Below are 65,030 nucleotides of genomic sequence, written 5' to 3' on the forward strand. Positions count from 1 at the left end.
CGTTTGCTCACAATGATTATATTTCGATGTTTCAGCTGCAGCTGTAAACAAAATCTGCCTACAGTTTTGTTTAGGTCAAACACAATCCATCCAAACTGTTCTGACTCAGAGATGCTGACGACAGATGACTCAAACTTAACGATCGGCAGGAAAAGTCTCCAGTTCCTGAGAGAGATGTTTGGAGTGTGTTTAGAAGTGGATTTCATTCATAACAGGAAGAATATAAAAATCCACACTTACGATTGATTGCAACCTTTGAAAAATGGAACAAAAAACGTGATTAGTGCATGACATCTTCCCGAGGGAGACGTGGTGATTATCCTGCTCGATTACAGCCAATCACATAAATTGCATTGTAACGGTGAGGGTTTCTGCAAGCACCATCTGTGTGCATGAAAGCATCACACTTTGCATCATATTTTACTTCAGTAATTTTCCTCCACGTCACAGCTGAAAATGTCATTGAAAATTAACTGCCTGCTCTGGTATTTTTGGGCAACAGGACATACAGAGGAAAACCCTCCGAAAATACAGCGTGTGTTCATTTGTCCTCCCGAAGGTGAACGTATCAGCATTTCTGCTTGAGGGGGGGACGTGTCCGTCAGATTGGCTGACGCCTTCTGGACCCAGGTGGTCTGTGCATGTCGGGTCTGCCATGCGTCATCGAGACATGGTACGCCGTCATTTCCCAAAAGCACAGCCTCGCCTTGCGAGATGTCCAGTAAGATAATGCTGAAGGAGACAACACTTGCTCTTACGCACTCTCATGTACGGTGGTGCAAAGTATCCAAGTACATTTGATCTTGTTCTGCGTCTCATGGGGGTCAATGGGAGATACTTTCCCTCTAAACCTCTCCCATGGTTTAATGTTTCATACCCAAAAGGATGAACATTACGCACCATTCCTCACAACACGTATCGTTGGCTTTAACATCGGTTCTCGTACCAAAGAAAAAGACATGTAATCCAGTTTCCAGAGGATATGGTTGTGTTTATTTTCTGTAGGTTCTTTTATTATTCTACATACAACCCAGTTGTGGTTTATTTTTCCACAAGCTGTTACAATAAAAAGACAAAAATTTAATTTTTCAATTCAAGAATGATCTAATTTTACATGTTTGCAACACAGAATACATTTGAAAGCATTAAATGTTCCTGACACAGTAAATCCTCATCATTGGAACATAATGACACATTTGCCTTAATCATTGTGATGTGCAATTTGAGCCTGACTTTACCTCTGTGCCAACATGGGACTCACAACAAGGTATTTTTCCTCGGGGAACAAAGACTGTCTGACGAGAGAAAAAGGTTTCCGACATCATCAACAACATCAGGCTGTGGCAATACTCCGATTTATTCTGACATTTACAATAAAGGCAGGGACGACCTCAGCTGGGACAAGAAAATTAATGACAACGAGGAATATGGGAGACACATTTTTAGATGACAGGTTTCTTTTTAAAGGTTAAGGTCGCTGAATTATTTTAGTATCTTACAGACAAAACTAGGGGAGCAATGCGTCTGAGTTTGGGATAAAGGCAGCTCCAAACAATAACAATAAGGACAACTTACGAAAGGGTTGTTTGTATGTTCTAGTTATAAACATCACTCTAATATAAAGATGATCATTTGGATCAGACGTGCTTAACATCAAATCACAAAGTCATTAATCAACAGCTCCAGGCTGAAAGTTCTAATGTTGATGATCACAGCATCAGTGAAATAGTCAGGAGAATATAGTGTAAAGATTCATGTATAAGGACACAGATTTTCCTGGTTTCGTCAGTCAACGCAAATTGGAAGTATTTTTGTGCCTGCAACATGAAAACCTTCAGGAGGTGAGGTGACGTAGTTTGTAGAGTCCAGTCTTGGGAGGAAAAGTTGGATCAAACCAACACAGGACCTGCACCTAGACCTCCAAACGATTAAAGTTAAATTATTTCATCCATTATAAGTTACATCACATACACAACAGGACTCATCTTCCTTCTTTCTACAGTTGCCTTGATGTTCAGTTTTGATCCAAAAACAATTTTTTTTAAAAATCTAACCAAATTATTCCCCAATGTTTTGTTGGGTTAGAGCAATAAACTACTTCGGTTAAGATAAAGCTCTAGTTTGGGCTTAAATAATAAACCAAGTTGAATGAGGCCCTTTTTAACAGGATACAAAAAACAGTCATAAGATAAGATAATCCTTTATTGATCCCCAGGGGGGAAAATTTGGGGCGAGGAGAGTAAAATCATAACCAATACGCAGTTTGGATATTCCAACTGAAACGAAAAAGGCTTCAAGTTGCAGGCTTGTGATATACGACCAATATAAATACACAAGATCAAAATTTGTACGGACTGAAAAAAGGATACATGTCCCTGTACACAATAATATATAGCCCTTTATACACTGCAGTTCCACCTCAGCGCCATAGCGAAGCTCCGCTGTTGCCATTTAACATTGAACTAAGCAACGCCGGCGTAAAGCCGCCCCAGTGTGTGTGTTTTTACATAGCGCTCTGGCATCGGGAAGCAAAACGTGTATGAGGTGTTAACCAACTACGCATGCTTTAAATACACACACACAGCGCTGTTCTGCCCTGTCGGCTCTGCCGTTTACACAGACGCCATTTTGCCTCTGTTACACCTCTGTTACTACCTCCGATGCTGGCTCAGAGGCGGAACGACTTCGCCCCACCACTCCAGCTCCATGCGATTTACATAGAAGACAGAACGTAACAGAGGCGTAATAATCCCGCCTTGAACTGGCAGTGTATAAAGGAGCTTATGTTATATTTTAGGGACTATTTCACAAACTGCCATGACTAGGTTGGAAAATAAAAACTTAAGTCAACTGGTGGGACATTTAATGTTTTTTGCAGCGTGCGAGATTTTGAAAAGTTTTGGGGTCATTGAGAAAGATTTAAAGGAGGTTTACAGTCGATTCTCTTCAGACATCTACTTGGCTTTCTTCTGCTGCTCTTGGAAGAAGTCGTTGCAGGCGACAGTGAGGGCGGCCACCAGCACAACAAACTCATTGAAATCCACCTCGTTGTCTTTGTTCGAGTCCAGGTCGTTCATGATTTTCTCCACCAGCAGCGGATCTTTCTGAGACTGGAAACAAAGCGAGGAAGAGAACATTAATTTGACAAACAAGCTTTGAGTCTCTTAATGAATCCTGTATAATTTGCACTTGTAAGTCAATAGTATTGAGTCTTCATATCCCTGTTTGAGCAATTAAAAATAGCTTTGTCTGCCCATATAGGATGTGCGACACTCACGCTGTTGTTGGATTGATATTGACGCTTCATATTGACTGAAGGCAAAAGCTGCCACTCGTGTCCAGAAGAGAGCAGAGTGATGTTGCTGCTAAATGAGCCATGAGCTGCAGCTGATCACACACGACATTAAGTGCTGTGCTCATTTCCTCCAGGATTAAAAAACACGACACGGCTTTCCTTTTTCAAACTCTCAAACCTCCAAGGAAGCGGTGATCTTTCTGCGCGGCTCTCATTAAAGTCTACATTTTAGCAAAGGTTGACATTAAAATCCAATCAACACTACGGCCAAACTGGGATTCACTTTATTAGGAAAATATCACCACAGTCCTGCTGCTTTTTTTAGTGTAGTCTCCATTTTCGGTTGTCATAAGACTCAAAGCTACATTTGAGAAGTTAGCCAAGTTGTGTTAGAGTGAAAGCAGCCCTACGAAATTAAGAGTAACAGCTATAAATTGTTTGACTTTAACAGCTTTCTTCTCTCCAGCACAACTTTGTTTCACAGTGAAAAGGTAAAAGATACTAATGAAGGTATATCTACCGCCACTTTAATGTAACACATAGATGGACACAACAATGTTTGGTAGCGATGCACGATATTGGATTTTTTTTGCCAATATCCAATATGCGGATATTTTCCAACCCTTTGATTTCGATATATTAGGCACATATTTTTTTCCACCTAATTGCAGAGAACATCAAGTCTCCCCTGTAGTGGAATTGATATCATGCCTACTCTTATTGTAGTGGCCAAAAACTGCCATACTGCAGACATCTTGCACCCGTCTTCACGCTTGACAGAAGAGGCGTTGTACAAAAGGTCACATGCCTGATCACTCACGTTTCTGAGCGCACCTGAATGCAGCATCTCCCTGAAACAGTAAGGGAGACATGCCCGGACTTGTTTACTGCACCTACAACTGGGACATCAGTGATCACTGACAGACTCTTTTTATCGTGTGTGCGTCCATGAATATGTAAGTTAGTTTTGCACTGATGTTTAGCGTTACACTGTTAGCGTCGGCTTTGTCGCACACTCGTGCCGTTAATGTCGGAGCATTACGTCAAGGTTTTTCAGGGAATAATCGAGCATTTAGGCAGAATTAAGCGTCGTTTATTGGCCGAAAATGACACATCTGCAGATGCTGATATGTCATTTTCAAGCCTGCAGATACCGATAACCTGCCGATAATATCGTGCATCCCTAATCTTTGGAGACTGTGACACTGGGTTGGTATACGAATAGTAGAAAGTTGTTTAGTATTTACATTCTGAATATTTTATAGTATCATTATACACTTTTTACACAGTGTATATAAATGTATCTGTTTAGCAACAGTACATTGCTGTCCTGTGAAAGTCTGCAAATCATCAACTTTTATGTTTTCACTCCCTCTTAAAAGTCGAGCTCAACCAAGGACACTTGAAAAATTAAATCCTCCAAATTTTCACTTTCACATTTTCAGGCAGTTACTCATGACAAACAAAAAAAGCTTAAATAAATACAAATTTAAAATGAACTAACATTATCCTTAAAAAATATAAGTAAGTACTACGTAAGTATTTAAACTAATCTGAAATAGAAATACAAAATAAGGAGTTCAAAGCAAACAAGCCGTCCTACAGCATCTCTGTCCTTCCCCACCCATTCATAAACTGAATAACATATTATACATACAGTAATCTATCAAGCTTTGTTTTGCAAGTGTCAGAGGAAACTGAAGGTGAATGTCTTCCTCACTGGGGCTGTGTCTATTCTCAGAGGTGACTCAAGCCCAAGGGGACCTGATGACATCACGGAGTGTCTATATTTGGAGGAGATATGGGCCACTGATGATGATGCGTGAGCACCTGAGGCCTCCCATCCGCATGATGGGAGGACGAGAAGAGAAAAGAAAAAATGACATCTGAAGGCATCAGAGCTTTGACTCTGTGGCCTCTGTTGTTTTTCTTGACGTGTTGGTCTCAATCATTTGAAATCGCGGACTCGTACTCGCTGCTATCACACAGACTCAGGGGCTGAAGCTTATCTGAAATGACCTTATCCATCTCCTCCTCGTCCTTTATTTCCCACAGAGCTGCGATGCGAGGGCCACCAGCGGTTACACTTTAACAGCTGGATCGCAATCGATGAAGAAGCAATTTCCTCAAACAAGGTCACAATGCTCTTAAAATGCTCATTTGGTTATCAAATGTAACTTTTGGGGCGAGTCAGGCTGCAGCAAAGAATCAAGATAATGATCCTTCATAAGCATTTCAACATTATTACAATCATTAAAGATGAAAACAAACACTGCAACACTGTCATCAATGTGCTTATTGGCCTCTAAAATGTATTGCTAATGTATGGTAGATAAACATTACAATGAGTGATATTTGGTAACGGTTTTTCTCAGGAGGAGCCCGTCCACGGCCTGGGTTTATTTCTTCCTTCAATAGTGAGTATTGGAGGTTCAGATCCAGGGTTAAGTTCAGGTCATTCAGGTGACCTTTAAACTGTTTATGAGCCTGAGGCAGCCTTAAATCCATCTGGGTTGAAGACTAAAGGTGACTGCAATTTCTCTGCTGGGGCAGCGGTAACACGATTTTGCACGCTTAATTTCCTCTAGCAGACGGATGCAGTGTCAGCTTTTAAATGACTTCAATATACACACTTGTAAAAGCAGGCTTTTATGTGAATTACTCATTGAAGGGTGTTTGTATTTCCTGCATCTCTCCTGTATTATTCTTTACTCTGATATTTGATCATATTTGATTTGTAAATAAGTTGTATATCCAAGTGTTTATTTAGTGTTAGCATTATCTGCCTACCTCATATATTATCCATTATTGATTTTTGGCAGTTTCTATTATTTTCTTGCAGTTTTTTATATGGAAAGAACTTTGCATGCATCGCTTTTAAAAGGAGCTGCTCTCATAATAATCAAACTTAATACACCCAGATCACAGCCAAAAACAAACATTTGTGCAAAGCCATTATATTGGTAAATCTGGCCCACTTAATACATTTGTTCCTACCCAACTATGGAAAGGGTTTAGAATAAAAAAGGGCAACACTTTGTAGATTATTAATTAAGCTTTAAGCACCATAAGCTGGACCTATGCTCCTTTTGAGGATGTTTATATTCTGTCTTTTGGGAAACACTCAAAAAATCCTCCAAAAGTTCATCTGAAATTCTGCTTCATAATCAGACGTCTTCAGTTTAAATTTACAATAAATAAGAGCAACCTGGTAGCCAGAGGTAACAGCAAATTTAGCATGATTACAGCATTATTTGTTTGGTCCAGGCAGGTGACCTTTGTTGCACCTCATAACCCCATACTCTCCTCCCATTCCTAGTCTGCTTATTCACTTCAAAACTTGAAAAACTTCATAAACTAAACGAACAACAAAATAATAATGTCTACTTTACCGTGAGGAAGTCGGTGAGCTCGCTGTTCAACAGATCCTTCAACTCGCCCTTGTTGAGCTTGTATTTGTCTCCATCGTTCCCGGAGTAGTTGTGGAAAACTGTTATCAGTGCGTCCATCGCACCCTCAAGCTTGGTCGGCATTCTGCTGGAGAAATAAATTACACTTAGAGCTTCCTGAGAATAAAAATGTATTTGAGCACAAAAGAGTTATAAACAAGGACGTGACCAGGATGTGTCTATGGGAGTGGTGTTCTTACCTGGTTAGAGTCCTGTACAAATGTGATGAGAGATGTGGCGGCTCAGCTTGTTTATGAGGAAGTGAGGAGAAGCTTAGTGTGCCGTCCTCTATCTTTGTGGCGATAATTAATTCCACAGGTGAGACGCCCATGGTAACTGTCTTTCTTTCCAGGTTTTAATCAAGGCCGTTAAGTGAAAAACATGTACCTGTGTAACCCCCGACCCCCCCGGGGCCTTCACACATGTGTCTGCCCTGCTTACATCACTGAGGCACTCTGCAATACTTTATCAAAGGAGGACGGGTTAGGACCTGTCTGACAACTTAGGCTTAAATTCATCTTAAAGGAAAAATAAGGTTAATAATGTACATTTTTAGCATGTTTCTAACAATACAAAAAGGCACCGTGTGCAAAATGTACTCATTTTTTTAGTCTACATCTTTATTTTACAGATTCGAGCCTTTTCGATTCGAGATTTATAATCTGCATGAACTATAAAAACAATATGGCAATGTTGATATATGTATGATATATACTGGTGACATAATTTAATATGACTGTAGCCCTGTGTTTCTGTGGCCCTGACGTGTCCTTGTCTCTGGAAACTTCTTGTTAATGAGAAGCAGCACAGAGGGAATAAGAACTGAAATAGATGTAACATGTTTTGCTCAGGGGACACGACAGGTTTCCATTTTTGTTTCCTTTCCGCTACATGAGTTGACAGACAACAGTCACTGAACCGGACACGCAACTATTCTACATTTGAACAATTTTGAGGTCCTCCCAATTTTTCCTTGACTTTTAAATTTTCTATGTTTCAGTGGGCTATGTTGTTCTTTTTACTCTACTACATGTATTTTCGGTATAACAATCATAACAACTACAAATTTCTTGCATTTCAGAAAATGCATATAAAAGACCGACTCTGACAAAACAACCTGCACACTGTTAATTACAGAAGACTGTAATATATAAAGGTTTTCGGAGTCGGAGGGTTTGGCAAAACACATTTGTAGTGTATGCTAGTGCTAGCTTGTATTTAGAGTAATAATCTCAAAGATCTCAGTTTCGTTCTCTTTGGCGCCACCTATGGTGATAAACGTAATTGCGGGAGCACACTTCCCAGATATCCAGTCAGTGCTGCATGTGTGACGTCCACGGTTGGCTCCGGTTGTAACTCTTGATTTTCCTGGCTGACGGTCGCTTTCCTTTTCAGACTGTTTGCTTCATCTGAGCGTCGAGTTTGTTTCTTCTTCTTTGGATTTTCACTTCTTGTTGAAGTTGTATCTGTAGTCATCCATCTTTTCTTTGTTTGTTCAGCCATAGTAGATTACTGTTTACTCGCAACACTTGCAGAGACCGGAAAAGCAGCCACTTAGCTCCGCCTACCCTCTCTGGCAGACCAACCACTGCTGGCCGATGGAAAATGCGTCACTAACTGGGCGCCGCTTGTGATTCGTCGCCGCAGACAGCCAGTCTGTAATACTGCAAATGTAAAGGCTTTCATCAGCGGGCCGTAGACTCACCATCAGAATCACCATTGTGTTACCTCATTCGGCGATAGATAGTGACTTAACAGGCATTTATTTAAATTGAAATCTCCCGAGTTTCCCCTGCTTTATCGTGCATTTTACTCTAAATGAACCAAAATGTGGGGAACAAACATCATTCTCTATTGAAGAAGACTTGAAACTTTAAACCATAAATCCTTTCGGAAATTATTAATAGAGTGAAGAGCAGAGCAATTTTCTCATAGACTTTTATAAAATCTGAATTTTTGCCCCCCTGCACGGCATTAGAAAACATGTGAGACCTAAAGATTAACGATACACCCTTAAATACAGTCTACGATAAAAATACATCAAACCTTCAGTGACATGCTTTTCTCTGCCAGTGACAATTCTCGAAATGTTTTCATTGTCGGCATTATTTTTGGCAACAGCCGCTTTCACCCTCGGCCATTTTGTGTCTGACAGTCGCTTTCATACATGATTGTCCCTCCTGTCACTGTGACAGTGGAGAATAACACTCCATTCAGCCCTCAGCCCCCGAAGACAACACCTGAGTGATGTCAGTTGTCAGGTGTGCTCGCAACTTTTCTTCCACTTGCTGCCACGAGAAAATTAGTTTCCATTTGTTAGGCTGATGAAACTGTTTTCCTCGCAGCTGCTCAGAAGAAAATGTTGTGGAAACCGGGATCGTGAAATCCTTGACACAAACTGACATCACATCAAGCACGAAAATGTTAATAATAAAAAAGAATCCACAACGCGTAAAATCATTTCAAATATCACTGCAAGATTTAGGCTAATTTCAGTGTGATTATTGTTGTAGCAAAAAAAGGAATAATTAACCAAAGAGGAAATAAATAGTGTCCCTTTTAAATGGAGATAAGTTTGATTTTAGATTTGTTTATTACAGGCCATTTCTTTTAGATATACACGTCCACCAATAAACTTTAACACCAACTCTGCATCAATGTTAAACTATTATTTTGACAAAAACAGGACATCACTCCTCACAACCATTTCTTTAAATGTCAATATTCCCAGACAAAACTTAGAGAAAACATACATTTTTATGAATGTACCTTGTTTTTTAAAAAGGGATTTTAAAGCCCGTTCATGGTCTTAAGTTGAATAATAATTGTTTCCTTCCTGAGTGACAGATAGTGTTTCATTTCATGCTCGTTATCCTCTACAGCATCGTCAAGGTAACTTCAAGGACAAACAGGAAGTGTTTGCACCGAAGCTCTGAAACATGTTGCTGCTTAGAGGTATAAAATATTTGTAATTACGGCCACTGTAGCTAGAAATGATGAATATTGAATGCATACTTTTAATGCAGAGAATGAATCAACAAGTAGACGATAAATTAATTGCATTGCATCATGTTTTCAGATTGTGAATGCTCCTGTCTTTGCATTGTAGACACTAAATGTAGGCTACTTGTGTTTTTGATGCCACAAGCGTAATATCATTATTACATTATCCTCACACAAGACACTTCACCTACCCCCAATTCTAATTCTCCTCAGTGCAATGTTTGTTAAAGTACAATATTTAATATATCATCAAGTTTATTTGTGACATTGTTTACTGTATTTGTGTTTGATATATTTTCTACCCCTTTATTTCAATGCTTCAGTTTATACATTTCTTATATACTTATAATGTCTCTATAGTCTATAGTGTCTCATCTTTCATCTATGTTTTATTTTTGTTTTATTTTTACGGATGACTTTGATGTGGCAGTCTAATTCAATCATTAATATATGACGACCCTTGCTAGCGGCTCTTTTTGGTCCAGACAGAAATATCTTAAAGATTACTCGATTGGTTGCCATGAAATTTCCATCATGATGCGTCATTCGTCTACATCATGAATTCTTATTTGTGTTTGTAAGTGAAAATGTCTCCACAATTACTGTAAGGACTGCCATGCATTTGGGGACAGACCTTCATGTTCTCCTCAGGATGAATTGTTTTGACTCTGGTGATCCTCTGCTTGATAAATGGAAACATTCTAGCCCTTTTTACACTGCGGTTCCGCCGTCATGCAGCCTTTGCCATTTTACATTGGATCAAGCAATGCCGGCGTAAAGCTGCCCAGTGTGTGCCACATATCATTCCGGCGTTGCGGAAGCAAAACGTGCGCAAGGTGTAAACAAACAGCTTGTGCCGCTTGTAGAACTGTTGTACAAAAGCAGTATCATGCTGTTGTCCTGAATAACAACACAGCCTACAGCTTTGGGCTTGTAACCAAATCACAGCCATGCTTATATTCAGTATAACTGCACCCTTTCTTGTTTAATATTGCTTAAATATGGAAACTCAAAATTTCTTTTGCACACTCTCTTGGCACTCTTGCACATTCCTGTACAAATTACACAGCCCTTTCCCTACACCAAAAAATATTGTACATATTTTATACAAAACTCTTTATAATGTATATTGTAGTGCTGTTTATATTCTATTTCTATGTTTACTCTCATGCACCAAAACAAACCCTTGAATGTGTAAAGCAACTTGGCAAGAAAACCCTGATTCTGATTCAGAAGGCAGCAAAATATCAAACCAAAACTTGGAGATGTGGAGCTCCGGGGTTATAACAAGCCTGGCAGAGCAGCTAGCATGGCTGAAGACTCTTTTTTCCTTTTGTCTCACTGTCGTGTGACATCAAACCTGATGATGTCCTACTCTGACTCTCAGGTTTTCCACTCCTTTTTTCTGACTCAAGGCTCTGTCTTCAACTGTTATAGTTGCTGTATGCATGGATGAAGACTTGCACCTGTTGAGGAGTCCTGACATGAATCTCTTCCTGTTCTTTTCATACCTTCTGTAGTGTCATCACATGCTGTCGCACAGGCTTAACATAGGGTACAACTTTACTTCCTATAACAGCTGAGCACGAAAGCTGGACATGGAAAAGCTAAAGGGAAGTCTGGTTGCTGTTGTACTGAGCTGATCTACACCGTGCGTCGAGAATGTTGTAGTGTGTTACATTCATTAAGGGTTTAAGCAGTAAAATGTAAGTAAGAGCAAGAGCAAGTGTCTCTTTGCATCACAAACAGGTCCTGATATGTGGTGTTATCATAGCCGTGGATCTCACCTGCCATCATCAGCGTAAACAGCCTCTGGAGGTTTTCTCACTGTCTGTGCATCAGTGTCTGAATTTGACAAATGTAGTTACCTTTAGAAATAAAGATAACTTCTGAGTGCTCTGCCTTTTCTCCACAGCCGCACTAGTCTTAATTAACATTTTGACCCGGCTTTTACGACTGTATCTATATTTTAATTTGACATTTTTTCCATGGATTGACCACAGGAAGCAGCTACTGGATGCTACATACAAAAAATAAAGTGCTTATGGTGATATGAAATTTACAGGAGATTTGTTTGTTCTGAAGCACAAAACCGTTTTTGTAAAGTGAGTAGAGCAGTCCGACACCTTGTCATCATCTCCTCAGACACCTCATGATGCACATTTGTGATGTGGTGAAGTCCCACTTCTCATTTATTTTACCAACACTTGTCTTGGCAGGAGGTAACACAGAGCCAAAAATGGTTTATGACCATCCATAACCACTCAAACGGTTGATTGTTGTGGCACTGAAGCAACTTCATTGTACTGTATTCGACAGTGTGTTAACAGTCACCTCCATTTCTTGAAAGGGTCGATACTTTTGGATGTGACGAGATGGACAAGTCTGATTTTTTTACTTGTTGCTTTTACAGTTTTTCCCAAGGTTTGACTTGACATAAAAATCCCACAGAAAGCATCAAGCCCATGGTCAATTTGAGACACGTTATTTTGGATTAAAAATGATACAAAGAATATGACTCTGGTTTTAAGTTGCTCTCTACGGAAGCCCTAAGCGCACATGCATCCATACAGTTTATTTACTCCGTTTTCCTGTGATAACGAGTTATTTCTGGTCTTGACTTATTTTTCTTGTTATCACGGGAAAACAAAGTTGGTTTTCCCATTATAACGGATTAATTTGGCCAATTATCTTGAGATAACAAAGCTTGTTTTCTCGTGATAACAGTATAATTTTCTGTCGATGTGGAAAACAGAATGACAGACTGGTCACTGTGATAATACAGACCAGACAGAGGTCTCGAGAAAATGACCAGAAATAACGGAAAACGGATAAATGTATGGATGCATGTTCGCTAAAGGCTTCCGTAGCTCTCAATGTACAAAACAGAACAACTTACAGGAAGATAGAACTAGAAATGCAGCTGAAAAGAAGAGGGAAAAGTTGACTTAAGGTAGGTTAACATAAAGATTTAACATATTATTTACATACTAGACGGGGTGAAAATGTATAAAGCAACTATGACTCTCAACATGCAATGTCTCTATAATATTCGTTCAAATCCAGTTGGATTTCCTCTCATTCACTGTCTTATTAGAGTATCATTTGTGATGTTTCTTCGGTAAAGACTTGATTTTTACTGCCCTCTATAGGCTGATCAGGGGTATCAGAAAGTCTACTGATCATATGACAAGTGTTGGTCTTTTTTTAAACTCTGTTCAGCAGCATGCTGTGCACTTCTTGTGTTTCCTGCAGTAGACACACACTCACCGTCATCAACACTGATGCACACAATACTTTTAGTATTCTGTTTTACATACAAAGTCGACTTATTAAGTGGACTTGGAGCAAAATTAGGTACTCCAACTTGCAGACAAACAACAATAACTACATTCATCTGTACCTTAACAGGATTTAGAACCAACACACACGCAATTAACCCCAACATGTTTTTCACCTGAATCGTGCACCTCAACAGGATTTACAGAAGACCACAGGAACACCAGCAAACAGCAGAACTACTTCTAAAACATTAACATGCGTCTCAACAACACAGGATGTACACTCACACAACAAGCTAACAGCACCTTCATTAAATACACTGCTCTATGACCTCTGCTAGCCGTTAACACTGTTAGTGCGTATTTTACCTGTTGGTAGGTTCTCTTCGGCGGCCTCCTCTTGCTCCTGCTTCTCATCTGTCCAGAGTAACTTTCCTCCTCCTCCCTTCTTCTCCTTCTTTTTAGGTGCCGGTGGGCGGTTAAAGTTTATGCTAGCACTCCAGTAGCTAGCATGATATTGCGTACTAACTTAATTAACGGTCACGACGTTATCTTTATTCGATGAATGTGGGGTTTTTGTGTGTGTGAATTTTGTAGTATCAGCCTCGGTTCTTCTTCAGCTTTTTGCTACTTCGGTCCTTTTTATCCACATAATTCGTTTATTGATTCAACTCAGCTCTTTCTGTCTTGATTTTTCCCGCTTGACCTCTGACACATCAAATGGAACGGTCCATTTACACTTGTGGGGGGAGGGGACGTCGGTCAGTACCACTGCACCATACAGTCGTTGCACTGCACCTGCCTATATGTTGACAATACCCCTAATCAGATGGGCTGTTCCAACGCCAAAGTGGGATTTATTTTTCCAAAGTTGTTTCTTTTTAACAGGTTTATTAATAAAGAAAAATGATAAATACGTTTAACTTTAACTTCATACCTAATTAATTAGGCTCATCTGTGTTTCTATTATTGTTTTTTTGGTTTCTGTTCTTTTGTTGTTTACTTGTTTCTTGAACGTCAGTTGAAACTTAAAGTGCTTAAATGATTGGACGACATATGAACAAAGCTACAGTTATATAACAACTGGCTTAACTTGGTGGTGTTATTATATAATTTATGCATCTGAGTCATTTCTCTTATTGTAATGCCAGACAAGAGGCATGACTCAGTGTCTGAGTGTTTGTGGATAAATATTGGACTGTAAATAGGCTTCTAGTATCTATTTAACTTTCTTTGTGTTGTGATGCTGTAATGAAACTTCTCTGGAGAAATCTAACATTCTGCTGTTGATTTTTTTAAGATAATAATGTTGATTTAAAAGAACCTAATGAAAATGAACTGATGACACCTGATAAGTTAGTCAAGATCAAGTTCTGTCTGCCGATAAAGCAGCGGGTATCACATGATTTTTTTTATAAAAGATTTCCGCTCTGTACAAAATGATTGTGTCACACCATAGGAACACATACTGTGAAATCTTTTGCTTTCTGTAAACAAACAAGAAAGGAAGAAAGGAAAGGAAGTTCTTTTGAATTCATGTCTCATTTGACAGCTTCCCTATGATTAATTACTCTTTGGGGCTCATGTTGGTTTACTGTTTGTTTTTGTTTCTGTGTCAGGGAACTCAACTTCCTTTCCTACAGTACTGAAGTACCCATGATGTTAATCTTTACATATTGGGTAAGGACTGTTTTAAGGTTAGGTTTCGGCACGTTATATATATATCAATATAGTGTCCTCTTGCTTGGTGGAAACATGACATTGTGTGTGTGTGTGAGAGAGAGTTTTATGTGTTTAATGATCTTAAACGTAGAGTAATAAAACATTAACATGGATAATTGTTAGACAACGTGCTGTGACGATAGTAGCCCATACTTAGCTAGTTTCATTGTTTTTAGCATATGTCAATCTATGTACACTGACAGCAATGTCAAACTGTCAAATTCCTTGTATGCGTACACATAACTGGCCAATAAAGCTGACTTTGATTCTGATTCTGAAAGTAGCTGCCCCCCAGATCTGTGTGATAAAGTCAAATTCAGCAGCAATCGGAAGCTCTCTCTCCATGATCTGGGTCGGAGATGAGCGCTGTTGTGGCCCGGCTCCTGAGCCCTGGCTGCGGTCCTTGTGCCCATGAAAAAGGGCCTTTACAGAGCGCCTTCTTTTAAAACACAGGGGGGGGGGGGTACTGGGGGGAGGTGGGGCTAGAACATACATAAGAGGCTAAGACGGCCCGCCAGTCCAATTTGGCACAACATCACCAGACAATTTGCTGTTGCTTAGCCTATCTGAGGAAGCTGATTGGATCTCTCCATTCATTTAGAGCCTCTTTATCCTCTCGTTGTGTGAATAATCCTCTTGGATCGGCCCTCTTTTGGAAGAGAAACACAGCGTCAGCCATGAACAGGTTACTCAGAACTTTACCCTGGATGTCGGATGTGGATAATGGGACCGTGGGCCAGTCCCCGGTCCTGCAGCCGGTCTGGGATTACCTCCACCAGAACCACCACGACCTGCTGAGGAGCCCTCTCTTCCCTGTCGTCCTCTCCGTCTCCACCTACTTCATCCTTGTCGGTCTTTACACCGTCCTCGACCTGCTTGCACCCACCTGGCCTTGCATCAATCGCTACAGGCTCCACCCTGACCACCCTGTCACCTTGCCTAACATTTGGACCACCCTTGCTGTCACCATCTACAACCATGTTCTCTACATCTTCCCCTCTGCAGTCGCTCAGTGGTTATGGAGGCCGCCCACGCCGCTGCCCTGCGAGGCCCCAACTCTCTGGAGCTTCTTCCTTGGGATCATTGGCTGCATGGTGGTGTTTGACTTCCAGTATTACCTGTGGCACCTGCTCCACCACCGAATACCGTGGTTGTACCGCACCTTCCACGCCGTGCACCACCAGTACAACCAACCCTTCAGCCTCGTCACCCAGTACCTTTCCGGCTGGGAGTTGTTCAGCGTTGGATTCTGGACTACAATAGACCCCATTCTGCTGCAGTGCCACTGCCTCACAACGTGGAGCTTCATGGTCTTCAACATCTACGTCTCCACCGAGGACCACTGCGGCTACAACTTCCCCTGGGCCCTGCACAATCTGGTGCCCTTTGACCTCTGGGGTGGAGCGCCCAAGCACGACGTGCACCACCAGCGGCCCGGCACTAACTTTGCCCCTTTCTTCTCGCACTGGGACTGGCTGGGGGGCACCAACACGGTGCCAACTACCTCCAGCCACGCTGCAGCGGAGACAGATGAGATGAAAGAAAGGAAAGACTAAAGCACTCGAGTTAATCTCTCACCGACTCTCTTACTCAAACCACCTCTTCTGTGCCTGCTCTCATTCCAGCATGCTTGTTTTTTCTCTCTTCTCTCACACAGACCTGTCTCCTCTGCTTTCTGCTTCCTGTCTGTCCGCATTATGATACTGATCGCCCTATTATGACTAATCTCTAACAAAACATTGATACAACTCTTCTTTTAGGAGCTCTGATTGTCACTTTAATGTGTTTTGACTGTCTGGTAAGTTGTCGAGAAGAAAGATCTTTTATGTCTCTTTCTTTGTGCAATTATGTTAAAGTATTTGTGTCTTATCTCAGGTTGGTCTAACATGTTGTGAGCTACAAAATAAAAGCACCAAAAAAGTTCTGTCTTCATATATGTCACTGAACAGCTTGTATAGAGTATCATCTGATGGTAGATGGTGTGATCTGTCAGAGTGATTACACACAGCACTTACTCTCTCCCCCCTCTCCCTCCTCAGCACTGACCCTCTCACTCACACGCATGAATAGCAGCCTTTTAGCTGCATCCCAGTTTGATGCGTGGGCGCAATACTAATCCACCTCCGTCTTCTGTTAGAGACACAAATGCTCTAAATGGAAGAGTCCTAATTAAAGTCTGAAAAGGACAATATGTTTGTGACAAAAAAATCTAATTTCAAAATAAAAATGAAGTATTTGTAGGGCGTCTTTGCAGCAGCAGGGCTTTTTCTGTAATACATACTTGTACCAATAAAGACCACTGTGAGAAAGACTTTTTTTTTGCATTGATGTCAGGTTGTTGCCATCATGTCAAAACATTAAGTTTAAGAGTTCAAATCTATTTCTTTATAAAGTGTTGACCTCTTCACCTCTGTAGAATAGTGTGTTTTTGCTTCCATGTGGTTTTACTTGCAGTTCTGAAACACACCACCAGAGGTCACTTTTACCCCCAATACAAATCCGAGCACCCAGACAAAAAAAAACACATCAAACCAAGAAATCAGCTTCTACAATTTATATTTTGACAGATTTAATGCTCGTAGAACTAAAGATACGTGTCAACTGCTTTGTGCAATAGCATATCAAATGTTAACAAACAGGAAGTGCAGTGAGTCACAGAGCTGTAATAGTGATCTAGTTCCACACTGTGTGACTCCTCTTTCTTTGTTGTCATTCACGTGGTAACACTACAGGCAGTCAGAACTGGTTGGGCGTGTTTCTGGTCTATGGGGAAATCGACGGGTGCAACAGATCCTGCTTATTTTAGAAACATTCAGAGGCCTCGGGCACGTCTGTCTGTGTGCTGTAATAAGGCCGGTTCTAGTTGAATTAAGCCTGAATTAAATAAACAGACTATAAACCAAAAACGAACAGGTAAGGAGCGCTTCCTGGACTCAAAGTGAGTACTTTGGTGCGGGAAAAAATGTGGCCTAAGCAAACAAAAGAAGACTCCAAGGCACTCTCTTTAAATAATTAAAATGCCTTTGTTATATTGGCATGGTCATGTCAAAAAACAAACTCCGAAGCTTTTTCAGCAACATGCCTTCATCAGGGAGACATGCTACAATAATAAAGGCATTTTAATTATTTAGAGAGACTGCTGTGGAGTCTTCTTTTGTTTTCTTAGACTATGAGCCAAGTCTGGATCTCTAATTGGAACTTAATTGGGATTTAAGTTAAGCTATTTCCTGGCAAAGAAATACATTCTTGAGAGGTAAAATCAGCTGTGATGTGTTCCGTTATCCTCAGCAGCAAACTAACTCTTTACACAAACGGTTTCAGGTCCAAACTGTGCAAATCTTCTTTAGGTTTTCTCATATTTTTCATTTTCTCGTACCTGACCATGTATCATGCCTGTGAAAACAGGATTGTGGCAATTTCTGAGAACTTTAGGGCATACCGCACATGTTGTAATATGAAACATGCAACACAAACCACCACATGTATGTGTGGGAAACTGCAGAAGAAACCACATTTCTTTTACCAGTTATGTGCATATTTAAAACCCACTTAATTATGTAACTGACAGTGGTTAAGATTAAGAATTTAAAAAAAGTTATTAAAGCAATATGAAGGAAAAAATGTGTATTTGGTTTTTGGAAATTCAGACTATAGAAGATCTCATTTCTACATGCCAAATATCCCAGCCACAGGTTAGCATAAAGAAACTGCTAGCCTGGCTCTTTCTGCAGGTCACAAAGTCCACCAACAGACCTGCATGATTTTACTAATTAACCAGTTAAATAACATTTGTTTAATCATAAAAACAAACTCTAAACATTGCACAACCATTTCCCAGAAGCACATAAGCCCTGCTATGACTTCAACAAACAGACTTTAACACTGAACACTGACTTATGTGTTTCACTGAGCTGTGTACAGTTCAGCTTTACCTGCACACGTGAAACAATCATAAATCATATAAATGGAAGTCTTTCCAGTCCTGTCATACCAACACTGCCTCTCATGCCTGTCATAACACAGGAGTGCAGACACATATTGTATTGTGTTGTGTAATGAAGATTCTAACCTTGCTATGATGAAGAAAACTTAGCACGTTAGTACGTGTGTGTACACATGCATGAATGTAATCTGCATTTCATTCATTTCCCTCATTCCTAATCATGCATGCTCATGTGCAACAGGACAGGGCACTCCCTGCAGCATTCCTGATGCATCCAAATCTTTAAGCAACACAGGATTTCCACACTTTATTTACGTCACAGCCAAGTCTTTATCCTTTAACTGTAAATATAATATTCCCCTCTAAACCTACATATGGTTAACTACATATAAATCCCTTATTGTGGTTGCATTTTGCAGCAGTCTTCATAGTATTTACATCGGACATACTTTGTTAAATACATTTGCACAGAAACGATCATGCATGTGATTTTTGGATACGTCTGTTTGCCCTGCGCACACAGTGTTACTCGCTTACTGGCATGTCTAAAAGGAGCTGTGTAAAGGTAACACGGCCGGGGAGTGGCTCGTGCTGACAAAAGGTAAGACGACACTCCACGACAATCATTTACCTTTCTAAACATCCGAGCGCTCTGCCTCAACCCGCCATTAAACAGGAAGCTATCTGTGTGTGTGTTTACATGGGGGAGGGGACGGCTCTTTGGGTGGGGTTATCTCTTATCTAGAGATAAAGGAGCAGGAGACCCCCTCTTGGTTCACAATACCCCTTTTGTTTACCAAGTTCAGCAGATTTGAACAGAAATATAATAAATCAAGGCTGTCCGAGCTTTAAATTAAACACAAATCAAGAGAAAGGCTGAGTCATGAATGTTTCCAGTGTTTCATATGCAGGTAAACCGACACCTGAAACTATAGTGGGAGCACAACCTGTTTAGGTCATCAACATGCCTCAACACGCCCTTAAACATTCTTGAAGCCCTCCACTTTGGCCTGATTTCTTTCTGTCTGTTCCTTCAGATAACAGAATGATTAATACCAAAGTAAACCTTAAAAAATAAACGGTTCTGGACACTTCCTGACTCTAAAAGCTACCACAACACATTCTATGAATTCCAAACATTTCCACAGGTTGCATGAGTGTGAGTCACGTCTGCATCTCTCTCCAGCTGTGATGAAAACCAGGACAGTGACTCACACGACGCAGGAATTTAAGCGGTTGCGCAATATGGAAGGAGTTTCACAGATACTGCATCCTCTTGTTTCATCATTTATTTAAAAAAAATCTGTAACAATAACGCCTGTTATCGTCAAAACTTTAGGTCATGTGGTTAAAATAGGCAAGATAAAACTTGTTGGCTGCAGAAGGCAAGGCAAAACACAGCAATGAATATTAAATACATACACACGTTTTCTGTGGCTGATTTGATTAAAGCAACAGTAACACCTTCATCAAAGTCATAACTTGATATAACCTCTGGTTTCGTTCCTCCCAGCACATCAGGTTCATTTGGTTCTTTTATTACAGGTGTCCTTTGCTTTAAATGGTCCTCAGTGCAGGGAGGAAGTCAGTCAAAATATTCAGAGAAATTTTGTGGAGAAAAAAGGACTGAAGTTCAGTCTTTACAGGCTCCTCTCCATATATATATAAACAATTCAAATATGCATTCATGTTTCACATTTTAACATGAAATAACAGTTCATAACAAAGTCATATAAATATTAAAATGTACTCTTGTATTGGCACAGTCTTCACATTTAAAGGGGAATTCAGCTATTTTTAAATGTAGGTCCAATTTTTTTCTAATAGGTACAAACATCTGACAACATTACCAAAAGGATCCCTACAAAAACAAAGTTATTTTTTAAGCTACCAGACTCCATTGACAAATACAGTAATTTTACCTGACAGAACATGGTAGCTCCTGGTCTAGCTCTGCATTTGACAATTTGCTTTATTTGTGTGTTATTGTGTGTTACACAAATATTCTGCTGGATCAAAATTAATGGTTTAATCCCAAAAGTCACACAATAACCCAAAAAAGGCAACAAATCTTGGCAGCAGTAGACCAACAACCCATATGTTCTGCAAGCTAAAATCACTGTTTTTCTAAATGGAGTCTGGTGGTTTTAAGAGAGCGAAAGAACAGCTGTTTCTGCTTTCCAAATGAGGACCATACTCTTGAAAAAAATATGTAAAAATAGAGCCCAGGTAAAAAAATACCAGAATAACCCTTTAAAGTTCTTTGAGGTTACCTGGTTTTTCTGTGTCGCAGTGCCACAGGTCTGTTACACCGTGTTTTCAATACACCAGAGTACAAGCAAAGGCGCATGATAGAGTCTTTCCTCTCCTTTATGTGACTAACAGCTGCTGCTCTGCGTGTTCCCGCTCTCCGACATGTACGACTTGCTCTTCCTGGAGTATTTCATGGAGCTGAAGGAGACCCTCATCCTCTCCACAGTCCTGCTGCTCCTGCACAGCAGAGTGTTCTTCACGTGGTCTCTGAAGTCCTCCGAGACAAAGTAGTAGATGAACGGGTCAAAGCAGCTGTTCAGGCTGGCCAGGCATAGAGTGGAGATGTAGAATCCATACCCGTTATTTATGACTCCATCTTTCAGCAGGGAGTAATGCACCACCAGCATGATGTTACTGGGGATGAAACAGACGAGGAACGTCACCAGGACGGTCACGATCAACACCACGGCTTTCTGGCGGTTCTTGGACGCAGAGTTGTCACCCATGCTGCTCCCCAGAGCTCGGAGTAACAGAACATACGCCACAACGATGATCACACACGGGACGAGGAACACCACCATCCCCATGAAGATGAAGTAGTAGTACGGGAGCTGCACGGACTGGAAGGGGTTCAGAGGGTCATGTATGACGCTGACATCATGGCAGGTGGTGATGTTGGGGTCTTTGAGCTTGGCGGTGTGGTCGTACAGGTACAGCGGCGTCGTGGTGAGCCAGATGAACGCCCAGATAGCCACGCAGACGCCGATAGCCACTTTGTTGTTCCTCTTCTGCTGGGACAGCGGGTGAGCCACCACCCAGTACCTCTGCACGCTGAGGCAGGTGATGAAGAGGATAGAGCAGTACATGTTCCCGTAGAAGAAGCTCACCAGGACTTTGCACAGCGGCTCGCCGTAGATCCAGTTGTTGCCGTTGAAGTGGTAAGCGATTTTTAGCGGCGTCCAAATGACAAAAAGCAGATCAGCCAGAGCTAAATTAGCCATGTAGATCGACGACGGGTGCTTCTTCTTGGTGCGGAAGAGGAACACCCAGATAGCCATGCCGTTTGCAGGAAGTCCCACCGCGAACACAATGATGTACATGATGGGGATGAAGACTGTGGTGAGGTTGCTCTTCAGGGTGTCAGCTGTCGTCTTATCCACGACGACTTGTTCTGAGTTTTGAGGGTCCTCAAACCCGGCAAACCCACGTCCTTTACCTACGGAAATATTACAACATTAAATACATACAAGGTCAAACTGTATACATTATGTTACTCTTAAAACAATGTAAGGAACAGTCTTTCAAAATGGCACACCTGCTCAACCTTATGTGTTTTATGATGTTAAATAATGTTTTATGTAATAATATTGATTGCTTGATTTCTCCTGTGTTACACTGAACATATACAACGATGCACCAAGTTATTTTGGCCATATTATTTTGGTCATAAACAAATTTAAATAATATATGTCCCTTTATCAAATTTTAGTGGCTTACATTTGTTTAGGATGGCTATTTGGTTATTTAAAAATATCACTTTGAGGCCGTTATCCATCAGCCCCACTTCCAGACATCTATCTTCTAATTGCAATATTAAAATTGACTGGCAAAACAAACGAGTTTTAACAGTATAAGTCTGAATATCTTTATAAATGAACCTGTATATTACTATTTGCATTAAAAAAAAGGTTGAAAGAACATCATTTCCCATCAGCCCTCTGTCTGTTTGGGAGCTGACCACAAGCCAAGGTTAAAAATCCGTCAAAGCGTATCTCCAATTATGATAACAACTTTTAAAAACAGTTAATACATTAATTTTAAAACAACTTTAATATTCAGTCAATAAAGATAGGCTACTCTGAAGGGCTGAGACGTGCCTCCCTTGTTTGGTATGTAAACGACCTCGTTCTGAGAATCATTAAACACAGAGAGAAGTTACGACCTTACCTGCAGCATTTACGGCAGAAAACCAGCAGAAAATTAACAGAAGCGACAGTAAGCGAGTAAAATCCATGTCTGTGAACTTTCGACGGTGCTTCTCCCTCCAACAGCTTCTTAAATGTCGACGAACAGTTACGACCCCGAAGGACACACCCCGAGACTACCTGCGCGAACGCTGGCTACGTCATCTAACACCCGCCCACCACGACTACTCACTTTTCCCATCACAGGTTTCCATCCAGTTTCTATGAGTGCAGTAAAGAGACAGACTTTAATACGTTTTCAAAAAGGGCTTGCTGTATGTAAACAATACATTAGAAAAACATTCAGTGAGGTAACCTTACATTAAATATTCCCCTGAAGAAGTGTGACAGTGTTGCTGCTATATATAAATTACACTGTTTGTCTATGGTTCGAAAGAGGAAACATAGCCTATTTTGTTCGGAATAAAGGACACAGTCATGTGTTCCATGTCATGCTATAATTGAACATCCCTTTTTATAGTTACATTATATTACATTATACTATATTATACTATATATTTGCAATTTTTTACCGTTATATTACCTACGCAATGTATGTATTTGCCAATTTTATACTGCACCTTATATTGCACCATATCGTAAACCTTAAAGCTCATACCATCCTGTATTATCTCATCCTGCATACCATGTCACTTCACTCCATAACCTACTTTAACTCGTCACTTACTCCTACTTATATAACACTTGTATATACCTCAGATTTTTATTTATTCTTATTTTTATACTGTATTTACTTACTTACCATTTTGTCTTTGTTCTGCTGCAACACCTGAATTTCCCCCCTCTGGATCAATAAAGTATTAGTTTATAATTCAGTCACAAATTTTGTGTCAATTTCACCTCCTCTCTGCAGCTACCGATTATTTTCAATATCGATAACTTAAATTCCATTGGTTTAGTAACTTTCTGGGTTTTTATTTTTACATTAAATCTAGTATAAAAAGTCCACAAATTCAAGGCGACACCTTCAAAGAAAGAAAAGCAACACTCTTTCAGAAGCTGTAACCATCAGATTTTTAACATTTTGATATTTATTATAAAAAATAATAATAATTGAGAGTTCATAAATAACATGGCAGACATGTTTGAATACCTTAGACCTTAAAAAAAACTGTTAAACATATTGTGATTGAAAATGCATTTGGACATTTACTTTTATTGACACACTTGAAAACATTACAGTTATGCATGTAAAAAAATATGGCTTTCACAAAACACGTACAAGATAAATACATACATGTTAAGCTTTTATCATGTGAAATACAACATGCAAATTTTGGCCATTCTATGTCTCAAAGCCTCTTGACATATCAACGAAACTTTGACAAAGATTTCATCTCAATAAAAATAGACTAAAACATCAAACGTGTTAAAATAGAAATCAACCATATCCCAGAGAAGATCAAATATAACTTCTTCAGCACAATATTAAAACAATTAAAATGTATGTACAAAAATAAAACAGTAACTTAGACAGCCTGAAGCTTGTAGGAGGTCTGTGCTACTGATCCGACTCTCCTCAATTTCCTCACAGTAGAACTAAAAATAAACCTACATTATCAGATACCTGAGGGAAGTAAACGATTGATAGTTTTAAGGGGAAAGCCAGAATTTTTAAACCTGAGACCTATTTATACACATATTTGGGTCAAAATGACTAAAACAAGCAGTACAAAAAGTTTTGCTGTAATAGATTACACCCAATCAAAGTATGTCTACTAAAAATGCTCTCTGTGCCACTTACAGGCACATATTTCTATTTTAAGTACCTGACAACATTACGGAAGGATCCCTACAGAGATAAAACTATCTAGAAACAGCACTCTCATTTTAAAGCTACCAGACGCCATTGACAAAAACAGTAATGTTGCTTCACAGTGCACAATATTTGCCGGTCTATTGCTGCCTCAATTGGTTAGTTTGTTTGTGTTATTGTGTAACGTTGGGCTTGTAGATGGTTAGTTTTAAACCAACACAATATTTCTGTAACACAAAAAAACTAAGCAGTTAAGTCAGCAGTAAACCAACAATTGCCGTGTTGTGCACAGTAAAACTGCTGTTTTTGTGAATGGAGTCTGGTGAATTTGAAAAATTATATATATAATATTTGGCTATTTCTGGTTTCAAAAAAGCCTCTCACTCGTTATATAAAGGTCTATCTCTGTAGGGATCTTTTCTCCAAAGTTATCAGTCACTTGAAAGAACAAACTGAACCTGTTAGTGGTAAAAACAAACACTTTAAGTGGACATACTTTGAATAGGCTCTTTTCCCTGCAGGGATTACATTGCAGCTGTTAGAGCCCTCTACAGCTGCCGACTGAAACAATTTACTCGAGCCATTCCAAAACTTTTTCTACATCTTGGCGTTTTTGACCCCAAAATATGTAAAAAGGTTTTTAAAAAAAATGGAATCACCCTTTAAAACCCACGAACCACTAGCAGTCAGTGCTCTGTGTGTTCCTTGAATCAGAGGTGTATGTGTTGTTCTTCCTTGAGTACTTCAGAGCGCTGAAGGAGACCCTCATCCTCTCCACTGTCCTCTCGCTCCTGCACAGGAACGTGTTCTTCACGTGGTCCCTGAAGTCCTCCGAGATGAAGTAGTACACGAAAGGGTCAATGCAGCTGTTGAGGCTGGCCAGGCACAGGGTGGTGATGTAAAACCCGTACAGGTTGTTTTTAGCTTCTCTCAGGAGGAGGATGTAGTGCACCAGCAGCATGATGTTACTGGGGGTGAAGCAAACTAAAAACATCACCAGGACTGTGATGATTAAAACCACCGCCTTTCGCCTCCTCTTTGCGATGGTGGGGTCGTCCATGCTGTTCCTGAGCGCCTTGAGCATGAGGACGTAGGAGACGATGATCACAACGGTCGGGACAACAAATCCCAGAATTCCCATTGTGAAGAAGTATCCTGCTGCTGTTTTCTTCTGGCTCGGCCTGGTGACGTCATGGCAGGTTCGAATGTTGAGGTTCGTGATGCGGACATCTTGGTCGTACAGGTAGAGGGGGACCGTGACCAGCCAGACCACCACCCAGATTGTCACAGAGATGGCAATAGCTGTGGAGTTGCTTCTCTGTCGCTGGGAAAGGGGGCTGACCACGGCCCTGTACCGCTGCACGCTGATGCATGCTATGAAGGCGATGGAGCAGTACATGTTCCCATAGAAAAACGCCACCAGCACCTTGCATAGCCCCTGCCCGTAGATCCAGTTGTTATTGTTAAAGTGGTAAGCTATCTTTAGAGGAACCCAGATGACAAAGAGAAGGTCAGCCAGAGCTAAATTAGCCATGTATATCGAAGACGGGTGCTTCCTTTTGGTCCTGAAGAGGAACACCCAGATGGCCATGGCGTTTGTTGGGAACCCCACGGCAAACACGATGATGTAGATGGTCGGGAGGAAGACGGTGGTGAGGCGGCTGCTCAGGACATCTTTGGCCGGGGGGTTTACCCAGATCCCATCGTTGGTCTCTGTGCCGGTGAATCCTTTGTACTCTGTGTGAAACGAATGAAAGCAGAAGTAGAGCAGGTTTATGCAGAAACACACTAAAATGTACCTACATGAAACTCAAACATCACGTAGACACGTTTAGGTGGGAGCACTTTGACCTGGTTTCTCTTTGTAAGCATGCCTGTGAGCATGACTCATCTGTATAACAACTACCTACTATATAAATGTAATATTCCGTGTCATAAGACCAACTGTGACATTTAAATCTAATCTATTAAACCAATCACGACTAAATGACACAAACAGCGTCAATATTCGGCGCCTGTTGTTTAGAAAAGCGCCTTTTTTGGATCACCATTGTATCTGTCGCGGTTATTTTGAGACTATAAACACATAACAGGTAGAAACAAACCTTACCTTTCTGCGACACGCATGTCTGCACGCAAAATATAAGCAGGAACAGCAGAAACCGACGTATCCTCAAAGTCATGGCTGTAAATTAGAGGATGAAAACCAACAACAGGCAGAAATGTCTACAGGTGTGACTGCGTTCAGTGTCTCCGCCCTTACAACCATGCCCTCCTGTTCAAGCAGCAGGTTTTGACACCTTCATGATGTCATCCAGTCAGGTGACCGTGCGCAGCCAACGCAAGGCACACCTCAGATGGACCAAGGTCGAAAGACTTTTTCTTCCGGTTTGACTGCTTGGAAGAGATATTTCTGTTGCTTGCTCTCCTATCACCAGCAATAGAAATACATGGAAGCCACAGTTGATATAAATCATGCTAGGGGTCATTTACTGGCATGATAATAAGACAAGACAAATTAAGACCATAGTTGTACCTACTTCTGTTTCCTCTACATTACTGCCCTTAACAAAGATTACAGAACAGAAACTTCGTCACACCTGTGCATGTGAAAATATAGGCTACACACAATGGTGAGTGTGGTCTAAACACTCATGATCATGTACAGTATTTTTGTTTAAAAGCTTCATCTTACAGGATCAAGTCCAGACAGGAACCAATGCTGCTTGTATATAATGCTTTTAAAATGCTTAATTTTTTCTTTACCCACACGTTGTTTTGCCTCCACAGAGCCCACTGTAGTATGTGTAAAATATAATAATGATGCTTGCAAAATCAACAAATTTAATTCTGAACAATAGTAAACCCAAGTATTAAAGTGGTAAGTCTTCACGTTGCGACTAATTTGTAGCTGTAATCATGACAGAACAGGCTATTAAAAAAAGTAAGGAACTAGCCTATTTCATGCTTTATAAGGTTAAATGGAAGATGGATAAGTTATGCATTGTTTTATACGCCTGCTGGAGCTAGCAGAGTCTTAACGCCCCCTCCCCGAAAACAGGTTAAGAATATTTAATAAAAATATTTATGTTTACGCGCTTAAGACATCGGTCTGGCTTCAATTTGTATCAATAAAAAAAAAAAAGAAACTAATTAAAGTCGCATTTTTTATTTACGTAATGACGTTCCAGTGACGCTTGACCGTTGACCGTTGGCTGCTTGTTCTGCGATGAAATTGGTTTGTTCGTATTGCAAGTCTTGCATACATTACTCCGACAGTTTCCGGTTTAAGAGTTATTATATGTTTCATTTCGATTTTATGAAATACAAAAAACTTGTGCATTTGAGTATGGTAAATCTAACCAGCGTATTATGGACCGCTTTACTTCTATTATTGATAAGAACGGACTGAAAGTGGATGATGCTGACGATAACAAAATGCTAACTCCAGCAACTGGGACGCTAACTCACTGGAGATATGAAATTGTACGGCCAAAAATGGAGGATAATGAAGACGAGGAGGACGGTGAATAAGATGACTACCTGGCCAAGCTGTATTGAAAATGTAAGTAAGCGTCTTGAGTTAAAGGTATGGCCATGTTCTGTGTGGCTAACACTAGCTACAGCCGTTAGTTAGCCGCTAGCTAGCGGGCGCTTCCTGTTGCTGTTTCCATAGTAACGATAGATGAATTATCATGAAGTTTTCGTTACAGTGCTACAGTCATTTTGCTACCAGCTGAAGTATTTTGTGAATCCACAGATGATTTTGTGGTAACTTTGATAAGGATTATGATAACTAGTTTTTTTGGGCTATGGCTTATTTGATTTCTTCAATAGCATTGATCAGACTCAATTTCGCTTGCGTTAGTGACGTACAATATGTGCACCGGGGATAATTGAACCTCGTTTTCCTGTAGTAATATTTGTGTAATGTGTAATGCATCTTTCAACTATACCAGCTTGTCCCACACTGCCCATGCTATGATCACCCTTATAAATCCTAATAAAAACCAGCCTAGACTTCCCACCAGTTAGACCTTTTGAGACTAAGCAAAGTTAGTCCGCAACATGTCCGACAATTAATGAATACTTTTGATCATGTTACACAGGAAAAATTGACGTGCATCTTTGCATGTCCAACAAAAAAACTTGAAGAAAGGCTCTCAGAATTTCTAAAGCTAATGACCCTGTTTTATTTATTTATTATTTTATTAGATAGGGACGATGAAATTTAACATAGTTCTAGTACAGAGCATGAAAGCGATGTGTTGCACAGAGAGTTTATAGCTTTCGCGAATTTTCAACTCTTGTCCCTAGATGGGCCTTTACATATACAGTGTAATAAAAGATAAAGCTTTGTTGTTTGCTATGTTGAACAATTAATAATTTAATCTTGAAATGAGTCAGCAGGCTAATCAATAATTACAATAATCTGTTTCTTCAGACTGAAGTCTCTGCACTTAATTCAGTACATTACATGGACACATGTTTTGGATTTTGTCTTTGAAAATTCCACACATTGTTTACACTAATACAGTGAACATTTGCACACGCCCTGGTTTTCATCCTCTTTATTTTGTACGGATCAGTTTGTTAAAAAATATATATTTACATATATATTAAAACATATTTATCCCTCTTTTTTTTTTTTAATCACAATGTTTTCTATTTCTATTTTATATTTTAAATGTAGACTTTTGCAGAACTAATTCACCAAGAAAAATCCAGTTAATGTGAAACTTCTTGCCAATAAATCAGATTTAAAACATTTAAAACATTTATGTCAAGAGTAAATAAGTTGAGGGGAAAAATAACCACAGCAAAGACAGTTGTTTTGACTTAACTATTTGGTCAGTTGTTCCTTTCTAGTATCATAACTCTTTTAGAATAATACAAAAGGTAAGAGATGATGCTGATGATGAGGTCTGATGCTGTGCTTCAGATTACCTTTAACTGTGCAGTGCTACTTGATGGAAGAGAACAGAACCTGGTGATAAATAGTTTGAAATGACTTTTGAGATACACCAAGAGTAATTCACGTTTCTCACCAGCTGGGGGCAGCGTTTAGCTAACTATACCAAGATGAGTTTGGTGTTTGATCAGCCCACAGCTGTTGTTTTCTGGTTATCCTTGTAAGACTTCACAATGATGTAATAACATATTTATTCAAACAAACAAGCTGTAAAAACATGTTGAGTTTTTAAGTGATTGACAAATGTCCTAATGTGACACATAAGTGCTTGAAAATACATTTTTCAGCAAACATATTAACAGAGAAAATACAAAAAATACAAATAATAAGTGCTTTCTTTAAATGTAATGCTTATAGGTTCATTTGCAGCTTATAACAAATGCAGTGCAAAATAAAAGCATTTCATAGTACCAGTGTTCAGCAGAGTTTTTCTACAAAGCGCATTCTTATCTAATCAAAACTTCCTACCATTCATTGTTGTTTTACCGTCAGTCATCATTCAAAAGGCACTTCTGCCTTTGCACAACTGTTATGAAAGAGAGACTTTTAGCTTTTACTGTTGGCATATCTTTCTGTTGGCAGATTTTTCCTTCACATACAATAGGCAGACACAATTTGTGCGCTTTATTTTCTGGCACTTCTGCTTTATAACCTTGGAATTACTAGCAAGTTCTAGATTGCTATAGTAAATTAATGGCTGAAAGGTATTTCCACAAAAAGTGCTCGTTTTGCCACTGATGGGCTCAAATTGTTATTTGCAGTTATTATTATATTACAGAAGGGTTTGCTACAGACAAAGACCTTTTTGTCAACATAAGATGATTATTTTTTTTAAACAAGAAACAGCCATATATAAAAAAAAAAAAGTAAAAAACAAAATAACAGGTTTTAAAATACTGGAATCCCCTTTAATGCCTGCTCAATGCGAGGATCCACCTTTCTCACCTTTCTAAACAGTACTGTCTTGAGTATGAGAACACGAGTCTCAATGAGATTACCTGTCCAAATAAAGGCTAAATAAAAATGAGAAAATCAGACCAGTAGTTTCTTGTATTGGCTGCTGAGGTTTGCTTGGAAAGAGTCCTTTTTTGTAAGTGGACTGTTTATTGTGGAGCTTTCTTTACGGCTGGATTTCAGAAATGTTCTGCTGCTGGATCTGCTTGAATCAGATCCTGAAAGAGTGTGGCTGGTGCTTTGTCTGATCTTCTGACATCTCAGCACACTGGACAGCTCTCTCTGGCATTGGGATGATCCAAAGTAGTAGACCAGAGGATCCAAGAGGCAGTTCAGACTACCCAAACACAAAAACACCAAATACAATACGTAGAGGCCGTCGGAGGCCTCCCGGCTGGACGTGTCTCCCTGGGTAAACTGCATTTGGTGCATTAGGAGGAAGCAGTTCGTGGGTGCAAAGCAAAGCACAAACATCACCAGCACGGTTAAAGCCATGACGACAGCTCTTCTTCTTTTGCGTGAGCTACCTGGAAGCCCTGGTGGGACCCTGCTTAGGGTCAAGATCACCCGAATGTAGGACACCACCGTGACGAGCAGAGGCAGGAAAAACAGGAGGCAGCAGAGGGTGATGAAGTACATCTTGTTGGCCCAGAAAATATGTGAGCGCTGGCCTTCATGGCAGATGGTGATGTTCAACTGTGTTAGGTGAACAGTTTGTTCAGTTAGGAGGAGGTGCAGCGACCCTATGAAGGATAGTATCCACATGGCTACACAGGCTATGTTTGCATTCCTAGGATTTCTCCAAGCCAGGGACTCGATGGGGTAGACTACAGCGAGAAGCCGGTCCACACTGATGCAGGCTATGAGCAGAACAGAGCAGTACATGTTCCCGTAAAAAGCTGCTGAGACCACACGGCACATGACAGGGCCGAATATCCAGTTGTTGCCACTGAAGTGGTAGGAGATCTTGAAGGGCAGCACCATGGCAAAGAGCAGGTCAGCACAGGCCAGGTTCAGCATGTAGATGGCTGCGGGCTTCTTAGGCTTGATCCTCCGAGCCAGGACCAGCAGTGCACAGATGTTGATCGGCATGCTGACGAGGCAGACCACTGTGTAGAAGGAAGGGATGAGGATGGTGGACACAGGGCCTGTCAGAAACAGCCGCGCCTCCTCTGAGACTTGCTGCCTGCTGGTGTTAGTTATATTACCGGTAGACCCCAGGCGAGTTACAGAACCATTATAGTCAGGGGGATCATAGAGATATTGTTCCAGGTCTACTGAATCTGACTGATCTGGACTATCATAAAAAAAGAAGCTCCTTACAATCGAAGAGCCTGGAAAGAGAAAGTAAAATGTGTCAGACATGTATTTCATATAGTGATTTTATTTTATAGAGCTAAAACAATCCCGCTATTAATCAATCAATCATGCAATCAATAGATCGTTATTTTTACTCCAGAAAGTAAAATTTATATTAATCCAGACAGCGGTCTGTTTCCCTAACATATATGTTAGCTTAGCTTTATGTTAGCTTAGCTTTATCTCAGGACATGCATATAGCAATCATTTGACACTTTTCACAGGATTCTCCGCTTAAAAACAAAAAAAATCTTTAAAAATTGCCAATCTTTCTTTCTTTCTTTTTTTTTTAAACAAATGGTTGGAGCTACTTTTAGCTGGATTGGCAGGATAGCAAACATTATAGCAAATAAATTATGCCACCAACAGTTAATATTTCCGTGGGCAACATTGATGCTTGGACGCTGGTAGAGATATGTCTGTGATAGGTCCAAATCCAGCTTAGATCAGCCAATAACCTCAGTAGACTAATGTTAGTCAGGCTCTAACAGTTGGTCGTTAGGGGAAAAGGACAAATATTGTCAGAATCCAACTTGTTGAATACATATTGATTTTCTTTTTGGTGCTGTAAACCAAACATCTTTTTGGGTTCACAAAAACAAAACATTTGATATCTTTTAACCATTTGGGAAATTGTGATGGGCATTTTTCACGTTCGATAATGAAATTAACCACTAATTAGACAATTAACTTCTATGTTCCTTATCAGTTGACATGTTAATGTTTTTCCAAAATGAGCCTTGTAGTACAAAGAAAGCGACAGAGCTTCAGATGCTAGTGTTTTTCGACCAAAAGTCAAAAGATGTTGATTTTACTGTAAACTATGACAAAGAAAAGCAACACAGGAAGGTGAAATATAGTTTCACTTTTTCTGCGTGTAAATGATTGAAACAATTCACTTGTATTCAAAATGATTGCTAATTATTTTTCCTGTTTATCGAATATTGATTAATTACATAATTCGTATAATTATCGTGGTATCATATCATACATGAAATCATATTATGTATATCATATCATATCATATCATATCATATTATAAACATCCTATTTAACACTGCTGCACTCTAAAATGTTTTAAATCCAGTAGAAAGACTTCTTACCGTTATCATTGGACGCCAAAACAGCGCGCGCACACACCAGAGCCAACAACAGCAAACTTTTTGGATACATCGAAAACATGTTGCTGCCAAATAATGAAGTCATTAAAGCAGCAGAGAGAAAAGCAGCGTTAAATATCGTTAATCGGCGTTCAATTCTCCGTGTTCCTCGAGCTTTTCTTTAGTTGCTGCTCCTGTTGCTTTTCATCCAGTGAATGTAGCTGTTCGGTTTCCGCCCACAGCCCGGTCTGTACGAAACGTCCCGTCCACCAATCAGCAGCCGCCTGTCTGCAGCACGGACACAAATTCCGACCGTCTGATGTCACCTTTCCCGTCACACAGCAGCCACATCCAATTCAACGATTAATGTGAGAAATACTAAAGGAACCAAAAACAATCAATCTCCTTGCAAATGGGAACATCTGTCTTTGTTTAACGTTGAAACTCTCGTGGATTCACACGGAAGCGTATCGCTTCCACTAAGTGAAAAAAACAAAAACGGACAGTGTCACGTTATTAAATGAAAAGTTAATTGTTTTACCAAGTTGTTTTACACGTTATAACTACATGATTTCATGATATTTATGTTATAACGACATACAAACTTACCATGTAATGACCAATACAATTATACTGTATATGTTGTTATAATGTGTAACGCTTAATTTTAAAACGTGATGATCCGGTTGTGAAGAGGCAATGGAATGCCATGTGGTAGCTTGTGTACATGGAGCCTCCTGTCACTAAACAGAACCTTAGTTATAAGATAAGATAAGAAAGACTTTACTGACTCCCATTGGGGGAAATTCACTTGTTACAACAGCTCAAAGTACAGGACAGGGTAAAACAAGTGATGGATTAAAAAAAGGAAAGATACAATGCAATGATAATATTAATAATACATATATACACTATGTACACCTTTCACTTATTGCTGATGGTTATGTTTTTGTACAAACAAATATACAAAAAAATAAAATAATATATACATCTAGTATACATTTTTAATTCTCATTTATCTAAATTCTTCGTGTTTAAAACCTACTTGCTAATAAACCGGATTCTTGTTCTGGTAAATAAGTGGACTGAAATAGAGAGAAGAGAAATAAAAAATAGGATGACAGTTTTTTTGTTTTACTTGGATTGAAACATTCAAGAAGTTTTGATACAGTTAGTTGTGCCTTTACATTATAAAGCCTACCCTCTAATACAAAGTTAATGAGAGGTGTTTGAGGACAGGTGCTATCCCTCTGATTACCTTTTATTACCAGTAGAGTCGTGCTACCTGCTTAAGGAGAATAGACCTGGACAATGGTGTAAAATGACGTGTATGATACACATAAAGTGATCTTTACTCAACCCTTAACTTTTGTTTCTTGGTTATCTTTGTAACACTGACACAATTATATGATAACACTTAAACCCATAAGTGGTTAAAAAAAGTACTGAGTATTTAGGTGCAAAATAGTTCATGACTGATTTTAAATGTAAAACACAAGCACTTGAAAATAAGCCTTTCAGAAAACGTATAAACAGAAAAAAAAATACAATGACAAGAAAGCAAATGTAATACTTCTAGATTCATTTGCAGTTTAGAAAAAATGCAGTGCAAAATAAAAGCATAGTTTCAATGTTCAGACGTTTTTTTAGAAAGCACATTCTTTTCCATTTTTAACTTTCTTCCGCACATTGTTTGACTTCGTCTCATGTCGTCTCATGTTGTTATGAAAGAGAGACTCTAACTGTTTCTGTTTGTATGATATCATTCAATTACATACAGTCGGCAGATTCACTTTGTGCTCTTTCTTTGCTGGTACATGGATTTGAATATTGAATATTGGGCTTGAATAATTTCAAATCACAAGTAAGAATCAGTAGACTTCCTTTGATTAAAGGGGAATGACTGTATTATTAAACCTGGACAGAACTGGGATTACTTTATTAGATTGCTTCAGCTTGCAGAGCAAGATGGGCTGTAATGGCTGTCCAAAATCATTTGATTTTAATGTCAGATATTTTCAATCACTGTGTGAGCCTGTATGTGGCAAAAACATACACTTTTAGTGAACATATTTTAATCAGGCGTATTTACCCTGAAAGAATACATTACAACTATTACATCCCAGACCAGTAGTTCTTGCATTGGCTGCAACGGTTTGCTGAGGAAGTGTTGATGTTGGTGAGTGGAGTGTTTATTTTAGAGCTGTCTGTGCTGCTGGATTTAGGAATTGTTTGGCTGCTGGATTTAGGAATTGTTTGGCTGCTGGAACCACTTGGATCAGACGGTGACTGACTGCTGCTTGTGCTCTGTGTGGTCTTTCGACACCTCAGCACACTGGACAGCTCTTGCTGGATTTGGGATGATCCAAAGTAGTAGACCAGAGGATCCAAGAGGCAGTTCAGACTACCCAAACACAAAAACACCAAATACACAACGTAGGAGCCATCGGAGGCCTCTCGGCTGGACATGTCTAACTGGGTAAATTCAATTTGATGCAAGAGAAGGAAGCAGTTCGTGGGTGCAAAGCAAAGCACAAATATCACCAGCACGGTTAAAGCCATGATGACCGCTCTTCTTCTTTTGTGTGAGCTACCTGGAACCCCCGGTGGGACCCTGCTCAGGGTCAAGATCACCCGAATGTAGGACACCACCGTGATGAGCAGAGGCAGGAAAAACAGGAGGCAGCAGAGGGTGATGAAGTACATCTTGTAGCACATAAAGAGCTGTGAGCGCTGGCCTTCATGGCAGGTGGTGATGTTTAAGTGTTCAAGGTGAACAGTTTGTTCGGTGAGGAGGAGGTGCAGCGACCCTATGAAGGATAGTATCCACATGGCTACACAGGTTATGAATGCTTTGGTAGGACTTCTCCAAGCCAGGGAGTCGATGGGGTAGACTACAGCAAGAAGCCGGTCCACACTGATGCAGGCTATGAGCAGAACAGAGCAGTACATGTTCCAGAAAAAGGCTGCTGTGACCACACGGCACATGACAGGGCCGAATATCCAGTTGTTGCCACTGAAGTGGTAGGAGATCTTAAAGGGCAGCACCATGGCAAAGAGCAGGTCAGCACAGGCCAGGTTCAGCATGTAGATGGCTGCCGGCTTCTTAGGCTTGATCCTCCGAGCCAGGACCAGCAGTGCACAGATGTTGATCGGCACGCTGACGAGGCAGACCAGTGTGTAGAAGGAAGGGATGAGGACGGTGGACAAAGGGCCTGTTAGAAACAGCCGCGCCTCCTCTGATGTTTCCTCCCTGCTGATGTTCACCTGAAAAAAATTAAAGTTCGGCACCGCCTCTGGAACACTGAATTGATTGCTGTCTGGAAAGAGAAAGAAAAATGTGTCAGAGATGTATTTCATAACAATTTTATTTTATAGAGCTAAAACAATCCGGCTAGTAATCAATCAACCATTTTTATTTGTGCTTACAATTATAATCAGTTTAATATCTCTCTCTTGTCTCTCGCTCTGTCCTGCTTGGATTTGGGCCAAGCTAATGTTAATCTATTAGCCCTTTTTTGTATAATTGAAAGTGAACAAGTATAAGCTATATAAGCATTATGTTAGCTTACCTTTATCTCAGGACACATTTAAAGATGCATACAGCAATCATTGATACTCAAGAGCTTTTTACAGGATTCTCCTTTTACAATGAGTCAGCTGAAAATAACTTTTCTGAAAATGTTGGAGCTAACAGTTAGTAGTTACAGCTCAAAGAACATGTTTAAAAGGGTGTAAGTCAGTCATTTGTGATCTGCATTTTTTCAAGCATAATCAGTGGAAAAGGACAAATATTCTCAGAATCCAACTTCTGGAATACATATTGATTTTCTCTTTTGGGCTGTAGACCAAACATCCTTTTGGGTTCACAAAAACAAAACATTTGATATGTTTTTACTTCTGGGAAGTTGTGATGGGCATTTGTCATAATAGATAATGAAATGAATCACTCTTTATGTAGACATTTATTGTTCCTCATCTATTGACATGTTGATTATTTTCTAAATGAGTCGTTTAGTACAAAGAAAATGTTCCTGTTTATCGAATATTAATTACATAATCCTTATATTTATCCTCGTAACATATACATAAAATTATATGATCTACCATGATTTACTTTTGGTTGAAAGGATATTCAAAATGTTTGTAAACATCCTATTTAACACTGCTGCATGCTAAAATGTTTTAAATCCAGTAGAAAGACTTCTTACCGTTATCATTGGACGCCAAAACAGCGCGCGCACACACCAGAGCCAACAACAGCAAACTTTTTGGATACATCGAAAACATGTTGCTGCCAGATAATGAAGTCATTAAAGCAGCAGAGAGAAAAGCAGCGTTAAATATCGTTAATCGGCGTTCAATTCTCCGTGTTCCTCAAGCTTTTCTTTAGTTGCTGCTCCTGCTGCTCTTCATCCAGTGAATGTAGCTGTTCGGTTTCCGCCCACAGCCCGGTCTGTCCAAAACGTCCCGTCCACCAATCAGCAGCCGCCTGTCTGCAGCACGGACACACAGCAGCCACATCCACTTTAACGACTTATTTGGAAGAACTAAATTAACCAAAAAAATTAATTTTCCTGGTAAATGGGAACATCTGTCTTTGTTTATTTTGAAACTCTTGGGATGCATAAAGAAGCGTATCGCTTCCACCAACCGATCAGAATCACACTTTAAAGGGAAAAGTTTCTTAGTTCTACCAAAATGTTTTTTACGTTTTAACTACATCTGATAATATTTTTATGTTAGAACGACATACAAACTTATGTAAGGGCATGTAAAATGAATTGTCTGGTTATATCTTGTAATGCTTTGTTTTTAAATGTGATTACTTGAGCTCTGCTCTGTTGTGAACTGGCACTTTGAATATCGTAATTAAATGTTTTGTTGTAGCTTGCGTACATGGAGCCTCCTGTTATTACCTGTTCAGAACCACAGGCTGTAATATAGACAGTACATCTACATCTATTTTCCTGCAAATTAGTACTGTGCATGTGCCCGCTGACCTCACAGCAGTAAGTGTAAAAACAAGAATGATAATTGTAAAATCTACCATATTTTGCCGACCTTATTTAAGCCAATAACAAAAGCTTTGAAGTGGTAACTCATCCCCGGGGGTTGGAATTTTGACCCGATCAGACATGGTATCAACATGTGGTTCTTGTGATCGGATCTCAAGTGGACAGCCTTAACTACAGGTGTGAACACACCCAGGTCAGATTGAGGACGCATTCAGATCCGATCACTCAGGCCACATACGGAGGTGGTCTGGGACACATCTATCCACATACGTCTCGTAGTTTGAACGCCCATGTGTCCTGGGCCACATTAAGCACAGCCCACTCTCCTGTATCCACGGCAACGATCACATGGCTATAGAGAGACCACTCACCTCTCATTCCTGTCTGATTTAACAATTCTCTGCTGTGTCTTTTGAAAATCGTATTTTTATTTCTCGTGTCACTCCAAGCATGTGTCCTCGTACTTTAGAGCAGAGTGTGCACAGAAATACAGACAGATCGTGTCTGAGGTTAACTCAGTAAGGAAACTGCAATTAAGTGTTTAAAACAGGACGATCCTGAACCGACGAGGGGGAGAGATGGCGCGGGTCGGAGAGAGACAATCCAGAGAGTGGTCTATGAGCAGTTTATCAGAATTTGTAATAATGTGATCCAGCAGTGAGCAGTTTATAATCATGCAGCGCAGTGAGGACACCGATCTGTGTGTGTTTCTCATGTTCTGCTCCTGAGTCAATAGGGTCGTGATCTGTCCCATATTCCCATGAACAACCTTTATTAAGTACAACTCCATGCTGCGAATGAGATGAGCCGGAGGTGATTCAGGCGTAGTTATCAGAGTTTATGCCGCGCAGGGAGGAGATGGATGTGTGGAGAGGAGCAGATATGACACAGATCTGTGTGTGTTTCTCAGGCTTTGTTCCTGGCTCAATAACGTTGCGTTCTGTCCATATTTCTGCGCACAGGTAATATAAAGCACAAAGTCCGCCTCCACATGCTGTCATATGTTCATTTGCTGTGTAGTTCATGTATTTCACTGATAAACACAGAGCTGTAGAGGAGCATCAGGCTTCATGATCAAACAAAGTTTCATATCACGTCATCACTTCAGTCTGACTCACCCGCTCCCTCCCTACCTCCCTCTGTGCTTGTGCGCAGCAGCTCTTCCCCTCTCTGTGCTGTGAGTCTGCATCGTGTTTCCTGTAATTATAGCCTATGATGTTTTTAAAGTCTTGTTAAGGTGAATGAGGCTCCGTGTTCATTTGCATACAGAGGGGGAAAGAAACCCGATCACAAGTGGTCACTGAAGACGCATGTGAGGGGCTTGTTAATGCCACATGTGGTCAGCTCAGTTTAAAGCTGACCACCTGTGATCGGATCACCCAGGACACATATCACCTGTTGCTGGTCTTAGTTCCCTGCACAATTAACATTAGTGAATTGGGACTTAATGTGTCTCACACAATTCTTTTTTGAAGGAAATGTCTTATGCCCTCCTTGGTAATTTGGGGGGTTTGGACATTGCTAACGTTTCCAATATAATCGTCCTGCAGAACCGGAGAGCCCATGCAAAGCCACCATTAGACATACATATGTGTGAGCCTCCCGCAGGCTCACCTGCTGCGCTGCTGTTTGAATCAGTTTGAATGAGAGCGAGGAGAGGAGAAGGGAGGGGGAGTTTTTTTTTCATTTTTACCCTTTATAGTTTTAGTTGACGAAAACTGTATTTTAGTCCAGTTTAAGTCAATAAAAAGTCATCACAATTTAGTCATTACTTTTAGTCAAAACATTTTCTCTCTTGAGGCCACTGTCCTAGTGCTGCAGTTTCTCCTATTTTAAAAAAAAAATATATCATTAGTTTTCAGACTGTAAAAAGTGGAGGGGTCCAATGCTGCCTTCTGAAAAAGGGCAGGGGACATGTCCCCTGTGCCCCCCGTAAATTAAGTCCCAGCTAGGGTTGCCAGTTGCCGATGTCTTTGCCAGTGTCATGACGATGTTTTGGCCGTTTGAGCCTAAACAACTGGCTGGCATTTAAGCAGATTTACTATTTAGGTGCCTTGCTCTCACTGTAGCCTATGTCTGTATCTCTCTGTTTCTCCAGCTTGATTGCATCCTAAGCACTGACAGGGAACTGCTGCGAGCTGCACGAGTTTAGAGAAAAAGTGACTTTCTCTGTTTATAGACCTCTCTAAGGCCTTTGATACCGTGGACCACTATATGTTAACAATATGTCTTACTGCTATTGGTTTTTCTGAACATGCTGTTGGATGGATTGCCAACTACCTGGCAGACGGAACTCAGGCTATTTTATTAGAGGGTGTCTCCTCAGAGGTGCTGCAAGACCTCAAGGGGCTACCGCAAGGTTCGGTTTTGAGCCCTCTATTATTCACCATTTACATGAATTCTCTTGGAGTTAACATACCAAATGCAGCCTTTCATTTCTATGCTGATGATACAGTCATTTATTGCTTTGCACCAACTCCTGCTAAAGCTTTTGAGTATCTTCAGCATGCATTTGATAGAGTACAAGAACAGCTTCGCCAGCTGCAACTTGTTCTAAATGCAGAAAAAACAAAACATGTGTTTTTCACATCTTCAGTAAGATCAGCATTGTCTGGAAAAATTGTTACCAGCAATGGTCGACAAATAGAGTTGGTATCCACTTTAAATATCTAGCTGAAGCTCTTACTTGGATTTTACTTGTTTTTCTTTCCATGTGAAACAGAAACTGGTGGAGTCTACATTTTTATCTATCATTGATTTTGGTGATGAATGCCTCTGCTCAATGTCTTTATATGCTGGATAGTGTGTATCATGGGGCACTGAGGTTCATTACAAACTGTGGATCTCTAATTCACCACTGCCTTTTGTACTCAAAAGGGAATTGTCCTGCTTTATGTATAAGCCGCCTAAATCACTGGTATGTTTTTATTTACGAAGCTCTTCTTGGTAAAATTCCCACCTTCTTATCTTCTCTGTTAATTCGTAATGATGGTAATTACTATCTCTGCTCTCAGAACTTTTTACATCTTGTTGTTCCCAAAGTCAGAACCAAATTGGGAAAGAGAGCCTTCAGATTCTCTGCTACAACTGCATGGAACAATCTACAAAATAAACTTAAACTGCAAAACATAGTTCCACTAAATGAGTTTAAAAGAATGGTAAAAATCTATTGAGTCCAGGCTGTCTGTGTGTAAATGTTTTATCTAATCATTTGTAATGTCAGTAAATCTACAGCTTTTATGTTGATACGTTTTAATTGTTGAAACCTTGTTGTTGCTATTCTTGGCCAGGTCTACCTTGTAAAAGACATCTTTGATCTCAATGGGACAAATCTGGTAAAATAAAGGCTAAATAAAAATTCATTATAGTATCTCTTTTTCTTGCCTTGCCTTTTATGCCATTGTCATACAATCAGTCTTAAATTATTATTTTATTTTTTTAGACTATTAGTCAATCAAAACCAGACATTTGTAAATGTCCTCTTAAAATTGTTATGTCCTTTTGCACTATTTATCTTTTACATGAAATAGACCAAGCAATTGATCAAGGGCTTGGCTTATAATTTGCAGACAAGTGTACAAAGAAAATAAGTTAGTAGTACAACCCCTGGCAAAAATTATGGAATCACCAGCCTCGGAGGATGTTCATTCAGTTGTTTAATTTTGTAGAAAAAAAAGCAGATCACAGACATGACACAAAACTAAAGTCATTTCAAATGGCAACTCTCTGGCTTGAAGAAACACTAAAAGAAATCAAGAAAAAAAAATGCGGTAGTCAGTAACAGTTACTTTTTTAGACCAAGCAGAGGGAAAAAATTATGGAATCACTCAATTCTGAGGAAAAAATTATGGAATCATGAAAAAAAAACAACAACAAAAGAACACTTCAACACACCACTAGTACTTTGTTGCACCACCTCTGGCTTTTATAACAGCTCGCAGTCTCAGAGGCACGGACTTAATGAGTGACAAACAGTACTCTTCATCAATCTGGCTCCAACTTTCTCTGATTGCTTTTGCCAGATCAGCTTTGCAGGTTGGTGCCTTGTCATGGACCATTTTCTTCAACTTCCACCACAGATTTTCAATTGGATTGAATCCGGACTATTTGCAGGCCATGACATTGACCTTATGTGTCTTTCTTCAATGAATGTTTTCACAGTTTTTGCTCTATGGCAAGATGCATTATCATCCTGAAAAATGATTTCATCATCCCCAAACGCCCTTTCAATTGATGGGATAAGAAAAGTGTCCAAAATGTCAACGTAAACTTGTGCATTTATTGAAGATGTAATGACAGCCATCTCCCCAGTGCCTTTACCTGACATGCAGCCCCATATCATCAATGACTGTGGAAATTTGCATGTTTTCTTCAGGCAGTCGTCTTCATAAATCTCATTGGAACGGCACCAAACAAAAGTTCCAGCATCATCACCTTGCCCAATGCAGATTCGTGATTCATCACTGAATATGACTTTCATCCAGTCATCCACAGTCCACGATTGCCTTTCCTTAGCCCATTGTAACCTTGTTTTTTTCTGTTTAGGTGTTAATGATGGCTTTCGTTTAGCTTTCCTGTATGTAAATCCCATTTCCTTTAGGTGGTTTCTTACAGTTCGGTCACAGACGTTGACTCCAGTTTCCTCCCATTTGTTCCTCATTTGTTTTGCTGTGCATTTTCTGTTTTCAAGACATATTGCTTCAAGTTTTCTGTCTTGACGCTTTGATGTCTTCCTTGGTCTACCAGTATGCTTGCCTTTAACAACCTTCCCATGTTGTTTGTACTTGGTCCAGATTTTAGACACAGCTGACTGTGAACAACCAACATCTTTTGCAACATTGCGTGATGATTTACCTTCTTTAAGAAGTTTGATAATCCTCTCCTTTGTTTCAATTGACATCTCTTGTGTTGGAGCCATGATTCATGTCAGTCCACTTGGTGCAACAGCTCTCCAAGGTGTGATCACTCCTGTTTAACTGCAGACTAATGAGCAGATCTAATCTGATGCAGGTGTTAGTTTTGGGAATGGAAATTTACAGGGTGATTCCATAATTTTTTCCTCAGAATTGAGTGATTCCATAATTTTTTCCTCAGAAATGAGTGATTCCATAATTTTTTCCCTCTGCTTGGTCTAAAGAAGTAACTGTTACTGACTACCGCATTTTTTTTTCTTGATTTCTTTTAGTGTTTCTTAAAGCCAGAGAGTTGCCATTTGAAATGACTTTAGTTTTGTGTCATGTCTGTGATCTGCTTTTTTTCTACAAAATTAAACAACTGAATGAACATCCTCCGAGACTGGTGATTCCATAATTTTTGCCAGGGGTTGTAGTAGGTTAGATAGTTTCCAGGGTTTTTCCTGGCTCAGAAAGGGCCTTTGGGGGGTTGTGACGCACAACAGCATATTCAATCAGTGTACAATAACAGCAATAAGTCTGTTACCTTATTTCACAGTAATCTATGCATTTTCCAGTTTCCATTTCTTTCTGATCATTTGGTAAAATGTCTATCATGCTTCAGTAAATTTACAAGAGTAAATGAAAACCCAAACTTACAAAACTGGTGTAGAAAAATGAATCACAGAACATTTGAAGAGCTGGATTAAAGTGAATTAAAGGGAGAGGGGTGTGGAGTTTGGAGAAGGGAGGGCAGTGGTGGAAAAGAACATTAACTCAAGTACTACACTTTGATGCAACTTCCTACTTCTACTCAGCAACATTTCAGAGGGAAATATATACTTATTACTACGTTGATAAAATTAGTAACTTTACAAATTAAGATTTTTACACATAAAATGTAAAACTGAAGCTGAAACAATTAGTCAATTAATCGACAGAAAATGTATTGGCAACTATATTGCTAATTAACTTTCAGATAGGCGTCATGTTGCCGTTGCTGACGTTATCATGCAGCGGCACTTTGAGTGGTGACCTGTCGTCAAGGTATTCTTGTCAAAGAAAGAAGCTGTTATTCAAAAACAAACGCGGGGATGGAGCGCTCCTCAGCGCCCTGCTGCAGGTGTCCTGCCAGAGAAAAGCCTCACAGGTGATCTGACGGTCTTCCAAAAAGCTTCAGGTCCAGGACCAGGAGAATCAGGTCGGGACAATTTCCGGAGTTGCCCTTTCACAATTAAAGCACACAACAGGTGATTGTCGTGTGAGATGCATTCTCGGCCTTATGGAGGTGAGAGATTCAGGAGGCAGGGCATGATAAAAAACAGTCCGTAGCAGTTGTAACTCAGCGCTACACATTACACAATCTTTATATTTCATACTGTCAGCACTTTTTAAAAACATAGCTCATATAATTAATACAATATTTGAAATATATATATGTTCACTATTCTATTTTATATTTGATTCTTGACCTTTTAGGTGTCCTTTCTCATTTACCTAAATTCTTCTTTTTAAAACCTAAATAGTAATTATTAAAACTGATTCTGCTTCTGATAACCAAATGCTAAATACAGCAGTATACTATAAGAACTGGAGCAGTTACAGAATAAAACTTCAGTGTGAGGGATAAGTAAGTGGACTAAGAGAAAGAAACAATAGGACAGACGTTTGTTTTACTTGGATTGAAACATTCAAGAAGTTTTGATACAGTTAGTTGTTCCTTTACATTATAAAGCCTACCCTCTAATACAAAGTAAATGAGAGGTGTTTGAGGTCAGGTGCTATCCCTCAGATGACCTTTTATTACCAGTAGAGTCGTGCTACCTGCTTAAGGAGAATAGACCTGGACAATGGTGCAAAATGACGTGTATGATACACATAAAGTGATATGCATTTCTTACCAGCAAACAGTAAGGTGATGCTAACAATTCCTGGTTATCTTTGTAACACTGCCACAATTATATGATAACACTTAAACCCATAAGTGGTTAAAAAGTAAATTAAAAAAGATTATTTAAGTGCAAAATAGTTCATGACTGACAAGTTTTTAAATGTAAAACATAAGTACTGGAAAGTAAGCCTTTCAGCAAACGTATAAACAGAAAAAAAAATACAATGACAAAAGAGCAAATGTAATACTTCTAGATTCATTTGCAGTTTAGAAAAAATGCAGTGCAAAATAAAAGTTTCAATGTTCAGCTGTTTTGTTTTTTAGAAAGCACATTCTTTTCAATTTTTAACTTCCTTCCGCACATTGTTTGACTTCATTCCTCATCAAAAGGCACATCTGTCATCGTCTCATGTTGTTATGAAAGAGAGACTCTGACTGTTTCTGTCCGTATGATATTATTAAATTACATACAGTCGGCAGATTCACGTTGTGCTCTTTAATTGCTGGTACTTGGACTTGAATATCAAATAAACCTGGACACACAGTTTTTACAATTTTTGGGTCTAAATGATTAAGTTGTTGAAGTTTTGGAATTGCTTCATTAGATTGCTTCAGCTTGCAGCAGCAAGATGGACTGTAATGGCTGCCACGTTATCTTTCAATTATAATGTTGTCAGACATAGATAGATATATTTTCAATTACTGCGTGAGCCTATATGTGGCAAAAATGAATAAATCCACATTTAGTGAACCTCCATTTTGCAGACGTATTTGCCGTGAAAGAATACATTAAAACTATTAGCCTACAGCCTGTGTTGCAGCAGCAGGCTGAAGCAATCTACTGCAGCAATCCAGTGCAAATATTGTAAAACCTTTTGTACTTGTAAGTCAAAATAAGACTCAGGTATTTTTCACATGCAATGCCTGCACAATGTGACAGTTTGTCAGACCAGTAGTTTCTTGCATTGGCTGCAAAGGTTTGCTGAGGAAGAGTTGATGTTGGTGAGTGGAGTGTTTATTTTAGAGCTGTCTGTGCTGCTGGATTTCAGAATTGTTTGGCTGCTGGAGCAACTTGGATCAGATGGCGAATGACTGCTGCTGGTGCTCTGTTTGGCCTTCGAACACCTCAGCACACTGGACAACTCTTTCTGGAATTGGGATGATCCAAAGTAGTAGACCAGAGGATCCAAGAGGCAGTTCAGACTACCCAAACACAAAAACACCAAATACACAACATAGAAGCCATCAGGGTTCTCCTGGCTTATGTCATCTCCCCCCTTGAAAAGCACCTGGTGCACGATGAAGACACAGTTTGTTGGAGTAAAACACAGCACAAACATCACCAGCACGGTTAAAGCCAACACGACAGCTCTTCTTCTTTTGCGTGAGCTACCTGGAACCCCCGGTGGGACCCTGCTTAGGGTCAAGATCACCCGAATGTAGGACACCACCGTGATGAGCAGAGGCAGGAAGAAGAGGAGGCAGCAGAGGGTGATGAAGTACATCTTGTAGCACATAAAAAGCTGTGAGCTCTCGACGTCATGGCAGGTGGTGATGTTTAAGTGTTCAAGGTGAACAGTCTGTTCTGTGAAGAGGAGGTGCAGTGAACCTATGAAGGATAGTATCCACATGGCTACACAGGTTATGAATGCTTTGGTAGGACTTCTCCAAGCCAGGGAGTCGATGGGGTAGACTACAGCAAGAAGCCGGTCCACACTGATGCAGGCTATGAGCAGAACAGAGCAGTACATGTTCCAGAAAAAGGCTGCTGTGACCACACGGCACATGACAGGGCCGAATATCCAGTTGTTGCCACTGAAGTGGTAGGAGATCTTAAAGGGCAGCACCATGGCAAAGAGCAGGTCAGCACAGGCCAGGTTCAGCATGTAGATGGCTGCCGGCTTCTTAGGCTTGATCCTCCGAGCCAGGACCAGCAGTGCACAGATGTTGATCGGCACGCTGACGAGGCAGACCACTGTGTAGAAGGAAGGGATGAGGATGGTGGACACAGGGCCTGTCAGAAACAGCCGCGCCTCCTCTGAGACTTGCTTCGTCTTTTTGATTTCTGTGTTTTCGGACAAGGCAAAGCCAACCCCCATTAGTCCAGCTGGAAAGAGAAAGTAAAATGCGTCAACAGGTATTACTCAGGATGCAAATTAGGATTTCTTTCCCACTGATAGCCGATGCCCCCGTATTGTTTGTGAATATCTCTTTCTGAAATAAAAATAATTACTACAGAGAGTAGGGATGCACCGATCAGGATTTTTAGTTATTATTATTAATAGTGAGATCTGCCGATCACCGATCCGATCACTGATTTTATGCACATTTCCCAACCTTTCTAAGATTATAAAAAATATAACACAAAGAGAGAAATGAATACATCATGATCTTAGTCTTTATGAGCCATTCCAGTTGACAACTGCACTGTTCAGAGCAATTAAGTGTGCTGCACATACATGACCCTGTAATGCAAATAAACAAATATATAGGCTATCAAATTTTGCCTGAAAGCTGTAGGCTCTGCAATCATGTGCTTTCACATTAGGGACCTGGGCCCGGATCCGAGTACACTTGACCCCAAAGTCCAGTTCGTTTGAGTAGTGTAAACACTGTGTTCATTTCCACTTGAAAAGGTGATCATTCTCAGTCATTGTACGAAGCAATCGTGCCTAATGTGAAAACGCCCATAAACAACAAGTAAATGGGGCTCTCTGGATCAACTGTGTCCACAAGAGACAGTTCTGAAACACTAAGAGAATGGAGAAATTCTGTGTTTATCCAGTTAAAAAACGACTAGTGTTAAGAACAAATAAACCCATTCTTTGAGAACAGTTAAACAAAAAGCAATATTCAGTCAGGCGTATGTCAAAACATGGAACTTTAACGACAGGCTCACATGTGTTCCTCATCTAATTTTACTTCCATCAATGAACGCATATGTTGGATAGCCTTTACTAATTGGTAAGAAAGATAAACGATAATAGCCATTAGAAACTCAAGGTTTCAGTGGATTTTCAAGCAAAACATGGAAAAAAAGACATTTGGCTTTTGGAAGGTTTTGATACCTTACAGAGTTTATGATCACTGAAATTCAAAATAGATAAATAATGGAAAGAACCTGTGTTCTTCATTATTTTGATATAAGTGACAAATTCTTATTGCTACAATAATATACATAATACACAATCTATAATTTGAGTTAATTTTTTGTCTATGAAATACAGATTTAAATTACCCTCACAACTCCCAGAACCCTGTACATGCAAAATGTTCTAGTGAAGAGTGACTTAAATTCTTCTTACTCTCATTCTCTTCAGTTGAGACCGCACACGCATACAGCAGAACCACCAACAGCAAACTTCTCTGACACAGTGAAAACATATTGCTGACATAAAACTACGTACAAGCAGTACTGAATATGGCTAATGTGCGTTTAGTTCTGTGTTCCTTGAGCCTTTCCCGGGTCGATAATGCTTCTGATGTTCATCCAGTGTATTTAAATCTGTTTTGTTTCCGCCCACCGTCCTGTCACTTCGAAATGTTCCATCCACCAATCAGCTGCAGTCTGCCTGCACAGGGACAAATTCCTATTGTCTGATGTTATGTTACCATCACACAGCAACCACATCAAAACGACTACCGTGCAAGTTTTCCCAAAAAGGGAAATATCCTGGCGGATGTGAACATTTGTCTTTTTGTGAACGTTTAGAGTTTCTTGTAGATGAAGTCAATAAAAATGACAACTCAGTTGTCCTGGCTGCCTCTTCATTCAATCATTTAACACTTTATTCTCATAAGTGCAACATTAAGTTAAAATTTAACAGAAATGATACTAAGTAAAGATGTATAGGATAATATTCCTTCACCATAAAAGCTCAAATGTAAAGAGCAAAAAATAAGAATTGAGATTTCAGATAGTATCAACAATAAAGCAAAAAACGAGTTCAGAAAAGCAGGAAATATGAGTCTTTATTTTTTTATTTACATGATCTACACTTACTTTATTTGTAAAGCACTCTTTATAAAACATGAAGCTTTCAATACAATACAGTCTGAGAGCAGCAATAATAAAGACAAACAAAGCAAAACAATATATAGAAATGAAGGGTGACGTGATAAAAACCTTCATCAATCAATACATGGACATACAAATTAAAAACAGTCCAACATTATTACTACAGTGTTGGCACTAAATGTATACACAAGGGATGCAAGAAACATAAAAACCCTTCAATTAGCTTTCCCATTTAAAATAAAGTTTTCCTTTTTAGAAGGGATTTAAAAGGTTAGGCCGAGCCTTGCTCCATCAGGTAGAAAATGGTCCTCATGGGTTTCATAGTTTGCAGTTATTTTCTCTTCTTTCGGGACATGAAAACATGTAATGTTCAGAGTGTTAGCATAAAGCACCAGCAACTTCCTTTTTTGTCCGTGTTAAATTCTTTGTTAACTTCTGTATGTGAGCTAGCTGTTCTGTCTCTAACTGACTCTTTGCCCATGGGATCACGTGATATTTATTCATTTTTGTCACTTGGAAAGAAAGTTCCCAAGGCTTCTGTTGAAGATCAAAATCAAACAAGGCTGAGTCATGGAGACTGAATGGTGTGAGAAGAGCTCCTAATAAGGATTAAACAGTGTGCAACATGAGTGACAACAAAACAGCAGTTAATCTACAGGGTGCATCATAGTGTGTGCATGATGTTATACTTCTGAAAGAGGAACTTAGTGTATTTTGCTCTATAATACAGAGGAAGGTGTCGTATTGAATACCTTAAAAAAAAACCTAACTACCGATACTTTAAAAGGAATGTGTTCAGGAGGCAGGAAAACATCTGTAATCAGGAGACAAGACAAGTGTGTGAAAACTTCCAGTCAAACATACAATGCCTGGATGATAATTAGTGAAGTGATTCACATATTTGTAAAGAGACTGTTGTGCATTTGAACTAGACACAGGCCTGGCTCTGTTTATTGGAAACACATTGGCTCAGAGCAGGCCCCGTAACACAGTCCAGCCAGTCAGCAACAGGTAGTGTGTATGGACTGCCTACTCTTCCTCTTCATCATCATCAACCTGCAGGTATGGAGCTACACAGTAAAAGTGATCAAAGCTGCTCACACTGAGCAAACATAGTTTTGGGCAGCACAATCCAGATTCCGCCACATTGCCTTTTCTAAGTGTGTTTTGTTGGCTGTCAAGTTCAGTTACAACAGTTAGCTCTCACAGAGTCATTTGATTGGATGAAAGGCATTCCATAAGTTCTGATATAGAGTATAACAGGACTGGGACTTTGAACTATATATATCAATCTTTACGTGTTGTGAATACAGTTTATTAACGTTAAATAGTTAATGTAACAGTAAATAGTCATTGTTTAGATTGTAGAAAACTTTGCACCACATAGATTCACATATCTCATTTGAATTAAACAATGGATTGTAGCATGTAGACAAACACAATGTAGGAAGAGTGCAGGAATATGTTTGTGTGGCTTGGCAATAGTCCAGCTCTCGTGAAGTTGCAGGACTAGTTGCGTGGATGAAGCCAAATTAACGACTAAATGAACACGTTCGACTTTAACACAGAGCCTACCACTGCTTTTCGCACTCTTCACTAGTGTGCACAACCAGAGGGAAAGATGCATTTATCTGCTGCGCTACATTTTCCCATGCCTTCCTCTTGGTTTGAGCTGTAAAACCGGGGGCTAAATTTATGTCTGTTTCTTTGTTTATCAACTACTTGAGATAAAAGTTAACAATGTCCCTCCCTCCAGTTGGGTTTTGTTTTGTCTGGTTCATGTGTGTTCATGATGACACAATGTCTGAGTAAATTCTATTATTTAGGCCGATGGATATCACTGTCCTTCTCTGCCCATCATCATTAAAGAGAGCTTTTTTTTTCAACCAATCACAGCTTCTGAAAGAATGTGTCATACCTAGCAACGGGGTCAACCACGCCTCCTCACAAAGATGGGAGTTTCTGTCTCTTCCTTGCTCAGACTTACTCTGAGAGTGTTCCCAAATCACTCCTAAGCTAGGACTCCTTGCTAGAAGTTTTTAAGCAAAGTTAGGAGACCTCTGAGAGTATTCTCGATTAAAGTGTGGAAGTAAGAAATAAACATCTAGAAAGAGGGTAATCCAGACTGAGTAAGTCTACATGTGATGTGCTTCTTACAGAAATCGTTGATATATACGATTAATTGCGATTAATTAATTACAAATCCTGTAATTAATGAGATGATTTTTTTGTTATGAAATAGTGTTAAATCTGAAAACTCACTTAACATGCGGCTGGAATTGTGCGGGGGTTGAATGAATTACTTTCTCACATTGCACACAGGATCACACTGAAAAAAACACCAGTATCTCTGTTAGGCGGAGTCACTGTAGAGTCATGCCATCTGCTCTGCTTTAAGGCTGTGTTGATGATGATGTATTTCCTTGCATTATAATCATCATGAATACACTGATCAGCCATAACATTATGACACATCTGTCATCGTCTCATGTCGTTGTGAAAGAGAGACTCTAAATGTTTCTGTTTGTACAGTATACTTCAGTTAGGCTACATACAGTCGGCAGATTCACTTTGTGCTTTTTATTTGCTTGATTTTTTTTTCTTTTACAAATTTGGGGGTCTAAATTAAGTTTTGGTGTCGCTCCATTGGATTGGATTGTAAGTCAAGGGATGCAAATTACGATTTTTCCCCCACTGTTAGCTGAAGCCCCCTTAATTAATTATTAATTGTTTACTGATCAGATTACGAATGTAATTTGTAGAATCAACGAATGCCTATGACCCCTATAAAATAACAATAGAAAAACAACCACAAAAGAACATAAGGACTCACTTTCGGCTCCAGTGGGGAGGCTGTGAACTAAAATAGACAAATGACCTACACCAAATATTTACAAGATAAATAAATGTTTAAGTAAACAGCGATTGGCTGCCAGACTTTGTAATTAACAAAAACAGGTCAACAACGAGAGATTAGTATATCTCTTTCTGACATAAGAATAACTACTACTGAGAGTATTGTACACTAGGGCTGGGCGATATGGAAAATATCCTATATCACAATATGGGAGTTTTCATATCTCGATAACGATACACAGTATATCATGATATAGACGTTTTTGGTAATTGAACAAATGATTAGTCTCTATGAAAGAACCACATGGTAAAGCCTGTTTTTGGATCATCCTGTGTGAATGAAATACTTGACGAATGAAATGTACTGAGTATTGTCTTATTTTATAGAGACGTTAAGCTTAACAATTCCAAGCAAATTTAATGATGGAAAATAAATAAAATATAATCCTAGCCTTTAATATGAAAATGTAATGTATTGATCTCTGACAGCAATATTAACATCTCTTCCTGTAGAGAATGTCAAAGGCATGGATAGTAACATAGAAGGTAACACTTCCTGTATGCTTTTCATAGTAAAAGCCCGATCTAGCATTCTGACTCCCCTCTCTTGTTCTCAGTGATTTTATCTTGAAGTGTTTCCGGGGCAGCTGTTGTTTTTTTTTAACCTAATTTACATTTCTAGGAAGTTGTTTGGTAGATCGAAGCTGTATTCAAAATGCCTTACTATGCTAGCAGTACATTCTGATTTGGCCAACATGTAGTCTGCAGTATGCAAACAAAAGCAAAATGTGCAGTATGCCAAAAAAGCCCGGATGTGGTTCTGATTCGGAGAAAATCTCCAGTATGCATCGGACCAGTCTACCTCGCCTACTGCATCCCACAATGCAAAGCGCTGAAACGTCACAGCGGCAGTTGAAATGATGGGCAGCAGCAGCATTCCAGCAGCAGGGGGCGCTTGAGCTAAAGAAGTGGCGGTTATTGTTTACTTCCACCTGGTGTAGCATACTGCAAAATTATTTGAAAAGCTCCTCTACTACATACTGCCGCCGAACGCAGTATGTACTATGTAGTACATAGTACATAGTGTGTAGTACGGCATTTCGAACACAGCCAAAGTCACTCACAGAGCGCCTTATTGTGGTTCCTGCTTAATTTTCTTTGAAATAAAGCGTGGTCTCACGAAGGCCTTTACCTACATTATGTCAGTTGCAAATGAATTAATAACAACAGGCCAAGGACGTAACTCCGGCGCAATCTCTGTTAATCTGTGTTAATTAGGGTCCCCTTTCTAATGTAAATAATATGGTTTTCTGTTAAGACCAGCCCCCGAAGATTTGTCAATCAAGTGATCCGGCCCCTATGATTTAAGGCTTAATATAATTAAAACAGGTGTGTTATAAAAAAATTCACCCCCCGTACAGTTATCTTGAACAATAAAATTTGCTATTTATAACAAAACCGTTTTTTGTACCAAGCTGTAAACATGTTTATTTCTGCTGTAAACATTTTCCCACCTGGTCTCGTGTTCTTTCTTGTTTTCTGGAGCCAGCCTCAAGTGGCCACTCGAGGAACTGCAGTCTTTTTGCACTTCTTCTGTATAAGTGCAATACAGCTAAAAATGGAAATAAAAAAGGAGGCCTTTAACCACCTCACCACAGGAATGAAATATTATCACCTTTTAAATTGATATGTTAACTTTTTAGCAAACTTGCTCTACACACAAACACACTGATCAGATACAGAGAAACATTTAAAGTGAAGTTGTGGTTCTCCTGTTGTTGGTTTCTGTACTTTGCTTGTTCTTGTGATTTGCTTGTTTTCCTGTTTTGCTATGCTTCGTTGTCAAAGCGCTTCATAAACTCTTGTTTTCAAAGGTGCTATATCAATAAAGTTATTATTATTATTATTTGTGTTGCCTTGTAGCTCTTAAGCTTCTTTACCTTGTGGTCTTCACATCCTCACAAGGGAAATGTCTGTATCTTTGGCAGCTAAATGTTTGTTGCTGTTTTTGCCTGTATGCTGCTTGAGGTTGGAAACAACGTGTTCTGCAGGTTCATCATAGCATCAGCATAACAAAAAAAATAACTCAGTCAATAATAACAATGAGAGTAAACGTCAAACCTTCATTTCTATTTAAACATGGTCGTGAGAGAGTGCAGCTGAGCTGGACACGCTGTCCACTCAGAGGTTGTGTTGCTCTTGTAGTATGTTGGACTTGGGCGTGCCTAACTGAGCTCATTCCTTCTCATGGGAGCAACCAGAATGCAGGATGCTGTCCAGAGCACAATTAGTGGCACAGTTCCAGGCCAGAGTTTCACAAGTTAAATTCCTCTTGTCTTTAATGTATTCTTCTACATTTTATTGCTCCTTTGACTTCGTCTAGTCAGGAGGACAGGCTGTGAATTCAACAAAAGGCTGTTAAACTGTTAGGAAAAGAATAGAGCAAAGAATTGACATGAGACAGATTATTTTAAACTACAGTCTCAGTCAAAGTTTAAAAAGTGTCTCGTCGAGTTAGAAATGTATCGTTGACAGATGCTGAACGATCAAAAGTAAACTTCTATCTTTTTAAAGAGAGAGAGGCGCACGCACAGAACCCTACATTTTACCATCTGGTGTGATTCAGATCCACGTCTTTACAAACAAAAACCAGCTGTTCGTCTACAGGGTGTGTGTGTATGTGTATGTAACACTTTTTTTGTAACTATTTTTTTATTTATTCTTATTTAGCCGTCATTTAGACAGGTAATCATTACTCAACAATAATCGGTACAAAGATACAGAGATACAAAGCAATAATGAAATCATTAAAGTGATGAATGCAGAAGAGTCAACAAAAGTCACGTGGTCCATGAGTTCCCACAGGCGGCTCTCTTTATACTATTCCCGAGGGGGATTGAGGTTTTGAATACCGTAAAGAAAACAACAAACTAACAAGTTACTTTACAGTATTCACAGCTTATATGTTAAAGAGGCAGGACATCTGTTATCGGGGGAAAGGGCATGTGTGTGTGAAAACATGCTCGGCATGATAAGTAGTGAGTGATTCACATATTTGTAGAGAGAACTTGTGAGTAAGACAGCGGGGGACGGGGCTGCTCTCGAGGTTATAAACTGGGCTAGAAGTCTGTTTCTCCTCACAGTGAAGATTTCTCTGTCTGAACATATTTGTTTGGCTTTCGCCTTTATTTATAGGAACAGGACATGTGGGGAGTAGAGTGGGGGGCGACATGCACCAAATGATAGGCAGAACCTACAATCAGTGTGTCGAGGACAGTAGCCTCTCTGCATGGATCAAGACTGATCCTTTTTATTGTTTTACCCTTTTTGTCTATTTATTAATCAGCCTACTCAGTGTCTGTGTTTACTTTCAATCTTATTTCATTTTTAGCTGTTATGTATAATCTGCTGTTGTCTGTCACTGTGTTTCCTTCTTTTATGTACCAGTTGCTCCAAATCATTTGCCCCTGGAGGGATTAAAAAAGTTGTTTTGAATTTTAGGCAATAGTCCAGTTGTAGTCAAGTTGCGGCACTAGTTGTGTTTCTGGAGCCAAAAGAACGACGAAATGAACACAAATAATCTGTTGCTGAATACGTTTTACAACTACAAGGTGCTTTCAGAACTCTTGTAGTGGTGCTGTTGTACTGAATATCAGCACGGCTATGACCAAATCACAGCTGTGCTTTTGGGGCCTCTTATTTATTATTAGTTACATTCAATCAAAACACGTTCTCCATAGTTTCTCATCACACCTTTTACAAAAGCTTGTGCTGCCTATAAACGGGCCTCAATGAACATGTGGTTATAATTTGTCTGAGTGCGCTGGTTGAATTAATCATTTTTTACCATTGCAGACACGATCACATTGGAAAAACACAACAGCATCACTGTCACTGTGGAGTCATGCCATCTGCTCTGCTGTGTTGAAGATGATGCATTTCCTCGCAAGAAAAGCCACAAGTTCTAAATTCAGTGGGCACTTCTCTAGAAGAGGGACGACTCTCTTCTTGTTTAGGATTTTCATGTATTTCCCTCTTCTTCTTTTATTTTAATCCCATTTCTCAAACCAGTTTAAACCCCACGTCAATCATAAAACATGGAATACAAAGTAACATCAGACCACAATGAGAAAACACTGTTCCAACAAATTACTTTGGAACATTGATCCCGTTCTCACAGCCCCCCTTCATACAGCGACCAGACAGTCACATAATGAATCCAGCTTCCATGGGAGAACATCAGCAACACTTGAACTGATATCTATGCATTTATAAACAGACAGTAGTTGTTTACAAAAGCTGCAATAAAAATAATTTTGGCTGCTGAGGAGCAAGAACGAGATGTAAACATACTGTATATACTAGGCATGGGCATTTCCTGTTATTTCAATATTTGAGTAATCTAATTACCTTATGAACGAGTAATCGAGTACTCGCAAAATATATATTTTTGTACCGTTATAAAAAGTCGGACACGGACCACCTGTCGTAGGCTATATGCCTGTGATAGAACGTTACTACCTAACACATTTACATTAATGTAAATAAAGAGCCAACAATGGAAAGCAAGTGCAATTTAAAATGCATTTATTGAACAACCTTAACGAACCCTTCAACGTTGTTGTAACATTACGTTGTCAAATGTCACAGCGGTAGCGGACTGTCAATCAACAGCCTAGTCACACGTTCCAAGCTTAAATAAATATTAAGTTAACTTAATTTATGGCAGTTATTCACCTGCAGTTTCCCTTGAAATAGAAAATAAATAACATCACGCAATGATGAGCCGTCAATAATACGTTCATCTTAATGATGATGATAATAAAAACAGGCTTCCTGAGCAAACAAAGCTTCCTCATACATGTTTTCCACTCTCGCAGCTGTTGTCCAGCGTGATGGTGGCTTGTACTCCAGCTCAACAAGCGCCATCAGCTCACTGATGCCTTCTCCACAACACTAAATGGGAGCATATCTCCAGTCACCATGTCCGTTATTAGCAGGCTAATCTTCTCCGCTCTGGTATCATCACAATGTGTGCTAACAGAGCTAGCAAATGATGTGATGCGAGTGCCTGTTGTCTGTCTCCGCTGGCTTCTCCTTGTGCTTTAAGCGCGTGTAGTTAAGCATCGAACTCGTATTTCTATGATATACAAATTTAACACCACATATCTTGCACAGCACGTTATTGTCGTCTTTTTTGTCAAAGTACTTCCAGACATCACTTTTCCTGGTCACGGCTGACATGGTGCATGTAACTGAGTTAAACTACTTTAGCGTAACTCGAATAATGATGTCAACAACGAGTACTCGAGTATTCGTCCCCATCGTTAGTATATACTGTACACATCTAGCAGTTGGAGAGAAGATTGACACTGACTGTCGGCCTGCTTTTTGCTGCTGAGCAGAAAGTTTACAGAGTGCTAAACAATGAGCTCAAACCCTCTACACGACTCCGTACAGCCGAGGGGCAGCTGCAAATATAAGTGATAATTCTCAGGTTATCTCTTTCACATTGTCATGCTGTCTTTGCATTGTCATTAAATATGGATTGAAGCCATGTTTGCTTCTCTTTAAAGTCTGTGTTTTACGACTTTTTGTTTATTTAAAGAAGCGATGCAGAACTTTCATTTTGTGTCAACCTTGGCGTCCCCTGTGGACAAAGCGATACGTGTCATCTCTTTGCCAATCCTGTCCTGTAAAGGCGTGTGCAGTATTCATTCTCTAACGAAACACCTCCTCCTGCATCCTTTTAACTGTCAAACAAACCAGTCACTGTGAAGGCCTTTTGTCAGTCTGCGTGTTGTAACTCACTTTCTCTGACTTATTAGGACATTGCAAAAGTGATGTGATAGAAACATGTTAGCAAGCAAATGCAGAGAAACATCAGTACTCATGTGAGGGTGTGGTCCTGGTCAACCTATGGAGTCCAATAATAACTATTTTTAGCTCTTGCTCTTTCTACACAGTTCAGCTTAGATTAGCTTAGAATAATTTAGCTAGGTGTAGTTAAAGTATCAATCTGACAAACCATGACAAAGGGAGCCAGCCGTAGACGTCTGGTTTAATTGGGAAGAGTGCTCTCATAGTTACCGATTATTGCCAATTGAAATCTTCAGGATTGTATCTTTAAGTTCAGCCTTTCAGATTTCTTTCTGGAAAACTGCTGCTTTTTGGAGTTATAAACAAGGCTGACAAAAGTGAAAGTAAAAGCAAAACAATGAGCTGGAAACTCTCTGTAGGGCTGCTGGTAACGAGAAGCTGGGAGATAGTTATCTATGAGTTCAAGCCTTTCACATCACTCACAGATCCTTCTATCATTATCAGTTATTATAGTGTTTATACAGCTACTGCAGAAAGCCTCAACACAAGCACAGGAAACCACTTAACTGATCCATCTGGGACCAGGGCAGAGACTTAGGGGAGTGTTTGAACGCTGGAGCTATTTATTGTTAGTGGCAAATCAAAATACTGCAGATGTTGAAAGTGTATTCCTTGGAGCTTTGGAAAAAAGAGATGTGAGGGTAAAAGTAATGACGGCAAGTGTCTGCAGTCATAAAACTTTCAAGAGGCCATAGAATTAAAAGTCCTCTAATAACAGGAAATACCGCCCTCTTGTGGGGGAAACTGTCACTTCCTTCACCACAAAAAATGCAATAATGTGAATGTTTAAATAATTATGACATTAATTTATTTCCCCCCTTCAAACCACCCCCGGCCTCCTCAATCCATCATCAATCAAACATAGTAAAAGTCATGTCAAGACACATAAAGAGCATATACTCTACTTTTTGTTTTATTATTCCTGACAGGAGTCCATCAGGATTGTTAATAAGGGCTTGAAAGTGGAAATGTAAAAAAAGTCTTGGAAAATACATGTATCTATAAATTACAACACATACGAAAAGCAACAAAAAACAACCTAAACAAACCCAATATAAATAATATTATTAAAATTACAGTGATGAGTGTCGCTTCCAATTTAAAGAGCAGCTCCAGTCATGTTTTCAGACATATAAAATGCTCTGCTTGTGTCTGATATGTTTCTCTGCAAAATCAGTTAATTTCTATCACTAAACAAAACACGTCTCTGCCATCGTTTAGTGGCAACTTGTTGAAACTTAGCCAGCCTGAAATGTAGTAATGAGTAAAAGTAACGTGCGAGGACACTTTTATTCCAAAGAAAACAATCCATATCTTTCCCAATAACAAACCATGGGTGTCAAAATCTCTCAAAAACACTATCAACCTAAAGAACAGCAGTTTTATTGTGGGGTGATGTTTCTCGTAGTTGCGAGTTACAAAAGCAAGTTAAGAGAGAACTTAAGCTTCCTAAAATATCATATAAAGACAAGGTGCAATCTCAGCTGAGAAGCAGAAACTCACGCCCTGCCTGGGAGGGCGTGAAATCTATCATGGGCATGAATAAAAAGAAGTGCTCTATCTCTTTCTCTGGCAAATCAAACTCTGAGCTGGCAAATGACCTGAATGTCTTTTATAATCGCCTTAATATCTATGACTTTAGCCATGAACTGTCTGTAGCTAAAGATGCTTCCTCAGAAAGTGCAGCTATACATATTGAGTGTGACTCTGTCCTTAAACTATTTAAAGGGGTTAAAGAGAGGAAAAGTCCCGGCCCAGATAATATCAGCGGCCGCCTTTTGAGAAACTGTGCAGACCCACTTTCTGATATTTTTTCCTTTATGTTTACGAAGTCCCTTCAGCTGGGTTCAGTCCCACGCATCCGGAAGAACTCTGACATCGTGCCTGTCCCCAAGATCACATCCCGCAGGTCTCTCAGTGACATCCGCCCTGTAGCTTTTACTTCACTTGTAATGAAGACTTTTTAAAAAATTGTCAAGGCTGAACTTTTGGCGGAGACTTGTGGTCTCTTGGACCCTGTCTAGTTTGCTTACAGGCCTGGGAGAGGTGTTGAGGATGCTGTGGCCACCCTTCTTCACACAGTCCACAGTCACCTTAATGGTGTCAAAAACTTTGCACGGTTGCTTTTCATTGACTTCTCCAGCTTTTAACTGCATTCAACCCCACATTTTAGCTGATCGTCTTGCCAACATTAATATTGATCAGGGCCTTATTCGTTGGTTGATTGACTTTTTAACTGACAGATCCCAGAGAGTGAGAGTCAATGGTGTTTTATCAGACGTCCTTTTATCCTCCAGGCTCACCACAAGGATGTGTCCTTTCACCGCTTTTTAGTTTTATACACCAATGAGTGCCAGAGCACCTGCGAGAGCAGACATACTTTTAAGTTTGCGGATGACTCTGTCATTGTCTCTCTCCTTAATGATAAAGACTCATAGCATTGGCCCCTACTGACTGATTTTAGTTCTTGGTGTGAACGCTCCTTCCTGAATATCAATGTCACAAAAACCAAAGAAATGATTATTGATTTCAGAAGAGCATCTTCCCCTGGTCCCCCCTCCTTTATCAACAACCAGGCTGTCGAGATGGTGGAACAGTATAAGTATCTGGGGACAACTATTGATAATAAACTGACTTTTGATGCCAACTCTGACGACATATGCAAAAAAGCCCACCAACGGATGTACTTTTATCATAAGCTGAAAAGTTTTAATGTTGACAGCTGTTTTATTCTTGTTTTATTGAGTCTGTTTTAACATTTTCTTTTATCTGTTGGTTTGGGTCTCTTTCTCTTAAAAATAGGAAGAGGATGGAGAACATTGTGAAAGTGTGCAGTAACATTTCTGGCGTTAGTCTTAAGGACATATCTTTTTTATACAGAGCCAGAGCCACTACAAAGGCACAGGCTATCTTAGCCGATTGCACCCATCCGCTCTTTGCAGCATACAAGCTGTTGCCATCTGGGCGCAGGTATGCACTGCCGGGGTGTAGGACTAACCGCCTTAAAAACTCATTTGTTCCTGCCACCATCAGACTCCTCACCGAGATCATGTAGCATGTGTTTTTACCTGTGATTACTGTGTGACTGTGTTTTTGTCTGTTTGTGTTTTTTGTCCTGCTGGCTGTAAAAAGAATTGCCCCTCGGGGATAACAAAGTTTACCTTACCTTACCTTACCTTACCTTACCTTACCTTACCTTACCTTACCTTACCTCACGTTAACGTTGGTGAGTTTGCAAAAATTACAACGATGGTTACAGCTGGCTCGTGCATCGCCGGAGTGGTTGCCATAGGTTTCACATAATGATATGCATAGCATCACACCGTCCGTTAACAGGATTGGCTCCTTAGGTTTGTGACGTCTCAAACCTGCCAATCTGAAAACGTGTTGTTCAGCCTGTCCTTGGTACACTGCAGTTTAAAAGCAGACAGGCCCAGCCATGGAGATGACTGCTGATGCTGTCCCTGATATGTTCATGAAGAACACCACACGGAGATGTTTACAAGGTTAAACACTTGATGTTCACTGGAGGGGGTCTTTAAGAGAATAAATGGTAGTGTGAGTTCTTACAGTCATGTGCTCCTCTTTAACTCTTTATTCTCTTTTGTTACATGTCTTCCCCCTCTAATCCACGTAATGAGTCTCAAGTACAAGTATAACTTTTTTATCATAATCTGCAACCCATCCACTGAACATATGTAGGAAGACTCCTTTATTTAAGGAGTATCAGACCATGGCAGTTTTTAACATATCATATTAACTTTACAGTTGTCGCATCCTTTTACGACAGGACCAGAAAGGCTGAAAGAGTCTGGCTGTCGACCCAACATCCCGCTGATCATGCTGGCGGGACACGTTCTGTTTGTATCTCAGTGTTTGTAGTTTGGTTTTCCAATCTGCTTCAATAGATTCCTCCTCAGTGCTCGAAAAAGTGCTGTCTCTCAATTTGTATCAAAATTTGGAACGTTACTTATTCTTGTCTTAGAAAATAAGAAACAGAAAGCAGAATTGTTAGCCTGTTCTCATATGAAGAGACTGTTTGACGTCGTAGCATAACGCTACAGGAAGCAGGTGTTTGCTGCAGATGCGTCTCTGCCCTTTGAAAACACTCCACAAAGAGGAAGTGAGAGGACTCTTGAACACTTGAATTAAAAATGTTTGTATTTAACGGTAACAAACTGTGGCGAACATTTCACCCAGATGAGTATTTTTGTGTCTTACAGAAAACACAACCTCTCTGCCTGTAAGCTGCCTCGCGTCAAATATGGAAACCACACGTTTATGATGCCACTGAACTTGCAGATGCGTTTCAGTGTTCTCGGTTTGAGTCATCCGCGATGTTTTTGGTTGCCTGACAGGAGTGACGTCACAGGCGCAGAGGGGGATATCACATGACAGCGAGGGGTCTGTCTGCGGGGGCTGGACGGATGCTGGGAGTGAAAACATCTCTTCCTGCACATCCGACCAACAGATGAGACAAAAACAAGGCAAAGGTCACATCTGTGATCAGCTGGATGTTTGTGCTCAGAGATCAACTGGAACGTACAAATAAATATGATGAAATAAATACGGTGGAGACGCTGATAAAGCAGAAGCTTCCTGTAGATATGGGCGTAAGATTTAAAAGGAAATGACTGAAAACTGAATGTAACATAAACAATATCAGCCCTACAGAAAAGGAGACATTACGAAAGTGACTTTCACCAGCAGAGCTTTATTTTATTGTTGCGTTTCTTCCATTTCTATTACATGTATCAAAACTTTCAAGTAGATTAGAGCACTGTCTCTTTTCACTGGTCCTTCAAAATAATCCATTAATAAACTACAATACTATTTCATGCCTCTGCAGTTTGGCAAGAGAGATAACACCAGCACAGTTTATACTGACTGCAGTGACAGCAGTGTCTTTCAGCTTTGATTTTAAAGTTCTTTTACTTGCTTACAAGACTTTTAGTCGGCCTACATTACTCGTTCTATGATGTGTTATACTTTTTCACAGCCTCTGAGATCATCTGTTTTCTAAATACAAACTGTCACAGTAATGAGAACATTTAGAAATCAGCCTTTTTCAGAGACCTAAGCTCTTTTTGACAATCCAAAATGTATGTTAAGTTATAACCTCGTAGATTTTGATTTAAATAAATCTATCTGAATGAGGTAACACAATGGTGATTGAGCCTATGGCCCGCTGATGAAAGCCTTTGTGGCGACTTTCACGGAAAAAATCACAAGCAGCGCCCAGTTAGTGACGCGTTTTCCATCAGCCAGCAGTGGTTGGTCTGATAGAGAGGGTAGGCGGAGCCAGCGGCTGCTTTTCTGGTCTCTGCAAGCCTTACAAGTAAACAGTAATCTACTATGGCTGAACAAACAAAGAAAAGATGGATGACTACAGATACAACTTCAACAAGAAGTGAAGAAAAAGAAAGTGAAAAAGAAACAAACTCGACGCTCAGATGAAGCAAACAGTCTGAAAAGGAAAGCGACCAGGAAAATCAAGAGTTACAACCGGAGCCAACCGTGGACGTCACACATGCAGCACTGTCTGGATATCTGGGAAGTGTGCTCCTGCAGTTACCGTTTATCACCACAGGTGGCGCCAAAGAGAACGAAACTGAGATCTTTGAGATTATAACTTTAAACATTGCATTTAATGAGCTGTAACTTTGTTATATTCCAGTCTTTTACATATTTAATTGCTCTATTCAATATTTTTGCTATTTTTATATTTATTTATTAATTTATTTTTTAGATTATTTTTTGGCTTTTTACATTTATTTTATTGGATAGCTGAAGAGAGACAGGAGAGAGTGGGGGATGACATGACAAATGATCGGCAGATCGGGAGTCGAACCTGAGGACTGGAGCCTCGGTACATGGGGCGCCTGCTCTACCAACTGAGCTCAACCAGCACCTGTTTTTATATTTATTAGTCCCAGTGTTTGCACTCGTTCTGATTTGCCTGTTTTGTTTTGTTCTTCTGTTTCTTTCCTTTATTGTGAAGCACTTTGAGCTGCTCCCCCTGTATGTAGTTTCATCAATTATATTAGAAATATGACAAATATGACCCACAGCGGCTGATAGTATGCTTTTATCTCAGTCATTGTGACACATGTGATATTTTTGAACAACTTTCTTCAAAGCATATGAACCAAAACATGACGAACCTCTCTGTGTTCAAAAGACAAAATTCAGAGGAAGTGAAGACTAAACAAAGATGCTCGTGTTCAGACAGGCTTATCTTCCTCAGACATGCGTTTCCTATCATTCCTGTGGCCCCTTTCCCGCTTATTACCTCACCATACATCCCAGCAGGCATCGTTTTACTGGGACAGAGAGATCCTGAACGTTTCCAAACATGCTTCATATTTCACAGTTTCACAGCTTTGCATTATGACTGGAAATAGGGGCAACAGAAAGCCTGACTGTGTTCAAAGGTAACACGATCAAGGACCTCTGAAGCTCACTAATCTGCACTAACACAACAAGTGGCTGTCGATGGAGGGTTATATGTTGATATGCTGACGACTTTATGTTCTGTCTCTTCTTCTTGTCTGTGCTTTTTGTCATATCATGTTAATTAATGCGCTTTAAGGTGCAGTTAGGCAGATTTATCTCATACATAAGTTCTCCCTCTTTCTTTCCAGCCTTTACTTCTCCTTAAAAGGATCCGCTAACTGTCTCTGTCTAACAATGAGAAGCAGTGGGAACTCTCTTTCCCTGATGACTGTTGATCCCATGGGAATTGAGGATACAAAAGGGAGATGCTGGTGAATTATGGGAATATTTTTAACATTTCTAAAGAAATGTTTTCATGTAAATAAGAAACAATAACTTCAAAACTCCAGTGGGTCCTTCACCATGCACAATTATAATCTGCTTCTCTGTAATCCATATTCTATCTGAAATGATCTAACAGCGATAAACAGGAAGCAGTTTAGGGTCTCTGTGTTGCTTCAAATACTGTGTCTATTCAACACAATCTGCTCCGTCCTGCAGCACGTGTGTCTGTGTGTTACCTGGCTGTGAGTCCCAGCAGCTGTCTTGGCTACATTCAGATGACTGAATGAATAAATAAAAGATATTTCTAAGGTGAGAGATGGTGAAAGTGCTGATAGATACACCTCTGCTCTCTGCCTCTGAGGCTTACTGTTTGGGATTCATTGCACTCTTAATCTGGAGTTCAATCCTATATCTACGTCTGTAGAGGGGTGACAACGCTGCAGCCCGTCCTGGAACAAAGACAGCTTACTTATCACTACAGCGTTGGCCCATAGACTGTATAAGAAGACTGATGACGCGTCTCCACCACCTCTCACTGTTCTTGTTTGGAGCCAAAATTCCCCTGAAGTGGGCGTGTCCCTCTTGTGCTGGAGCTTTCATTAATTATTGAAAAAGGAACAAGA

At 39.9% G+C, this 65,030-nt stretch overlaps 7 protein-coding genes across 7 annotated transcripts; 1 reads left to right on the forward strand and 6 right to left on the reverse strand.

Moving 5' to 3' along the window:
• Positions 1-2,954: 2,954 nt before the first annotated feature.
• On the reverse strand, positions 2,955-6,840 carry s100z (S100 calcium binding protein Z). The gene is made up of 2 exons (XM_069673391.1): positions 6,688-6,840; positions 2,955-3,110 (listed from the first exon to the last, which is right to left on the reverse strand). Exons 1-2 carry the CDS (start codon positions 6,826-6,828, stop codon positions 2,955-2,957), a joined length of 297 nt encoding a protein of 98 aa, XP_069529492.1. The 5' UTR covers positions 6,829-6,840.
• An 8,587-nt stretch (positions 6,841-15,427) lies between these two features.
• Positions 15,428-16,403, forward strand: ch25hl2 (cholesterol 25-hydroxylase like 2). The gene has a single exon (XM_069673886.1). The coding sequence runs from the start codon at positions 15,428-15,430 to the stop codon at positions 16,304-16,306; it is 879 nt and encodes a 292-aa protein (XP_069529987.1). The 3' UTR covers positions 16,307-16,403.
• Positions 16,404-19,973: 3,570 nt separating this feature from the next.
• Positions 19,974-22,992, reverse strand: f2rl1.2 (coagulation factor II (thrombin) receptor-like 1, tandem duplicate 2). Its single transcript, XM_069673367.1, has 2 exons — positions 22,894-22,992; positions 19,974-22,162 (listed from the first exon to the last, which is right to left on the reverse strand). Exons 1-2 carry the CDS (start codon positions 22,958-22,960, stop codon positions 21,072-21,074), a joined length of 1,158 nt encoding a protein of 385 aa, XP_069529468.1. The 5' UTR covers positions 22,961-22,992; the 3' UTR covers positions 19,974-21,071.
• Positions 22,993-24,074: 1,082 nt separating this feature from the next.
• f2rl1.1 (coagulation factor II (thrombin) receptor-like 1, tandem duplicate 1) lies at positions 24,075-26,935 on the reverse strand. The gene is made up of 2 exons (XM_069673390.1): positions 26,798-26,935; positions 24,075-26,424 (listed from the first exon to the last, which is right to left on the reverse strand). The coding sequence occupies exons 1-2, from the start codon at positions 26,868-26,870 to the stop codon at positions 25,367-25,369; spliced, it is 1,131 nt and encodes a 376-aa protein (XP_069529491.1). The 5' UTR covers positions 26,871-26,935; the 3' UTR covers positions 24,075-25,366.
• A 2,900-nt stretch (positions 26,936-29,835) lies between these two features.
• Positions 29,836-33,268, reverse strand: LOC138602030 (proteinase-activated receptor 1-like). The gene is made up of 2 exons (XM_069673394.1): positions 33,076-33,268; positions 29,836-31,947 (listed from the first exon to the last, which is right to left on the reverse strand). Exons 1-2 carry the CDS (start codon positions 33,176-33,178, stop codon positions 30,692-30,694), a joined length of 1,359 nt encoding a protein of 452 aa, XP_069529495.1. The 5' UTR covers positions 33,179-33,268; the 3' UTR covers positions 29,836-30,691.
• Positions 33,269-35,187: 1,919 nt separating this feature from the next.
• On the reverse strand, positions 35,188-38,468 carry LOC138602413 (proteinase-activated receptor 1-like). The gene is made up of 2 exons (XM_069673887.1): positions 38,462-38,468; positions 35,188-36,392 (listed from the first exon to the last, which is right to left on the reverse strand). The coding sequence occupies exons 1-2, from the start codon at positions 38,466-38,468 to the stop codon at positions 35,188-35,190; spliced, it is 1,212 nt and encodes a 403-aa protein (XP_069529988.1).
• A 7,347-nt stretch (positions 38,469-45,815) lies between these two features.
• On the reverse strand, positions 45,816-46,972 carry LOC138602414 (proteinase-activated receptor 1-like). Its single transcript, XM_069673888.1, has one exon. It carries the CDS (start codon positions 46,970-46,972, stop codon positions 45,818-45,820), a length of 1,155 nt encoding a protein of 384 aa, XP_069529989.1. The 3' UTR covers positions 45,816-45,817.
• Positions 46,973-65,030: the final 18,058 nt, after the last annotated feature.

This window comes from Semicossyphus pulcher, unplaced genomic scaffold (genome assembly GCF_022749685.1).
Source record: "Semicossyphus pulcher isolate SPU_LCO1_2020_fin unplaced genomic scaffold, fSemPul1.0.p SCAF_22, whole genome shotgun sequence".
Taxonomy (NCBI): domain Eukaryota; kingdom Metazoa; phylum Chordata; class Actinopteri; order Labriformes; family Labridae; genus Semicossyphus; species Semicossyphus pulcher.

Bases quoted from the DNA above. Each gene is read 5' to 3' on its own strand.
- s100z (XM_069673391.1), bottom strand. From the start codon at position 6,828: ATGCCGACCAAGCTTGAGGGTGCGATGGACGCACTGATAACAGTTTTC. The intron at 3,111-6,687 runs GTAAAGTAGACA...CTTTGTTTCCAG, and splicing joins AGCTCACCGACTTCCTCACG to TCTCAGAAAGATCCGCTGCT.
- ch25hl2 (XM_069673886.1), top strand. From the start codon at position 15,428: ATGAACAGGTTACTCAGAACTTTACCCTGGATGTCGGATGTGGATAAT.
- f2rl1.2 (XM_069673367.1), bottom strand. From the start codon at position 22,960: ATGGATTTTACTCGCTTACTGTCGCTTCTGTTAATTTTCTGCTGGTTT. The intron at 22,163-22,893 runs GTAAGGTCGTAA...ATATTTCCGTAG, and splicing joins TTCTGCCGTAAATGCTGCAG to GTAAAGGACGTGGGTTTGCC.
- f2rl1.1 (XM_069673390.1), bottom strand. From the start codon at position 26,870: ATGACTTTGAGGATACGTCGGTTTCTGCTGTTCCTGCTTATATTTTGC. The intron at 26,425-26,797 runs GTAAGGTTTGTT...CGTTTCACACAG, and splicing joins GACATGCGTGTCGCAGAAAG to AGTACAAAGGATTCACCGGC.
- LOC138602030 (XM_069673394.1), bottom strand. From the start codon at position 33,178: ATGACTTCATTATTTGGCAGCAACATGTTTTCGATGTATCCAAAAAGT. The intron at 31,948-33,075 runs GTAAGAAGTCTT...TTCTCTTTCCAG, and splicing joins TTTGGCGTCCAATGATAACG to GCTCTTCGATTGTAAGGAGC.
- LOC138602414 (XM_069673888.1), bottom strand. From the start codon at position 46,972: ATGGGGGTTGGCTTTGCCTTGTCCGAAAACACAGAAATCAAAAAGACG.